At 34.1% G+C, this 72,089-nt stretch overlaps 2 protein-coding genes across 7 annotated transcripts; both read right to left on the bottom strand.

Annotated features, from left to right (window-relative positions):
• Window positions 1-12,227: 12,227 nt before the first annotated feature.
• Window positions 12,228-48,702, bottom strand: LOC118190848 (cytochrome P450 2B6-like). 6 transcript variants are annotated; one of them, XM_085822835.1, is made up of 9 exons: window positions 44,457-44,592; window positions 43,032-43,052; window positions 37,863-37,962; window positions 34,656-35,043; window positions 26,802-27,135; window positions 22,637-22,836; window positions 19,304-19,567; window positions 16,368-16,541; window positions 12,228-12,523 (listed from the first exon to the last, which is right to left on the bottom strand). In XM_085822835.1, exons 4-9 carry the CDS (start codon window positions 35,011-35,013, stop codon window positions 12,366-12,368), a joined length of 1,488 nt encoding a protein of 495 aa, XP_085678961.1. In that variant the 5' UTR covers window positions 35,014-35,043; window positions 37,863-37,962; window positions 43,032-43,052; window positions 44,457-44,592; the 3' UTR covers window positions 12,228-12,365. The 6 variants fall into 6 exon arrangements, with proteins under 6 accessions (XP_085678961.1, XP_035217519.1, XP_035217518.1 ...); XM_035361628.2 differs by lacking the exon at window positions 43,032-43,052 and having other exon boundaries at window positions 37,800-37,962; window positions 44,457-44,613; XM_035361627.2 differs by lacking the exon at window positions 43,032-43,052 and having other exon boundaries at window positions 44,457-44,613.
• Window positions 48,703-50,894: 2,192 nt separating this feature from the next.
• On the bottom strand, window positions 50,895-64,649 carry LOC118190846 (uncharacterized). The gene is made up of 5 exons (XM_035361624.2): window positions 64,543-64,649; window positions 61,739-61,936; window positions 59,584-59,715; window positions 54,437-54,686; window positions 50,895-51,525 (listed from the first exon to the last, which is right to left on the bottom strand). The coding sequence occupies exons 2-5, from the start codon at window positions 61,913-61,915 to the stop codon at window positions 51,245-51,247; spliced, it is 840 nt and encodes a 279-aa protein (XP_035217515.1). The 5' UTR covers window positions 61,916-61,936; window positions 64,543-64,649; the 3' UTR covers window positions 50,895-51,244.
• Window positions 64,650-72,089: the final 7,440 nt, after the last annotated feature.

Here is a 72,089-nt window from a genome sequence, read left to right as displayed (position 1 = left end):
CCATTTGATATTCTACATATTATGTAATGAAATAATTGTTCTGCTTTTAACCCCTTAGGACAGTTATTTCATATAAAATTAGTTTCCAATTAAAATAAATAATCATAAATTTTGCTGAAAATTTTTATATTACTAGTGTTAGTAATTATTACAAGAGATGATGCTTCAGATGTCAAAAGTAAACATAAATTCATTTCTTAAAACATAATGAATAAAAAATTACAACTTATAAAAGCCAACAAAAAGTTTGCTGAGGGTCCTTTAACCGTGACGTCACAAGCCAGTTTCGATTCAGAGCGCAGGCCTTATCTATCTCGATGGTGACGCCCCAACCCACCTAGCAGGCGAAACCTGACCTGCCATATGGCTATGAGGAGACAGGGCAAGCCACAAAGCATAACACAAAAGATTAACATAATTAGACAATGACAAACTTAATAAACATCTGGTAATGAGTTCAGATCATACAATCGCAGTACACGAACATAAACGCTTAAAGGAATAATTAAAAAAAATCTCTAAAGCAGATACATACATTCCAAACACTCTCAGTGAAATCGTATATATATGTGTCGTCTCCATTTCTGTGTTTTTTCCCAAGTTTAAAATTTTTATAACTTTTACCTTCAATTAGTTATTATTCAGATCTTTATATTATCAAAATTCATCTTAAATTTATCAGTTACTTAAATTATTTCTGTTTTCAGTTTGATTTTCTGCTTTGTTATATCTCGATACCAATATTCTTTTTATTCTCATTCACAGTTTGCATGATATCTCTTGCAAATTTTCTAAACAATTTATAGTTAGTAAATAAATCCTCGAACTTCACAAATTTATATTTTCCTCTCACGCTTCCAGTCAGGCAACAGTCCTCGACGAAATGCTTTGAATCGTCAAATTTATTATAAACTTTACATGTATCATTTCCCTGGAGGTGGAACCTTTTTAAGTAAGCTGGGAACCTTCCATGTGTAGTGAGAATTTGATTGACATCTACTTCTCCTAAACTTCGCAATTTTTGCTAATTTTTAAACATTTTAGATAGTTTTTGTTTCTTTCAGAGAGATCCCACAAATTTTTCCAGTCTCTAATAAGGCTTGTCATATATTATAGTACATGTCTCCTTTTTCGAATCTTGAAAAGAAACTTTATCGGTCCCAACCTCCAGATCCGCTTCTTTCGCTAGAGCATCCGCTCTCTCATTCCCATAATGACCAGCGTGAGCTTTGATCCAATTTAAATTCAAAATATGCTTCTTTCGTAGGTCTAAATATTTCGTAGTAATGCTTAATTTCATTAATAATATTATTCTTTTGAAAGGAGCGGGAGAGCGCCATAAGAGCAGATAAAGCATCTGAGCATAAATTAATGTAATACCCCACGGATAATTTCTTCATCCAGCATACAGGTATCTCCCTAAAAGTATCAAGCTAATACCAGTTTTCAAGCATATGAGATGCAGGCAGCCTTCCCGGGCTGTCTTACCATATGGGCGTGCTGGGCACACTAGCGCGGGGGGGCATATTTCACAAGTGCACATCTGTGTAGCCACCGAGGGAGTGGCTTCTAGGATGGACCAATGAGGATCCGGTAATATTTCTGTCATGTCACATGACCTTTCGCGTGCTTTATGATTTAAGCAAGATGGTTGAAAATATTCTGCAACGCAATTTTCTGTACAAAATAAACTTTTCATTGCGAAGTTAGATCAAATATAGGCAATTATGAAGATTTCACTACCTGGTTGAAATAAATACAAACACATGTTGGATACTTCGCAAAAATATCGATGTGAAATATTACTGAATAAGTGGTAAATAAGATGAAGAAAGAAATATGTGATAAACATCTGAGCCCAAATGCAATCTTTACATAAAACTATGCGTATGAGTGGTGTGGTGTGGTGTATTTAATTATGGCAAAGCACACTAGGGCTATCTGCCTAAGGGGAGGGATGCCTTCGTGGAGGACTTTCTAAGGGAAACTGGCTCGTATATACGTTACACATGGGGAAAACCACGAAAACACCCATGCAGCCAGCCCGTTCGCGGGATTCGAACCTCGGACCGAACTACCAGTGTTCAGCGACTTTACCGCTCGGCCGCTGGTGGGCTACTATGCGTATGAGAAAAATATTTACATCAATTATATATGTAAGTAGAAGTCAGCACTTTTTATTGCAGTCTATATGAAAAAGATGTGTTATAATAATAACCAATGCAAAATTTTATTCAATGCGAACTTTTACTAATTTACATTCGTATACATTTAGTGTGTTAAATTTCACATTTAATAACTGCTCACTCTTAAATACACTACCTACACAAGATATACTCATCAAACATTTATCTTTTTCACAACGAATATATTCAATTTATTTACATATAATTTTTAATGTTAGCAATGGATCAATGTATTCTGATTCTTACACTTTAAAAATCAAAAGAATGCAAGCACTGAAATAAGAAGATTCATTGTAACCCTTTCAGTCATTCTCAGCTCAATTAAAAAATATACACTTGAATTCTCTTAATCCACATAATATGCCGTGAACATCAATTCAAATATAAATGCGTGATAAAAATCACGAAAGTGAAATATCAGCGATTAATTAAAATCAGAAAACGAAAGCACTACAAGATTTCTACTATTACGCCATATATTTATAACTGCGAAACAAATGCAAATTAAAACGCAAACAACATATGCTCACATGCACGAAGATTTAGCGTCACAAGAGCAATAGCAGCTCATTGGTTCATATTCGAAACCCCTCCCTCAGTGGCTACGCTGATGTGCACTTGTGAAATATGCGCGCGGGGGCCCCACGAGCATAGCAGCTCCATGCTAATCCAGCTACACTTCATTTCTGTAAGAGGGACCTCAATAGACTTGTTTGCCCAAAGCTCAAAACACTGTTAAGACGGCACTGGCTAAGTTTTCTTACAAATGGCAACTAAGTAAAGATGTGACTAATAATTCAGTGCGGCTAATGGTGCAAGAATATTCCTCCAAACAACACAACAAAATTTATTAATAACAAAAATAAAACAATAATTAAATAACTGAGGATATATTATTAGGCTATCTAGGCCTTCTGTATCTTACACATGTAGCATCTTGCCTGGCATTGACTGTCAGAGTACAGGTAGCAACCACTAACTGAGTGAAGCAGGAATTAAGCAACAAAAATTACAATTATATTGTACGAGTTATATTTTATTATAATTATACAGAGCATTAGTTTTACTGACAGCCTCGGCTGCAGAAAATACTAGAGATAGGCCTGGTTGATCCATGTATCTTTCTAGAAAAACCTATTTATCTTACGCTATCCTATAACAGATAAGCTTTTAAAATCTTTATTATAGATCGCCTGCATAGTTGTAATATTAATAGACAAGATTCTAACTAGTGCTTTGATGTGCATCAAGCCTGTGACATACTTGCTTGGGGAATCGCTCATGCAGAGTCAGTCGTAGGTAGGGTTTTCAGCGCCCGGGGACAACTGAAGATTTCGCGCCCCCTACTGTTTGCCAAGGATGGAAAACATTTAATTCTAAAATGTCGTAACATTAGTTTGGCGCCCCCTGGATTCTGCGCCCGGGTGCAGTTGCCCCCCCCCTCTAGCTACGCCCCTGCGCTCATGCTTAGTCAAAGCAGCCAGTTCAAAAACAGAAAATGTAGGTAGTGCTGCCATCTATTGACTCTCCAACACAACATTTAGTCAAAAAGTTAATAAATTTGTAACGCAATAAGTTGTAATGAGGAGGTGTTATAAAAAGTGAATTTTTATATTTCAACACCTATGTGACGCTTATTTTTAATAATAATGCTTTTTGTGAATAAAAAGCTATAGTTCGAGAAGGAGAAAGATATAATAAAAGAAATAAATTAATTAAATATGACATGTCCCTCAAAACATTAGGAATAATTATTGAGAAAAGGTGATATTAGGGCAAGATGCGTTATCGTTAAGATGTGACACTGCATTAAAAATAAACTATATTCAAAAATAACAATTTAAAACTGCACATTTTAGTAACACAGAAAAGAACGCGATTTTAAAATAACTACTGCATATGTTTTTTCAAGAAGAATAAATTTATAATACAAGAACTACAATTTCACTTCTATCCAGGCATATTTAATTTATAATCTAGTAATTGCAGGCTGATAGTGAACTGAAATTTATGAAGCCAATGAAATTTTAAAATGGCATTCGGACATTTTTGGCGAAAAACTCCACGGTGCCATATTGTTATCTAAATTTTTTGTCTACATTTCGAACTTTAAGGCTAAAAAGTCTCTAAAAACGCGGTTTTTGCACATGCAGGTTTTGAACACACAATTTCAGCTAAACATCCGAGACAAAAACAGAAACTTTAGATAACCTAAAGTTTCTAACCAAAAATATTTGACAAGAATCCATGTACACAGCGATATCTTTTAACTTAAAAAAACATCTATGAATTGCACAATCTAGGCAGCGAAAGAATCTACGAACTACACACATTTCGCTTTAATAAATTAACATAACAACAATAAATTTCAAAGAATACCATGTACACAGCATTCTGTTTCAACTTTAAAAAACATCTACGCACAATCTAGGCGCTACGCGCTACTCAACAAAATAAACTAAAATAAATTTCAAACAATTTAAAAAAAAAAAAAAATCTGAAATGTTTCAGATTTTAAATTCCGTCCAAAGGGGCGTTTTTTAACATTTTGTGTGTTACCTTTCTTTATTAAATATCATGTTCCTCGCACTTAAACCATAAGATCCAGTGCAACAGCAATATCGCAAAATAGTTTTAAAACGAGCATATCTTTAGAATTTCCGATACAGAGACTCACGCGCTGGAGATAAAAATGTTTTTTCTGCACAACGTTGCCATTGCTCGCTTTGAAATCCTTGAGTTTGTTAATCAAAAATTCGTCAAAGTTTTAAAAAATAGGAAATCGATCATAAAACAAATTTCAAATTTCAAATTTGGTCTTCCACATGCTCATATTCGTTGGAGGATTACGTTATTCAAAATTCGATGACTCTATGTAGCGTTGTTTTATCACAAGACGAGAAATATACATACATTTATGCAGATTTTTCATTATTTAATTTCTTCAAATATAATGCAGGACTCTAACATTTTGTGGCAACAGTTTGAAAAGTGAACCGACATTTATGAGTCCGACGCAAAATGCCAAAACGAAACTAATAGTCCTTCGGGATTCAAATCCCTTTGGACTAAAAAACGACAATAACGATAGCAATTCAACAATCCTCGAACTTCGCAAATTTATATTTTCCTCTCACACTTCCAGTCAGGCAACAGCCCTCGACGAAATGCTTCGAATAGCTGAATTTATTACAAACTTTACATGTATTATTTCCCTGGAGGTGGAACCTTTTTAAGTAAGCAGGGAACCTTCCATGTTCAATGAAAATTTGATTGACATCTACATCTCCTAAAATTCGCAATTTTTGCTAAATTTTAAACATTTTAGATAGTTTTTGTTTCTTTCAGAGAGATCCCACAAATCTTTCCAGTCTCTAATAAGGCTTGTCATAGAGAAAATTTAGTTAGTGCTGCCATCTGTTGACTCTCCGGCACAACATTTAGTCAAAAAGTTAATAAATTTGTAATGTAATTAGTTGTAATGGGAAGGTTTTATAAAGGTGAATTTTTATATTTTCACTACCTATGTGTGGCTTACTTTGAATAATAATGCTTTTTCTGATTAGAAAGATATGGTTTCAAGAGGGAGAACAATATAATAAAAGAACTAAATTAATTAAATTTGACAAGTCACTCAAAAAATTAGGAGTAATTATTGAAAATGTTAAAGTGATTTTAGGACGAAGGCACGTTGGGAAAGTGGGAGAAATACCTTATAACTAAAGTCTTCAAATCATCAACAGTTGTCGTCAACAGCTGAAGAGCATCCAGGTCAAATTCTCCATGGCGAAAAATACACGCTACACGTCGGGAAAATCACGAAAACACCCATGCAGCCAGCTCGTTCGCGGGATTCGAACCTCGGACCGAACTACCAGTGTTCAGCGACTTTACCGCTCTGCCGAAGGTAGACTCGGTACTACCGTTGAACTGTAGATTCATTAACACTTTTCTCGCCCCATATTTCGTTGACATTTCGAACCGTTTGTGCCTAGCTTATAAAAGTAAATTTTAATTAGTAACAAACACCTAGTAAATATTTATTAAAATAATTTTGGTGTATTTAATTATGGCAAAGCACACTAGGGCTGTATGCCTAAAGGGAAGGATGCCTTCGTGGAGGACTTCCTAAGGGAAACTGGCTCGTCTACACGTTACACATTGGGAAAACCACGAAAACACCCATGCAGCCAGCACGTTCGCGGGATTTGAACCTCGGACCGAACTACCAGTGTTCAGCGACTTTACCGCTCGGCCGCTGGTGGGCCTAAAAGTAATTTTCGAACAAAAAGATTATTATAGAAATATAGAGCAAAAAATAGAGGTTCAAAATGATATATAAACAAATGTCATTAAATATATTTTTGTTGCTAAAAGTGTACAGGATATATAAATAATTGAAAAAAAACCTGCATTATTTTCCGGACAACCCGATACTTTATGCTTCAAACCTTGGCGATGCATATCAAGACATATTGTACCCAAACTATCGTAACGTAAGGTAAAGTAACCTAAATGACAAAAATCCCTGAAAGATTTCGATAATGAATTTTAAACATCGAAATGAATACAGAGAAGACCATGCGGACTAAGAGCTTACTAAGAGCAATTTTCAAAGATGTAAAAAATAACTGATGTCAAATGATTTATTTGTTTTTAATAGCATCTCTATATAAAAGATTTTTAGCTTCAACCCTTAAGTACAGACATTCATTTTTTTCTGTTACGTAAACGCAGACGAGGGGTCTCTCGGATCACACTTTATTTTATGCATTTTAAAAATATAAAATTTTAAAATAATGTACTATTGTTATTATATAAGCATTAAAACACTGCTTGTTATAGTGAAGTAATTAGTTCTTTTTAAAACTTTAAAATTATCACTAAATTAAATAACTATGTCAAATAAATAAAAAATAAATACTACTTGCATGCAAATTTGTACAAACTAAACTATTTAATAAATTTTCCATCTACAGAATCTGGATTATATAAAATACAAAAAAAAAAAAAAAAAAAAAAAAAAAGTATAACAAAGAATATTAAAAAAACTGCAGCACATCATTTTAAGCCTTTTCAACACAATTTTCGCAAATTCTCTTGCCACATTTCATAACATGTCGGATTCTTGTAGCTGAAACATAGATGTGTCTATGTGATGATGGCAAAGCCTCGAGGGCTATCTGCCTAAAGGAAGGGATGCCTTCGTGGAGGACTTTCTAAGGGAAACTAGCTCGTATACACGTTCCACATGGGAAAAACCACGAAAACGCCCATGCAGCCAGCCCGTTTGTTTTGAGGATTTGAACCTCGAACCGAACTACCAGTATTCAGCAACTTTACCGCTCGGCCGCTGGTTAGCCCTAAAACATAGATAGGCAGTTTTTTTTCTCAATCTAGGAGGGACAAAAGAATGTTTTAGGCTTTTTAGGGGTATACTTTGCATCTGGGCTAGAATAGATTCCGCTGGGAACTCCTAGCACTCTCAGAATGTACATTTTTATTTCTCGGTTCACAGTTGGCTTTTGAAGCCTTCATTCCATATGTGGTTCCAATAACTCCATCAAAAATTCGTTATACACCAATTTTTCCAATTTGTTTCCCCCATTTCCTCCCCAATAACTCTTAACGATTGAATTACATGGGCATTAATTCCACTTAGATCAATTAACCTGAAGAATATGGCCATTCGCCATCGCCTTATTCTTCGGCTTGTAGAATGTTTAGAACATTTTTCATCCAGCGCATCTACACCACCTTTAGTCACCTTGTAAAATGTTATTATTTCTGGTTTCTCAATTTCAAGATCTTCTGATTTCGAATGATGCATTGAAGAAATAAGAATAACACTTATTAATTTTTGAGGCACATATGTGTATGTATTGTGTATTATGGCAAAGTCTCGAGGGCTATCTGCCTAAGGGGAGGAATGCCTCGTGGAGGACTTTCTAAGGGAAACTGGCTCGTATGCACGTTACACCTGGGGAAAACCACGAGCTTGCATGACAGCCAAGTCTAAATTCTTCACGGTTAACTTCAATGTTGTTTCTTATTACAACGTAGGCTGCACCTATGCGATTTTCTGATTTCGAGTCGTCAGAAAGAACTTCCCTTTGTCGTCCCTGGGGAAACGTTTGGACCAATGTACTTTAATCTTTTGCGCCGAATGTTTTTGCTTGTTTGAATTCAAAATTCACCTGTATTTCTGTCTTATTTTTTTTTCATTGTACCGACATATACCAAACCTCTAGAATTAAGTTCTTGTACATGTTCGACACTCAAGTAGTAATAAAGCCATCTCCCTTTCAATGCCAGAAGAAAGTAACGTAAACACGGAAGTAAGATCTACATATTATATGACCGAGGCTCAATTTTAAAAATTATTTCTAAAAGAAAACTAATGGATAGAGTTTAATAAAAATTTAGGAATAGTTATATTTTATGTCAACTAGAAGGTACTGAAAAGGAGAATGAAAAACTATATAACTTATAAGCAGTTTCAGTTTTGCAGTTCTAAAATATTGCCTATAAATAAATTATTTATGTCTGTTATTTGTTTTGTAAATTATTTTGTTAAAAATTTATTAGAATAGGTATATTGCAAAGGAAGAAATTGAATAAAACTGCCCAGTTTTCTCAAATTGTGTAAATGGCTTAGATTATCTCTCTTTTTTTTTTTTTTTTTTTTTCTCCCCTGAAAAAAAAAATTCTAACTCCAGTTTCTGAATAGCAGCATGTAATTAAAGCACCACAAATCGTTGAAATAAAAATTTTTCGCAGACATCAGTAGCGCAGTTACTGCAGACTCTTCGCACTTTCAAGATATTTCCATCTACATTTCCTTTTTACATTCTACTTATTCTCAAGAACTGGCATCCGCTGTTGCATTTCTTTTTCGATAGCTGGTACTTCAGTAATCAATAGTCAGGGAAATGGCTGATAAAATGCAATGTTAGAAGGATATTGTATTTTATCAGTCTCACTTCATTCTTTGATAACTCAACAAGCGAAGCGATATTTTATGTTATCAACGAAGAAAAGAGGACCTATTATTTGATGATAGAAAGCTTTCGGGATGTGAAATGTACATGCGAAAAAAAAATTATAGTCAGCTATTTTAGAATAGGCAATCCAAAGCCATAGATCCCCTTTTGACTTACTCAGTAACTCATGCGCCTCACAGAAGTGTTAAAATTGTTTACACATTTTTAGAGCGATTTCGATAGCGAATTAAAAAATAAACTTTTGGAATAAAAGTTTCTGCCAACAGCTTATTATTTAAAATGAGAAATATCGTCAGCTAATTAAAAGAACTTACTCTTCTTTCAAAATGCCCCATGCAAATAATTTATTCTTCTCTTAAAATGTCGCATGGATTAAAGAATAGAATTTTGCTCGGCTAATCTTTCGAATATGGCAACAGGTAGTTTGGCGACATTTTGGTAAGGCGATAAAGATTATTTAGTATGTAGGATGTAGGACTTTAGCAATAAACTGAGAAATACACAGTTCGAATCACAGATTATTTTGTCTCAGAGAAATGAGAGATAATGAGCCATGTTATGTGACATTTTCCAGAAAATTCCGATCGTGATTTTAGCTATAAGCACTTAGAAACAATTTCGCAGCTAAAGTGCAAAATCGTCCACTTATTTGTTTGGCGCTTTTTACAAGAGTAAGAAGAATTGGATTTTTGTCAATTTTCTTTGACTTTTTAAGTGAAAATAGGTCGATGTGTACATGGATAAAGTCAAGTGTGCGCAATGCCATTTTTGTGCAATTCTGGGATGTATTTTTAAGTGAAAATAGGTTGACGTGTACATGGATACCGCGTAAGTGCATTTCTTAAAAACGCGCGAAGCAGTGGGCGATTCTGCACTTTCTCCCAATGTCGCACATAATCTTCGTCATCATTAAGCACTTTTGTTCCATAAAAGTTCTAGCATAAGCGTAATTCGGCTAGCAGATTGTTGGAGAAAATGATGAGTAAAAAATAAATAAATAAATAAAAAAGCCTTTACTTCGTGGGAAAAAAAAAAAAAAAAAAAAAAAAAAAAAAAAAAAAAAAAAAAAAAAACTAGCAGGTTGCAGCAGGGTTGGTCCCCAAATTTTCGCCAAAAAATCGCCAAGTTACCATAATCCGAAGATTCACCTTTTGCTCTTTCCGAAGAGAAATATTTCTATTCTGTAATTCAAAAACAATGTAAAATGCAAGGTATTAAAATTTCTCAGTACAAAATGAATAACATTATTCAAGGGAAAGGGAAAATCCGTCTATCGTTATTTCTGTACGAAAGAAACTCCGTGCGTACTATTTCTAAATATAAATCGTTGGTAATAAGAAAAATCACTGAAACAGAAAGGAATTGCAAAGTCTTTAAATACATCTGTAGCACTAAAAATAAGATAATATACCAAGATTTATAACTTAAAAAAGCTGAAAACCATAATGTTTGCTAGCTTTCGGCAAGGCACAATACTGAACAATTTGGAAAACCCTATATGAAAACTATTTAGGAGATAAATGGGAATACTTTGCGACTCTTGATGAAGCATGGGTTTATCTAAATACTACAACAGAAAATGGTGTATTTGGTATCAAAAACGAAGAGAAAAAAATGCATAAACCTGGTTCCATCAATGGGGTTGGTAGGGTCCAGGTGCTTTAACTTCTTTCTGTATACTGGAGTAGCAGGAAACTACACTGAAGAAGGGTTCAAACCTTTTATTAACTCTTTAAAATTTAGAATGCGTCAACTCGACGCTCACAAACTTCGCCTCTACTTGGGCGGTAACTGAAAGTCGAATAACTGAAAATTAAAAAGTTGAAATGTTGCCAATTAAACCACTTGAACCAGCAATGAACAAACTTACCTACGGCAGAGACGGCAGCCCAACTTCTCCTATCGAAACTCGGCTTTTAACTACTTTCTTCAACATATAAAATTTGCATGTGTTCACGCGCGTTATAACATTTAACTATTCTGGCACTGGCAATTAGGGAAATGAAGGTTTATAGGAAAGTTTCAAATAAAACTTTAAATTAGTAGTTAAAATAAATATAAATCCCTACAGGGTAAAGAAATTTTCCAAAAGGGGCTTATGATTCTCAGTAAGGGATCTTCCAATGGAAGATTAAAAATAAGAACAGTGGAAGAAATATTAAAATCAGTGTAATATCAAAAGAAAGTTTTACGTCGGATATATACCGAAGAAATTCCATTTATTTATCCCAATGACTTTCAAAGTGTAAAACTTCATGGAAACAAAGCAACAAATCATACTTCTAAAAGTACCACTGCTTTCCTTGAAAAAATGAAGACTGATACAGGTATTGCATATTTACCTTTTCAACGCATTCGTGCGAATGCTCCTCACGTTTCATCTAAGGAAAATTGTGGCTTTGGTGTCTTGAAAAGAGCTCTTTCTAAGCTTCTTTCTTTTTCTTTCTTTTTTCCTCATTCTTTTTTCTTTCTTTCTTTTTTTTTTCCTTTTCTTTTCTTTCACTTATTAAAGAACTTTGGAAAGTAATGAAAGAAGAATGGAAATATTACTCCTCGAAATTTTAAGGAAAGACCCCGTCTATAATAGAAATTACGATAAAGGCTTATAACCGTCCCCCCCCACACACACACACACACCAAAAAAAAAAAAAAAAAAAAAAAAAAAAAAAAGGCTGAGATATTGAGCATTTAAAAAAATACTCTTCACATTTTAAATATTAATTAAACGACACCAAAATCGTTCTAAAAGTGCGTAAGCATTCTCTGTACTTTGCAAAAATTCTCTAACTCTCTATGCGTGAATATCATGACGCACTTTACGATCATAAACGAGGGAAGGGTAATAACGAGAACTTGTTTTATACACACATATATATGTGCGCACATGCATACGTGAATTTATAATTCCTCTTCGGTAGTCAATGTGGGGTAAAACAAATGTCTAAAATTTGAGAAACATTTCTATAACTTTCTGGATATGCTATGAACATGCAAAAAAAATTAAATAGCAGATAAACTGAAAAAGCCATTTTCATAATAATATTTACACGTAATCTTTATAATAAAAATTAAAAAATAAAAATATTTTATTACAATTACAAATATGTAGGTCTTCTAGAAGCAAATAATAAGTATTTTTCAGTATACTTGGCTAGAGCTTTGTTTCTTCAGTTAGTTATCGAGAAACTGCGCTGATTTTCAACTTCATTGCGAATGCAGTTGTAGAATACTCTTCCCCTTCGGGAAAAGTCAGGCGAAAGTTTTGGACGACATTTGTAAGGAAAAGGAAAACTTGACTCATAGTGTAAGCTTCTCCCAAACAAGAACGTTTGCCTAGAAATAAAATTAATTAAATTAAAAACAGAAACTTAAAGCAGCAACTTAAAAAGAAATATATCCCTCCCTAGCTAGCTTCTTAAAGATATGTTCTGAATTTATTTTAATATTTGCATAATTTTCCTCTTCTTCAACTGGTATACCGTTTTTCCTCTGAGGGTTAGTTTATTGGTAAATTGTATTTCCTTCATCATTTTTATTTCTATTCAATGTATTCAGTTTCTATTTGCATTTTTTTATTACCATTCCATCCATTTTAATTTACTTTACAGCTACCATTTGAAACGTATTGTGTACAGATTCTTCGTTAAAGGACTTTTCTGAGAAACGAGATTCTGGTAGCACTCGTTGAAACGGGAAAATTCCTAGAAAGAACACTTCCGCTGGAAGCGAAGTTCCGCCTAGTTACGGAAACGATGTACCGGCTACGTGGGATTTGTTGAAACCTCGCCGCAAATGTTTCGGCTGGAGCTTTGTACCGGGTAGAGATCAATCAATCAGAAAAATTTTCTGCTTCTACAGGGCTCCTGTTTCTTAAACCAGCGTCGAAACTGGTGGCAGCAAAGTAAATGCTGTTAATGGCAACTAAACCAGCAATACTCCCGGGAGTAGAAGCTCACGCTACAGAGGTAACGGCAACAGCCTAACTCTCCCTAACTTTCCTTCTGAAACACGGTATTTAAACTTTTTCTCCTCCAGGTAGAATTTGCATTCTTTCACTCGCGCTGCCAAATTTAAATATTCTGGCATTGACAATTAGGGTAATGAAGGCTTATAGGAAAGCTTAAAATTAAATAAAATTTATTATTTAAAATAAAATACAGTCAAAAGTCTTTAATCCGGACGTCCATAATCCGGACCTCAAAGCTACGATTTTTCTGCGCATGAGTAAACGCATAACGCATCTACGCATGCGCATAATACGTTTACGCATGCGCGTTTTATGTATAACGGACGGTATAAGCTAAGCTAAAATTATCTAATTATCTATTTCAGTTAATGTTGCAGATTGCGTTGTTCTTTAATCTTCGAATTGGATCCGGCTTATTATTTTTTGCAGACTGTTAGAGCAATTTTATAAAAGTAAGTTGGAACTTTCGATTATGTCGAAAACAATTTCCGATTCTGGAGCTGCCAAAGGATCCACAAAGCGAAAGCATATTTCGATGTCCATCAAACAAAATGTGGAATTACTGCAAAAAATGGATAAAGGCACGAAGAGGTGATTTGTTTTTCTAACCATTCCGAAATCTGTTTATCAATTTCACGCTGCTCTGCGGGGAGGCGAAACGTCGCGGCGCGCAATGAACTGGAAGTTGATCTGTCAGCACCATCCTTATCTTCAGGGCAGATGTTTTTATTTTATTCGGCTTACAATTCCTTACTAAATGTAGTATTTCATCTCAATGTACTCCGTCTTTTATATGATTTAAACCAAAATCCTCGTCATTATAAATATCACAAATACACAATAGTTTTCTGGTTGCAATTTTCTAATTTCGACTATGCGTAATGTATGCTTTACGCATGCGCGTGTTGAAAGAAAAGTTTAATAAAGTAAACAAATAAATATTAAACTTTTTCTTTGTAAATTTTGATACCCTTTAGAAGATAATTGCTCTTTATTTCATAATTTACGGTTTCATATTCTTAATTTTATAATTTCTGCATTTCATCTTACGAGATTTAAACTGATGATCTGTAATCCGGAAACACCGATAATCCGGAATCGCCGAAGTCCCGACGGGTCCGGATTAAAGACTATTGACTGTATAAATCCCTACAAAGTCACCAATGGGGGCCTTTACTCGAGATTTCCGGAATAAAATCTGTGTGGCCACAGTAAACTATTTTTAATCGAAGCAGATGGTACACATGTTACCTTAGGATGATAAGGAAAGTAACACATTCCATCTCCCTTCACAACTTACTTGAAAAAAAATTTCTGAGTAATGTCTGCAGTTTGTATCAAACCATAACATGCATTTGACTGACGGTTTCGTAAGAAGCGTTGCTAACGATGCTAACCTCATCAGATATCATTTGAAGAGATACGTGACAATGTGCTCAGCATTAGCTGTCGAATGATTCCGATTTTCGTTTTCGTTTGAAAGTGTGAAGGTTAATTACACTAACAGTTGCATTATAAATATCACCGCTACTAAATTGTCCTTAATCAAAGAAAAACTTTGGATCGTGTTAATGCTTAATCTTCTTTGTCTTACATAACATTTCAAATGTCTCTTGCTACTTTTGGTGCTTTACAGCAAATCTCATTGTTATTCTATGCTCAGCCTTCAAATGCATAATTGTAGATGTTCACAAATTAAAGCAAACGATTAACTGCATATAGAATTTTGATAGTAACAGATGATATTTTACGAAACACAAGTTGTAATAAAGGCTGTAAATTAACGTCTGGCAGCTTTTCTGAAATTTCTTAAAAAGTAGTCATAGAACGTTTCATATATATATAGTACTCTAAAAGTAAAGGACGGAATAAAATTTAAATAAAAATTGTTCCAAAAATTTGAAGGTCTAACTTTCTCTCTCCTCTGGTAAAGGTTACCATGTAGAGTTATTAGGTTAATTGGAAGTAGAAAAGATGAAACATATGCAATCGCCTTCGCCGGGAATCGAACCACGGACCTCTGGAATACCGGTCCAGCGCGCAGAACCACTACACCGCGAAGGACACTAGGAAAGTGGAAGAAATACCTTATACACTCCCCTTTTTTAAAGGGCGACTAGGGTTTTAGGAGACCTAGTCGCCAAATTTTGGGTGCGGAGAATCATCATCCACAACCCTTTTAGTTCGAGCGCCACTTGTAGAGACATTATGTTTCTTTGGAAGCCAGAGAGATGAAAAATTAGCAACCGCCTTCGCCGGGAATCGAACCACGGACCTCTGGAATACCGGCCCAGCGTGCTACAGTAACACCACGAAGGCACGCTAGGGAAGTGGGAGAAATACCTTATAACCAAACTGAATAAACGCAAATAAAGGAAACAATCAAAAAAAAAAAAAAAAAAGGGATCGTTAAAAGGAAATTAAAAATTGCAGAACGTGACACATAACAAAACAAATTTCAAAATAAATTTGCTTGGAAAAATATTTTTTTTATTAATCTCCTCTCTTTAACGGTTGAAAAATGAATTTATCAAGGGAAAAGTGTTATGTAGCTATAAAAAAAAGCAAGTTGATTAATGGGTTCCGAATACATGTTTTAATCAGTATTAAGCCGAGACTTAAAATCTCTTTTCATTATTTAAGCATTATTTAAAAAAAAAATCCCTATTAGTCTCGAATACTCAGATCTCCCCCCTACATGCATGCCTACTCAAAGTAAGCAAAAATACAAAAACTCGACATCCAAAAATTAAATACAAATGCTTAAAATAGTACAAAAACTAAAAATAAGCGAAACAAACTAACTACACAAAATGGCAAGTTCTGTTTTGAAGTGTTAAACAGAGGAGATTAATGAAAATTTTTATTCAAAATTATTTTGCTGTTTATTTTGGTCTCATGTTCTATAATTTAAAAAAAAAATTAGTTTTTAATTTTCTTTTCACGATCTCGGTTTTGAATGGGTTCTTTTTTGCGTTTATTCAGTTTGGTAACTTTTACCCGGAAAGAGAACGTTAAACCTTCAAATTTTTGGAACAGAATTTTTATTTAATTTTCGATCCGACCTTTACATTTTGAGTTATTATCATGTTACAATCTAGCAGCTCGTCTCTTTTCTTTTTTAATTTTATTGCTGCAATAATGACGATTCTTTAAAGTATATATATATATATATATAGAGAGAGAGAGAGAGAGAGAGAGAGTGCCTACCTGTTCCAAATGAAACTGGAAGTTCTGCCCTTGTTTTACCTGCAGACGATAAGTATCTAGAAGGATCGAATTTAAATGGATCTTCGTAACATTCAGGATCATGGTGGGCGGAATAAAAATTGACCAAAGTTATCGATTCTTTGGGAATTCTATAGCCTCTCAAGTTAGCTTCCACTGAAATAAATGACAATTTCAACATTTTAGTTGAATGAACGTATTTAAGGGTAATAGCTTAAGACGTTTTATTTTATTTTTTAGAAAATTAAAATAAAATACTGAGTTAATGCAATGAGATACTCTCTGGAAGCAGCTGGAAATTTTTAAACAGTGCAACAAAAGGATTTAAGAAAGAAATTCCCAAAGCGGACTTAAGAGTCTACTTGCAATCATGAAGCATTGTATACAGTGCTTATCACCCAGAAAAGATTATCGATTTTAAAATAATAGAGAATGCGATTACTATATTGAAAGAGATTAGCTGCTATTCTACAATCAATCATATCCATGAAACTGAAATGAAGAAACTTCCTCCAATACTAACGCAAGCATGAGTTCGTTTTCGCTAGGGACCCAAATTTATGAATTCCTGTACATTGCTCTTTGTATGAGAAGGAAATGAATTTCGAAGATTCAGATGGAGGTTACTCAATATCACTTGAAATCAGCGCAGACACATACAATGTGTCAATAATGATATGGATATTATCATGTTTAATGAATACATATTCCTTTAGAACAACGATTGTTAACCTTCTGACTAACACGTACCAACTGAACAAAAACTGAAGAACTTCCGTATCACCACTATATTTTATAATGATTATTTTTCAGTTTCTGGATAGAAATATTTTAAAAAAATATTTTGCCATTTGCACAACCACTTCGCTATTTCTATTAATTATGCACACATAAAAAATATTACATTAAAAAATCTGAAAGGTTTCAGATTTTAAATGACGTCCAAACGGGCGTTCTTTTTTTTGTTCTTTTAACGTTTTGTTTATTAAATAGCATGTTCTTAGAACTTAAAGCATAAAATTCAGTTCAATAGCAATGTCGCAAAATAATTTTAAAATAAGCATATCTTTAAAATTTCCGATACACAGTTCCGCGCCCTGGAGATAAAAAGGTTCCCCCCCCCCCTCCGTAGAGTCTTGCCATTGCTCGGTTTGAAATCCTCGAGTTTGTTAATCAAAAATTCGTTAAAGGTTTACAGAATATGAAATCGATAATCAAACTAATTCCAAATTTCAAATTTGGTCTTCCACATGCCCATATTCGGAGGAGGATTACGTCATTCAGAATTCGATGGCTCTATGTACCGTTGTTTTATCACAACGCGAGAAATATACATACATTTATTCAGATTGTTCATTATTTAATTTTTCAAATATAATGCAGGACTCTAACATTGGCTGGCAACAGTTTGAAAAGTGAAACGGACATTTATAGTGATTCGACGCAAAATCGCAAAACGAAAACAATAGTCTTTCAGAGACAAAGCCCATTTGGACTAAAAGCCTATTTTTCCGTTCATGAATCGGAAACTTTACTTGCTTAGTAATTTTACAAAACACTTTCTATTTTTTAAAAATTAAGTTCTTTGTTGGGCATCTTCAATCCGAAGCTCTTGTTGGAATACTGTTAGTTTAAAAATGATTCAAGCGACTGGTAGTGCGATCAAAATTCAACATCAAAGTAATGTATTGGGTGAGTCCATAAATTCGTGCTGATTTTTGGTAAATCTTTAAATAATATAAAAAAAACACAATTTAACATTTTAATCAATTATATATTTTCCAGCATTATCTGCAATGTCCAATGTTTCGCCATCTTACACGCAGCTTTTTTATGCCATTGCTATAGAAAGGCTCTGGTTTTGATGCGAAAAAACTTGAAAGTTCGTTGTGTACATCCTATTTAGAATTTAATTCTTTTTCTCAGTAAAACATTTTGTAAGGCACGAAATAAGTGAAAATCACTTGGGGCAATATCTGGGGAGTAAGCAGGATGTGGCAAAAGCTCCCAATTAAATTTACTCATTTTTTGCAGCGTTGTTCGAGCCGTATGCGATTTAGCGTTATCATGATGAAACAACACTTTCTTGATATTCACCCATCGTGGGTGTTTTTTGATCCATTCTGAGCTTAATCGGCAAAATTGTTCACTATAAACTTCTAAAAGAATCGCTTGATTTGGTTCTAACAATTCAAAACGTCCGGAACGGGGTTCATCATTCATGCTGCTTTTTCCAACTTTAAATTTTTTAAACCATTTCTGGGCAGTCCTTACACTAACAGTGCGTTCACCATGTACCATTTTATTACTTTTTATCACCATTTTATTACTTTTTATCGCTGCAAACTTGCCGCCATTCACCAGACGAAAATAAAATATGTAGCACAGCACGTTTGTACTGATTATCTGTATTCATCTTTTATGGGTACTAAAATGCGTTCGATATTTACGAAAGTTGGTGATGAACTAAATAATATCTTAGTCAAACAATTATAAGTTTCAACAGGTTCATAATTGTATTGTTTTAGTAAATGCGTCATAGTGAATGCCAAGCATACTCCTAATGCGCACGAACTTATGGACTGACCCGTTAAATCCTGTCTTTCACCTTGATGGAACTGTGGAATCTGAGTTGGTAATCCAGAGCATTACAATGAACTCTGAACATTAAAATTGTTTATCAAACATTTTGCCTACATTAAGGATCTGAAAAATGAGCAAACAGTATCATCCTCCATCTTGATAATATTCTGCATTTATTACACTTCGCTTCGAGTACGTTATTATCTATCAAACGCATAAATGTACGTCGTCACGGAGCCGGCATAACCATCAACACCTTTTTATGACAGCAATGATTTTTTATTTAAGTATTCACAATAATTTTGAACAAATTATACATGTTGCTTTGAACTTACTTGTGCACAGAAGGCTAGGGAAAAAGGGAAAGAAGTCAGATGATCTTAAAGCTTCATATATGAACGCGTTGGTATAGGGTAGATTGCTTTTATCTTCTATGCTTGGTTGCCTATCCGTGCCGATGACTTCCAATATTTCTTTGTATATTTTTTCTTGTTCTTCTGGATGTTTCATCAAATGAAGGGAAATCAGTCCAACGAAACCAACAACAGCTAGGTGACCATCTCCAATGAATTGAGCAAGTGAGCCATTTAGAGCTTTTTCTGTTATAAAAAACGATTATTAAATAAAAAGAATCAGTTAATTAAGGAAAATGCTAAGTATGAAAGCAGTTATAAAGTAAAAGTCCAAACAACCGGAATAAACTGGAAACAAAACTGAAGACAATATAGTTATCAATTTTTTCTAATTGCTTATATAAGCAAAAAAGATCGCTCTCGCTAAAAATGCCTTTTTTGATCGCCAAAACACCGAGATGGCTTTTCACTGAAACGAACCACAACCGCCCGAAACGGCTGAGATTGCAATATTATTCCCTTCCCTCCAGCTCTAAAGTATGCAATGACAGAAGCAGTTCCCCGAAATGCATTGTTACAATTTATTGCAGACAGCTTGCCTTAAAAGGCTAATGGAAGCTTCTTTATTAGGAAGTAGAAAGGATGTCATTTGAAATCTTTACACCTACTTGTGTGTTAATGAATGGAGAGGGGAGGAAACGTAAGAGAAGGGCAATGAATGGGGACAGGCGTTTTGGTATTTTCGGCGTACAGGTTAGCGAAGGCTTCGGTTTCCTAAGGGTTAATGACCCGTATTATTTGTAATTATTGATAAAATATCCATAAATATGAAAGACTATAAATGAACATTACTTTACTTAAGCTATACAATTTTTTTGTTAAGTTTGTATTGGGAAAGTAATCGTAATAAATAATAACGTAAAAATTATATTAACGTTTTTACTAAAATAAGAATTAGATTACAAAAATTGTCAGTAATATCTGAGAAAAAGGAATCCGACATTTCTTGCGTTTCTTAGAAAATAAAGATAATGAAACTTTTTTAATCATTAGTAGTTTAAAATTCTTTATAGCACGATACTAAACAGAAAAAATGATTATATGAATTTGATATAATTTTGATCTCCTAAAGATTAATTATTATTTACGTGAAAGGTACCAAAAGTAAATGAAATGTATTTCGTGTAAACTTTAATTCATTTTAAGCATTGAAATGTGCTTCAAGGATGTATAGAAAGAGCATCCAGCATAAAAACTGAACAAATTAGAAATTTGTCATTTTTTAAATTTAACAGTATTATTGATACAAAATTAATACTGACATCAAGATATTACTCATTTCTTTCGTTTATTATTTGCGTGTTTAAATTGCTGCATAAATACCTTTTTTGTCTGTCTTATTAAGATTTACTCTCGTTTTCTTGATGCCCCTTGCCTTTCTTGATGCCCTGTTCCTTTAAAAAATATAGTATTTTATGATTCTCTCAAAATGAGTCCAATTTTTATTCTCGCTTTTCTCATTCGTGTACTTTCTTTCAATAATACCCCCAAACAGAGGTGGACACTGAATTGAATCACTCCTTTTAACACTTCACCGCTCACTAAATGACCAATGACCTTGATCAATGCGCTCGGAACAGGCGTGGATCAAGATCGGTGTGCAAAGATGGGGAAAAAGCAGAAAGAATTGAACAAAGAGTGGGATCGCTAGAATTAACTCAAACCACTCACTCCCTCAAATGATTTCTTTAAACCAGGGCTTCTTAAAAACGTTTCACTCGCGACCCCCCCTTTTATCACTGAGATTTTTTCGCGACCCCCAGGACCCCATAATATTTACAAAAATTTTGTGGGACCGCATAAGTATTGCGCAACTCCGACACACCGCGTGAGTGAAACTGTCAATTTTTTTTACTTGTACTGTAATATACTACTGCAGTTTTAGGTCATTAACTTTAATTTCTAATTTTAAGACATAGAACTGAAAATTTTAAAATAGTAACAGACGAAATGACAGCGTCACGTGCAAAGCAAGGAAAATGAGCTTTTATATTGTAGAGTTCCTCACTTTGGAATTCTAAGTTAATGTTGGAAGTGAAGAATCTAAGAACTGATAAGCGAATAATCGCTTGAGTTCGGTGGCAAGAAACAACAAGGTAGAAGGGTAACTAACCCTTTATTATTCCAATAAGATTTAACAAAACTCGGCCTGGGAGTGTACAAGCAAAGCCCGCACTTGGACTTGAACTTAAAAGACTAAGAATTAAACTAAAACTAAGATTAACTAAATAAGTATAGCCGAAGCTATCAACGTTCAAATGGAGTTGGCCCCTTAACTTATTTGACTACGAAGCTTAGCAAGGGTCTGAGTACGGCCGAACGTAATAACAGCTTTGAGAGAGAGAGTGGCCAAAAAGGCAGACGCGCGTAAATCAGAAACTCTGATTCTCTCTGACTCAGTAAGTAACTTCGTGGTTTAAATACCGCTCCTCCTCATTAAATATTCAGCAAGATTCCAAAACTACGTTCTAGCCGGAAGTAGTAAGTTGAAGTTAAGAATTTGACAGGAAAGGAACTTTAACTTGAAATTTAACTGTTAATAAAATTAACATAATCCTTACAATATCATAAAAAGAATGTGTCGAAACATTTTCGTTCTTTTCTTTGTCTGTATTTTCTTAACTTTATCTGTTTTCAGATGCATTGTGTAAAAATGTTTGGTAATTGTAAAATTATTATAATAAGTTAAAGAAATATCAAAACTGCTAAAATTTTTGGCGACCCCCTGCTGCAGGTTCCGCGACCCCCAGTTTAAGAAACCCTGCTTTAAACTGTACTTTTGAGATTCCCTAAAAACCCTTTCTACAGATAATAATAAAATTCTGACATAAAAACTGCTAAAAATTAAATGCATTTTTGCATCTTTAACTTATGCCAAACACAGAAATCTAAAATATGTAGTATATGAGAAAGTATAAGACATATCATTATACAAATGATAGTTACTCACAATAAATTATACAGTCATTGAATGCATGCCCATTCTTTATACAGGTTTTTACCACTTCATAAAAGTAACGGATTTCCACTAACATTTCATAACCCGAAATAGTATATTCGGGTTATTAAATAGTGTACCCCTCAATAAAAAAATTTAATAAAAAATACAATAAAAATAATAGTGTACCCCTCATTGGTGTGGTTTCCTAGCTATCACCCTGCTAGAGTTTTGTCAGAGTGCCAGCTAGAGTTGTGTAGAAGTAGTCAAACAATAATTAAAATATCCGATCCAATCAATATTATTTTTTTTCATACTTGTGAAATATTCAGCTGTAGGATCTCCTTTTCGTTTTCGCTCATTCCTCTCTTTCAGATAGACATCGATTATGTTTCGAGGGTGATTTTCATCAAGAGTGTTCTCATGTCGATCTATTACGTTAGAGAAGATATCTTCCATACGTTTCTGGCAGGAAATTACCGTGCGACATCTAGAGTTGAAAGGAAGGATCAAATACCTGCAATGTTAAAAATATAAAGAATTTAAAAAACAAAGTATATAAGTTTACAGTAATCATGGCATTTAAAACTATGACTCATGAAAAGAATTTTAACAGCCACTCTTCAAAACATTAAATGCTGTTCATTAGGAAAATAACGAAAGAGAAGCACCCAAATGTTTAGTGAAACAATCCAGAAAATCATTATGAAATAATTACATCGATGTACCAGTCCTTCACTATAACTGATGAAAAAGCAGAAACAAGATATTTGAGAGGGATATTTTTACCATTGATATTTTTGCCTGGAGATTTGCCCATATGATGGCCTATATATGTCAAAGATATACACTGGCGGGAAAAAATAAAGGAAAAGGTATAAAAAGTGAATTTTGTTAATTCTATTAAGGTGAAGTCCAATTAAAGAGAGTTGGTTAGAGCTCACTACCAACATTACGACGTAGCTTAGTGGGATTTACCTTCGTTGCAGAGAAATATGAAAAATTTTGAGCCTGTTCTTTTGGCATATGTGAAAAATAGTGGAAAGGCATGCTTCAGATTCTAATTTATAAAGCTGTAAGAGTGGTTGCGTAAAATGTCTGGTGTGGATGGTGGAACATGGTATTTGATGAAGTGTGATAAACGGCGTGAGACGGCGAGAATTGAAACAAGAACTGACGTGTGTCTGTAAACACAAAATAATAACCAAAACCGTCATGAGTAGAACCTAAAAACGACACAAACATACAAGTGACGCATTCAGACAACTGGTTCCATGTCTAAAACTTGCCTTAACACATAACAGACTGTCTGGACTGTTATTTGGCATCGACTTCTAAATGAAAAGGACAATTGCCGTAGATACAGACTGCAAGGAAATTCACTGCAGCCACAGAAACTCCTCTACCCAGATATATCACGTATTACTGGCTGCATAAAAGAGGTTTGTGTGCAAAGAAACACATGATTTTTGTCCCACTAACACGGGTTGCTAAATAAATCCAATCGCAAAGGTGGAAAGATCACTGTTATTGGAGTACCCAAAATGAATGGAAAGAAATTCTCTTTACTCACTGACCAGTTTTTGTTCGAAAGTTCTTCCAGACTTTTTACAATCTGAAAGGAGCATAAACCTCAATAAGACTGTAAACCATCATGAAAGGCTTTGGTATAGAGGTGGTGGAATCATAGTATGGGAAAGCGTCATTTTAAATGGCGCACTGACCTACACATGTGTACCACTTCAACTATAAATGCTGAAATATGCAAAGATGGGTTCTTGGTCCTTATATAAAGTTGCTTCCAAATGGACGATAATGCTCGCTTCTCATCGCTCTTTACTAGTTTCAGGAATCGAACGGATGGAGTTACGCACATAATTTCCAGATTTAACATTTTGATGGTTATCTTTCGTATTCCAGTTATTCACCACAGTAGACGTAAGCGAACACAGCTCTCATTACAGATTTATGACTGACAGATATCGCACATATTTGGGAGAAAGAATTGCTCAATTTCAAGAAGGATGAATGACAGAAGATCAGAAGCATAGTCTCTTCAAACGACAGGATGGGCTTAGTTAGGATCATTATACATTATAGACCAAAACATCATAATGATTCACTTGTGCCATAACTAGACAGATACATTTGTAATCGACTCTAGACTTGATCACTTAGACATTTCTACAAGCCATTCGAAAAACTGTTGGAAGGATAGGCATTTTGGAAGGAAGGCATTGTTGGAAGGATAGGCATTTCCAGCTCAATATCTATTGAAAATGCGAAGTCATTCCATAATGACAGCTGACTCTATTTCAAAAAAAATTAGAGAATGAAGAAATGTAAATTTTGATTTGGGAATTTATCAAGTGGAAATTTACCTTCGAAAGGACCAACCGGTGATATGGTTTTAGGGAACATTTAATGAGGTCGTTTAATTTTAGTTTATAAGTCAATGCAAGATGTCTCTGAGAAGAATTCTGGAGAGGCCACCAGTTTCCTTTCAAGAACTGGAAATTATATCTATCAAAACACAGGCAATTATCAGCAACAGGCCCTTCGCGATGTTTCCAGTTATCCAAACGAATTAGAACCGCTAAAACAAGGCTCGTTCTTAATCGGGTGACAATTATTGACTCTTCCTGAATCAAGTAAAGAGAATACTCTGAATCACAAGTTTGGAACATGACAAGGTACCAAGAAGGTCTGTGACGCCATCTTCTCCAAAAAATGTCATACGCACGGTGCTCATGCACTAGTCATTTAGTAGTTCCATGACACCAAATGGCTCACCGTTTCGATTTATGGAATTTAGAAAAGGTGGAAATCATCTCGTGTTCTTGAACTACTGTCAGCTCACGAATCACGATCCGTCAAACAGCTCATGGAAATTCTTGGAAATATCGTAATTTTGACAAGTGATTGCAACGCACCTAGGCTTTTATGGCGAATACGCATTGCGACAGACCTGTATCCCGGACATGATGGTTGTATGTCCGTACATGCATCGTGAGACTTCCGAATGTAACTCTCTTTAGACGAGCTGTGTAACTATTATGTCCTCAGGAATTCTGAGGAGCTTATATTGACTAACAAACCTTCTGCCCCGGAGAAATGTTGCTAACTCTGGAACGCTGTCATACGCAGTGACTGTTTTCAGTTATATTTTGATGTAGCTTGTAATCATGGTCTATCACCATGTGTGTAATATATTACACTGTACATTTGTGCCAAAGAAGATAATTATTATTTAAATGATTTTATTACTCCTTTAGAAATTCATCAGGTGGCAGACCTAAGTATAAACTTTCTGTTTATTTTGAAGTGAATTTGACGACTGTTCTTTTAATTACTAATATTCTGTAAACTCACTAGCCGTTTATCTGTAAGTTAGTACAGAATGTCTATAACATATTCTGTACCAAATCTCACTATTTATTATATTCCATTTTAAATGCTTCAAAAATTTAATTTCGAAGTATCACTGCATTTCCTCACGCATGTTATCAGGGTGAGTGAGTGAGCGCCACCAAGGAAGACCACTGACCTGGCCTTAGCCTCACAGTGTGTTATCTTCCTGGCAGAAACCATCTACTCTCTGCTCCATCCTGCTCCGGGAACGCAGCCGAATAGACGGCTAAGAGCCTCATATAGTCTACATATAAGCTTGGATGTTGTTGTACGGGGAAAGAGTATCCTGTTAGGAACTACTTAAAATTAAGCAAAGAAGCAATCAAAAGACTGTTAAGAATCGCTGTTAGAATAGACAGAAACTTGTGTTAGATAAAGTAAAGATAGAAGGACTTTGCCTGAAAAATTAACTGCCGTGGATTTTCTGGACTTGCTAAATGTCTACATGCGGGTGCTTATCGTGACACAACCGTCATATCTTTATGGGGCTTCTGTGAAATCGTTGGTCCTGCATGGAGGAAAGTTGTAACCTATTAAATTATTGCACATAGTAAACTTTAAAAAAAATAAATAAAAAATAAAAAAATAATAAAGAGGGAGATTAAAAGATGATTAAAAAAATCCTAGCGCCCAAACATAATTTAACCTAGCAGATTGGGAGAAATGTGGGGTGAGGCCAGGTAAAGGTACAGTCGGTTTTTCATGTTCCCGGCTACAAAATCTTAATGGTCTTGCCCGAACTAAACAATCATTAACGATAATTCATCAGCACCTGAATATGGTTAACAGGATATTGTGCCTCTTTCCAATTGGCCTTTAAGTGGGGGGAAGGAAAGGAATTATCGTATACATTCCTGCGTGTTCATTTTTGGAGCAAGTACTAGCCTGTTTAGACTGCAACTTGGAAGATCCATAGCTCGAGTTCATGGCACAAGCACAGTCGATTTTTCATATTTGTTTAATTCTGGTATTAGCTAGTGAGTAATATATAAGCTGATAAATGCAGCAATGTATATTTTATATAATCACTATTATGCAGGTGAACGAATAAAAGAATTATACACAATTTACCTTACTATTTTCCCAAAAAGAAGCATTCCAGTTCCTCCAATGGCGTCCAGTGATCCAGAATATGCTTCTATTACGTTTCGCAACTCGTCGTCTGTGATGCCATCTTCTCCCAAAAACGTCATACGCACGGTGCTCATGCACTTGTCATTTAGTTGTTCCATGACATCAAATGGCTCACCGTTTCGATTACGCAGGTCGTCTATAAACGAGTTAATATTATCGTAAATGGGTCCTGCCATGTTACCTTTCATAGAAGTTATACCGATGTCTTTAAAAATGTTAAGAAAGAATTTTCGGAGAACTTTCCATGACTCGCCGTTCAAAAAAATGAGACCTATAGAGAAATTCCATAAAACGATATGTATATAAACTCAAACATAATACAATATATGCAGTAAAGAAGATAAAACTAGTCTTCTTTACAGAATAAAGGTCGTCCCAACATTTCTTCTAATTTCACATAATTTTGTATACATGAAAATAATGTTAGCGAAATTATATGTAAACTGTAGTACATCGTATACAATATACATGAAAGTCCTCAAGAGCACTAAGCACTGCTTTAAAAAGAGGGTTATAGTTGTCAGTCCATTTAACTTTGAGGTAAATGGTTTTTCCGCCAAACTGGCAAGATTACGCTGGCAAGTTGACGATGGTTTCGGCGACTAATTTTTGTCACAAAATTTGGCGAAAAGTCGTCAAAAATCGACATTTGGTCCAATTCCTCTGTAGCTGTATCCTGCCCTATATAATTGTAACTGTGTGTGCCTTCCGGTAATTTCGAGAACTCGCAGATACGGGAAAACTTCTTGGTGGTTAGGGGGGAGACTATATATCATCCGAAGGAAATAAAATTTCAGTTTAGTTCCAAGTACTAAGTGATTTCTGTTAACCAGAGAACAGGGGCTCCATTACCTAGCTGACATGTTGTCTGCCTTACACGGATTAAAGCCCCTGCCTCCAGAAGCTATTTATTATCACTAAGTAAAATAAGTTTACAGTGGCATACAAGGCCTTCAAGAACACAAGGACATAGTCATTAATAAACCCTAAAGAAAGCATGTTACAAGTAGTACCTATAGCATTCAAACAATAAACCGAGTATACTTTCATAATTTGTACTGAAAATACGAAATACTTTCAAAACTGAGTCCAACTAATTTAAATAAAAAATATGGTACAAACAAACAAACAAAATATAATACATCCATTACTGTATTATACACAATTAATTTCAATTAGATTCACAATATCAAGCACAACCATTCAATTTAGAAAAAATGCATAAAGATAAACTAAGACAATAATAAACTGCCAAATAAAATTTCTTCATATGAATTGAGAATTAAGAACCAATAACTTTGATAACTGAACAATATTATCATAAAATACACTGAACCTGAGATTATTACAATACAATACAAATTTATGTTTTGTATTGTAATACAAATTTATGTTTTGTATTGTAATACAGATATTATTACAATACAAAACATAAATTTGGTTTCAAAACAAAACCACTCCAAGTAATATAAAAACTCTACATCAGGTTTGCTGGCAACCCGATAGAAATACAGTACAAGAATAATGCTAACTTAAAGATATGAAAAATTTCAAATTCAAAAACCAAATGCATTCAAAAATAAGTCAAAGAAAATTATTATAAAATACTGCCTTAAATGCACATTTTACAATAGTAAAACCAATCAAATTCACAAAAACAGGTCAACTATTCAATTCAGAAAAGTGCAAAAAGGTATACAAAATAATTATTCTAGATTAGGTTTGCTGGCATCGCTAAGACAAATGCAATACTAGAAAAATGCCGACATAAAATTTTACAGAATTCTAAGTGATTACTGTGCGAACTTACGCTCTTGAGGCCCTTAAAGGTATTTCTGCCTTCGTGGTGTGGTGGTCTGCACGCTGGGCGCGTATTCCCGAGGTCCATGGTTCGATTCCCTGCGGAAGCATTGCATATGTTTCATCTTTCCTGCTTCCAGTTAACCTAATATCTCTACAGTGGCTCCCGAACTAAAAGAGTGGTGGATGATGATTCTCCTCACCCAGGATTTGGCAACTGGGTCAGTTAAAAATCCCGGTCGCCCTTTAAAAGGGGGAGTATAGAAGGTATTTCTCCCGTCTTCTTGGCATGCCTTCGTGGTGTGGTGATCTGCACGCTGGGCGCGTATATTCCAGAGCTCCGCGTTTCCCGGGTAAGGCGTTGCATTTTTTTCACCTTCCCCGCTTCAAAAAAGTCCTAATGTCTCTACATCCTTAGCATTAACTTGTGTTCAATGCTATTATTTGTTTGAAGTGGTAACTCCTGATTGTGCTCTGTCATACTGACAAGAGCTGTATAAGTACTTCTATGTGAAAGTTCCAAAAATGTAAAATATTTTTGGAATTAAAATTTACCAAGCTTCCACCGTCTGTATGTATATTCATTCCGTTTCGAACTCATACGCACGTAACAATATTATATTTCACAGCAATACAGTGTAACAATAAACAAAATATTAAAATAAAAGCAATAAATGTTTCAATAGATAATACAAAAATTTAGGTGTTAATTTTAAATGAATTTTTGCCATTCTATAAAAAAAAATTTCTTCATTGGATATTTTTAGATACTCTCTTGAAAATATTCCACTAGTCTGCTTCTGGAATATCGTCTGTATCGAAGTTGATCGACTGATGCTGATGATATTCCGAAGAGAAATATTTAAGAGCAACATTTATGGAACTGAAAATTAAACGCTATTTATGTCAATATTAAGAATTTTTTAGTTTTTACGCTTCTCATAATTAGCATTTTTCTATAAATACTTACAAACTCAAACAATACTGAATCAATTTTTTATAATGCGTCTTTCCAATTTCATTTAAGAAACACTGGTTTGAAAATTGCACTAAATATAAATATTAACATTCCTTTTGTATTTACTAATGTACTTTGAAAATTACATTCCTGTGATTTTTTTCCTCTGTAAACTTGTTTATATTTGCAAAATTAAAATAAATAATGCCGCTCAAAGGGAATAATAGTTATAGTGGCGTAGCTAGAGGAAAGCAAAGTATACAGGGCGCCAAATTGATGTTGCAAAATTTTACAAGAGAATGCTTGTAGAGACATTGGGATTTTTTGGAGCAGGCAAGATCTGGTCACTTTACTTGGCTTGTTTCGCCAAACTAAGGTAATGGCAGTACAGGGTTAGGAAGTCATTCTAGCTAGCAATCTGACGGTTAGGCCGCCTTTCTACATTTTACATTGATCTTTAGTTTCTTGGATATAATTATTTTCATTCACTTGCTTCATTATCTCTCAGATGCCCTTGTTGCAATCATAGTCCGTGAACAGTGTATTCACAGGATATGTGATGCAGTCGGAAGGAAAGAACTGCTGTCGAAGGTGCTCTGTCAGAGGGCAGGAGAGCAGGTAATGAAGTGCGTCCGCGTCTACCCCGCGAAAACCGCAAGAACAGTTGACGTCTCGCCTGAGGAATCGTCTGTAATACGCTGAGAATTTCCAGCTACAGGCTTGGAGGAAGAGTCGCTTGCTTTTGAGCCTCTTGAGCATAGGTATTGGGAGGTTGTTGTAAGTAAATCTTCCTGTCTCTTCTTCCTGCCATCGTGTTGACCATGTCTCTTGGAATGTTGTCTTGAGGAGCCTTTTTGCAACTTCTGCGCAAAACGCAACTTCCTTGTCAATTTCGCGTTTGAGAGCTGCAGTCTTAGCTAGGCAACACGAAAAATTAGCAACGTTTTCCCCGGGAATCGAACCACGGACCTCTGGAATACCGGCCCAGCGAGCAGACCACTACACCACGAAGGTCGCTTAAACCCCTAGCTATGGCTCTGAGTGGCAAGTGACGATAACTGTAGAAGCAAAATGCCTGGGCTCGAATGCTGGAGAATGCATAGATGCGTGCGAATGGATAAGGTATGTGCTGCATGGGGGCCCCTTAAACTACAATGGTTAACCTAAAAGTCTTCTCCAGTTTATGAGAGTATAGGAAAATGCGGAAAACCGACGGACCAACTTCGCGATGTTCTGCTTCAACTGGGGCGATACTGGAAATGTCGGGTATGCTACTCAAGGCCATCGCCTACGATAGATGCTATCTTGCACTCCTTGGGTCAAACAAGTAGGACTGTTATTTTGGTTGTTGTTGTCTTGTCTATGAATATCATGGAACTGTCTTGTCTATGAATATCAGGCTGCCAGAGCCTCAGGGAGGCTAGACTTCCCCACAAATTTTGAGAATTATGGCACCCCGTAGAATGGTGGGAGGGTAACCAAACCACACGAGAGAACATTCGGCTCGCCATATCCATAAAGTGTCCCTATGCCGCAAAGACATTTTACATTTACAACAATATCCATGCCATCTCTGGGATTCGAACCCAAATCTTTCGGTACCGCAGTAGGCTTCCCTAACCTCTATATCCCCCCGGGGGTCGACGTAGAGAACTCTGCGAAGCTACAGGCTAGGATCTGTACCTAGGCAGTCTCGGCCACGGGGGTATAATATCATTGAACTTGGCGGTTCCACGTGCCCAGGAGGAGATATCTAAGACTAACTCTGTTGGCCTGCCTGGGTGGGTCGGGATAAGTCTCGAAGCAGTAGGGTCTGTAGCTCGGTGTGGTGATCACACCTTGGTTGTGGGACGGCACCGCAGTTTGCTAGGTAATAACCTATTGTGAACTGCAGCCCGCGTAGCCTTTGAAACGACCAGGAACAGATCTCCAAGGTGACGGTTTCCCGCCACGGTGAAACCTGAAAACCGGGATTGGTGACACCGCGGGTCCAGGCGGTAGCCATGATTATAGAGACCATTTTAAAGTCTGCCACCCAGGATTAGGTCTGCGGGGTGGTAGCATGATTAGTGTATATTCTATTTTTGGGAAACCAAATTTCTGGGATCCAGTCCCTTGCCTCATAGTTTCTGGGATCCAGCCCCTTGCCTGTTGGTACCAGACGTGCAGTGTCAAAAGACGGGGAACACGTATTCAGTTATTATTATTATTAACCTCTATACCGACTGTGCGGCAGCAAGTAGGATTACGAACAAAAATGACAATAACAAAAAAATAATTTAAAATAAATCTGACACACTATTTTTTTGAAACTTTTGTTCATATTCTTAATCTACTTGTTACTTTTATCGTATTTACGTGAAATTACTTGTGTTATGTTTATATTTATACTGTAGAGAAATATATATATGTTGCAGAGAGAAAAATGTAAAGGAGTCTGTTTACGTTCCTGTGTTAGAATGGCGCCGAAATGGATGATGTAGTTTCGATTTTAAATATCCTTAATAATTCAATTAATAAATTCAGTCATTCTCGGTCTGTTTAAACCAAATTGAATACATTTAATAATAAAACATTATACGTAAACATTTAGTAATAATTCAGCAATACAGATAAGCATTAAAATAAGATTACGCCTTACGCGACCGAATTCTACGAACGACAAATCTCAAAAGCGTGTTGCCAACGCAGGGCAACGAAAAGGTGGAAATTAATTCGATAGGCGTGGAAGCGAACAGAGTCTATGAAGAAAACTATTCCTTTAAAAGGAGACCATGCAAGATGGGCATCCTTGAGCTTGACAGTACCTGACCTCCTTAAGATGATTGATTAAATTGCTTATATTATGATATTGTCAAATGTAAAGACGGCAACGATGTTAGAGCTTTCCTTCACGAAAGCCCAGAATACTCATTTATTTTCAAATTGAAGCTTTACGTTATTCGATGTTACGTTAGAAAAGCGTGTTCATAACGAACGAAAAGCCATGCTCAAAACGTATATCGGAGGAAATCGTGTATTTGTTGAAGTAGTATCTTAAAATGATGTTTCAACACCAAAAGTTTTCATTAAATAAACAACTTGCAATCATATATGCTTTTCTTCTGTATGCAGCGAACTGATATGCCTGTTTAAGAGGACGATCCAATTATATTGAGAAAACTGAATTTCTCTAGAAAATGGCTTTAGGCGTTAGTGCGGTCACTTAACTGTAAAAAATGTCTATTGAATAATGCAAACTGTCAGCAGTAAAATGCAGTCGCTAAGCTTGAACGCACGGAATAATTGGGAAAATGTATAAAGGTAGATGCAGAGTAAATTTCGCAGTTCAAACTTGGTTATCAGGGTTCTAGGAAAAAAGCCCATAGGAAAAAATGCCCACAGGAATAATGGTCACAGAAAAAGCTCACAGGAAAAAAGCCCACACAAAAATGAAATATGCCCACACAGAAAAAAGCTCACATGAAAAAATGCTCACTTAGAAGTATGCTCACACGGAAAAAAGCTCAGGTAGATATATACTCACATGGAAATAAGCACACTGATAAATAAAATGCGTCGAAATATCCTTACATTAATCAATCAATAATTAATAGATTTGAACATCGTAACACAACTTGAATTTTTTGAAGAAACATTATTTGATCAAACTTAATAACTACCTTCAAACGTCAATTTCTATAGATACACATCAAAAATATGCAAAAATAGAGTAAAGAAACAAAAATTAATTATTAGCAGTTACAGGAAAAAAAATGTCGTACAGGGGCAGTGGTATAAAATATTACAGTACATGCAAAATTTTACTACAGTTTTCATGCTTTTATTTATCGCCCCTGAAAAGGTTAATGTGGGCATTTGTCCATGTGAACATATTTCATGTGAGCGCATTTCTAAGTGAGCATTTTTCCATGTGAGCTTTTTCCTATGGGGGCATATTTCCTTGTGGGCTTTTTTCCTGTGAGCTTTTATACCTGTGAGCATTATTCTGTGAGAATTTTTCCTGTGGGCGTTTTTCCTGTGGGCATTTTTCCGGTCACCGGTTTTCAGGCAGCACATTCATTAAAACATTTATCATACTGTATGCGAACCAGCGTTATCTACCCATAGCATTCATTATCATTCCTCGTTGCTTGATGTGACGATTTGGTTTATTTGATTACGGCAAAGCATTCGATTGCTATCTGCCTAAGGAAAGGAATGCCGTCGTGGAGGACTTTCTAAAGGAAACTGGCTCATGTTATACATGGGGGAAAACCACGAAAATGCCCGTGCAGCCAGCCCGTTCGCCGGGTTTTAAACCCCGAACTAAACTACCAGTGTTCGCCGGCTTTTTACCGCTCAGCCGCTGCTGGGACTTTCCTGATGTCACGAATATGTTTCTTTCCCTCCACATTTGGTAAGATCAAGTTTACATTTGTATACTATTCCATGTCTTCGTTTCCCCTGAGGAAACGTTTTAGCTTCGTCATCACTTTTTCATTTCACTAAAAGAAATAAAATAAATAGATACTACTTCTGTGACTTATTTTTCTTGTTTTTTCATTTATATTATAAAGTATTTCTCCCATTTCCCTAGCGTGCCTTCGTGGTGTAACGGTAGCACGCTGGGCCGGTATTCCAGAGGTCCGTGGTTCGATTCCCGGCGAAGGTGATTGCATATTTTTCATCTTTTCTGCTTCCTATTAACCTAATGACTCTACAATATCTCTAGAAGGCCTAACATTCGTTATATATAATTGTCTTTCTGAAATCGAAGATTGAGAGCTAACAATAAAAACTAAACGACAAAGCTATCGTCATTAATAGAAATATATCTTTAAAATACACTCTTAGCATGACGGCATATTTTCATCACAATATAATACAGTTTGATTTAAAAAATATATCTCTTCCGACTTTCATAAATTATGAATTTCAATACATATACGAATATTTCTTTTCATATTCTTTCTAACTAAAACCTTAACACATTTAAAATTAACAAAATTACAGAATTTAAATTTATATAATTAGATAATTTATATAATTACCGCCATCGAATATGGTATTCACCAGACTGAAATCAGTAAATCTGGCATTAAAATATTCAGACTTAGAAACATGGGCTTCTCGTAGGAGCTTCAGACTTCCCAAATTGATGAACAGTTGACCACACACTCTGAAGCAAAAGAGGTCTCCATACTTCTTTTTGTAGTCTTCTAACTTGAGACGTAAATTGTCCTCCTTCAGAAATGGATAAACTCCCAACAAAGGTACTCCAGTGGGTCCTGGAGGCAGTCCCCAGTCTCTTGTAATATAGTAAATGAAAGTCAATAGGATAATTATTGCTGTAATGAGTACAGAATATGGAGATGCATTCAGAAGGTTTTGGATATAATCACAAAGCATTTTGCATAAGTAGATGTCCGAAACAAAAACCTGAAAATAGAAAAAATTTGTTATCAAATTCAGAACTTTCTTTTTCTTCGATAATAGGGCCCATTATCAGAACCACCTCAGAACTTTATAGGAATAGTATGATATGAGGGACGTAGCCCGACCCTCCTGGCAGACTTTACGTCGCCCTATGCCCTTTTTTGAGGGCTCCGCCTGAGCAAGCTAAAAGCAACATCTCCAACAAAACAAAAACATGAAGAACATAATTAAAAAACAAAATTGAAATTAAAATCCCTACTGCAAGCTTATCATGATTAATCTTCTCCATCATTTTCCTGGCAAATTTTTTATCTTTTAAAATCATTTAAAGTATCATACAGTATATTAAAAACATCATTTTTCTTAAAGTCATTCCTGATATCTGTAAAATATTTACGTTTCCACATAATTTAATGCTCGGTTCTTTACAGATATCGCAGAGGTCAGACTCTTGTAACTGAAACTTTTTAAAATAGAAAGGAAAACGGCCATGACCTGTAATGATTTGGTTAACGTCAATGTCTGAATAACGTTAACCTTTTCAAAGTTTAACAAATTTCATATAACCTTTATTTCGATCAGACCTTTCCTACTCCTCCCTCCATTCATCATAAATACAGTCAAAAATCGTTAATCCGGACACCCATAATGAAGAATGATCTATAATCCGGACCTCAAAGCTACAAACTTTTTGCGCATGCGTCAACGCATTAATGTGTTGACGCATGCGCATAATACGTTTACGCATGCGCGTTTAATGTATAACGGACGGTATAAGCTGAGCTAAAATTATCTAATTCAGTTAATATTGCAGATTGCGTTGTTCCTTAATCTTCTAATTGGATTCGGCTTATTATTTTTTGCAGACTGTTAGAGCAATTTTATAAAAGTAAGTTGGAACTTTCGATTATGTCAAATAGAATTTCCGATGCTGGAGCTGCCAAAGGATCTACAAAGGGAAAGCATGTTTTGATGTCAATCAAACAAAAAGTGGAATTGCTGAAAAAAATAGATAAAGGCTCCTTTGTTTCTCTAACCATTCCGAAATCTGTTTATCAATTTCACGCTGCTCTGCGCAGGGGGGGGACGTCGCGGCGCACAATGAACTGGAAGTTGATCTGTCAGCACTATCCTTATCTTCAGGGCAGATGTTTTTATTTTATTTGGCTTATAATTCCTTACTAAATGTAGTATTTCATCTCGATGTACTTCGTCTTTGATATGATTTAAATCAAATTCCTCGTCATTATAAATATCACAAATACAAATCAAATAGTTTTCTGGTTGAAATTTTCTAAAATTTTGACTATGCGTAATGTATGCTTTACCCATGCGCGCGTTGAAGGAAACGTTTAATAAAGTAAACAAATAAATATTAAGCTTTTTTGTTTTTTATAAATTTTGATACCCTTTAGATCATAATTGCTCTTTATTTCATAAATTACGGTGTCATATTTTTAATTTTATAATTTCTGCATGCCATCTTACCAGATTTAAACTGATGATCTATAATCCGGAAAAATCGATAATCCAGAATCGCCGAAGTCCCGACGAGTCCGGATTAAAGACTTTTGACTGTATAATTTTTCATAATATCCCCAACTTTCCTTGTTGTTCGGTACGTTGTAATTAATCAATGTACATTGTACATTAATTACAGTAATGTAATGCTACTGTACTGTAATAACATTACTGTAATTTTTATTATAGGAGTAGTAATAATATAAATTCTAGTGCCATATCCGCCGGATCTGTACTTGGAATGCAAACCAGACATGTGTATCTAAAGATAGAAATTTGTCGGCCATTAAATAGTAAGTTGTCTAGCAAGTAGGTTTCAAGTAGTCTAGCAAGAACATGCAATGTGTGCAGACAACTCAATTTTCTGCATTACGTTGTTTGCATGCAAGGAAAGACATAAAATAATGAATGCATTACACACAGATAGACCAAAAGCATACCAAAAACTATTACAAAGATATAATCTGTAGCAGAATACACAGTAATGAAATGGAGACATGATATTAATACATAAGAATTTTCGTATCAATGCAGTTAAAATCAAGGCATACAATTACCTATAAATGAATATATTTTTGTAACAGAACATTATATTAATACAAAATTAACATGAGAAGTACTATATTTAGAGAGATAAATAATACTAAAAAGCTACGCATTATTCGGTAACTACAATTATAAAAACGTATTGTAAAACTGGTAATACTAATTGTAAAATTTAGTTCAAGAGACAATAAAGAGATGTCTGTACAAAGTGAAAAATATACTTAATAATATACAAATATACATAGCTGCTGTTTCTTTCTTTTTTTTTTTTTTTTTTCGGGTGGGGCTGTAAGAGATCTGAATTTCTATAGTCTGTTACATTATAACAGCACCGTTGTCAGTCCTCCCCATTTGCAATCGTAAATCGTGTCGTGATCAACACACAGCATTTATTTTCTCCACGTCATTTGAGGCTGTAATTCAAATTGAAAACCAATGTTTCAAACTTAATTACTTAGAATTCTGGAAATACGGACTTCAATTTTATCTTGATTATAAGTCGAATCATTGTTTAAAGTTATATTTGAATGAATAATATTAGTCTTCTCATAATTTATGGAACTCATAATTAACATTTAGAAACATGTTAAGAAATAGCAAATTTTGTCAATTTATAATTCTGTAAATGATCTATGGCAGAATGGAAACATGTTAAACGTAAATGAAGTGGGGAAAAAATTCAGCGACATGACCTTTCCGCTGCAGTTGTTCAGATAAGTGATAAGTGACGGAGGACGTGGGCATTGTCTCTTTACCTTAATGGTTAATCAGTACAGCACCACGTCCGCCATTATCCAGAGCCGCCGATGGGGTTCGCTGCCGTCCAACTGCCCGGGTCCCAGTGTTTGTTGATATCTGAGAAAAATATAAGTACATGGTCATACAGGGGCTTTTGTAACATGCTACTTTTACAATACGTTACGTTACTAATGATTCAATTATAATACATTTAACAAATAATTTTGCGGCAGTGCACTATATATTACGATACTGATTTATACAATTTCAATACATTACAATACTGATTATGTAGTACACACATAGACTTTACAGTGCATGTTACGAAACTGAATAATAGAAACATTACCAATTATACAATTATTACACATTACTAATTATGCAGTGCACCTATTATGCAAAACTGCCCCTGCAGTTGTTCAGAAGAAATCCAGGGATTGAATATCGGCGAGGACTCTGCACATTTTTCACGTTTCCTGCTTCAGAAAAGTGTAATGACTCTATAGATGGCGCCCGAACTAAAAGGTGGTGAACGATAATCCCTTACCACCAGGATTTGCGATAGGGTCGCCTAATCCTCTTGCGCCCTTTAAAAGGGGAAGTACCGCCCAACCGGTACAGTGGTTGGCGTCTTTGACTGCCTTACCGAAAGGCCCGGGTTCGAATCCCGGAGAAGGCATGGATGTTTGTAAATGTAGAGTGTAGGTGCGGCATAGCGGCACTCTAAATATGCAGGGAACCGAAAGTCCTCTCGCGTGATTTGATGGAAGAGGAAATGGGTGGGGGACACCCGGATCCGTCCTCCCCCTGGGGTGCTCTCCATCACCATTGGGGGCGGAACTGAGGCAAATCGCATTGTCGCCTGTAATTTGCTCAAGGATCTTGCCAACGGAGGCATAACAACAATTAAAAGGGGGAGTATATAAGGTACTTTCTCCCTCCTTCCCGCATGACTTCCTGTTACAATTGGAAGCATACTCAATGCGCAGTTGAGAGGTACAGGACTCGAGTCACAATGATTCATCTTTTTTTTTTTTTTTTTTTTTTTTTTATCATGCTTGAAAATTGAAAAGCATTGCAAGGAAATAAGCAGTATTTAAAACAGTGTTCCGTGGAATAAAAATTGGAAAAGAAAATTACAAAGTACTCACATTGAATTTACTACTGTTTAGAACCTAAAAAATATAAAGATTCATTTAGCTATCTTCGAAAATTAAATCAGAAGCTTCCTTTGTTCGCTGCTAATGTCAGTGACCCGACGTCAGCATGACGTATGTATATATGTATGTACGAGAGTAGCTCCGGTTTTTCGATGGTCAGTTAACATGTATGCAAAACAGATCCACGTTCGCTACGGAATCTGTATGACCGCTAGTATGTAAAAGAGAGCTGTGTAGAATAAAATCTAGAAACAAATTAAATGCAGACTATAAAATGGGACTTCAGATAGCATCAATACAACTAGACATCGATAGTTTGAGTAAAAAAATTCCTGTCACTAAATAAAATGTAAGGGCAGCCTGGAATCCAAGGTTCAACCTTGGAACACGAGTTAATGTTATTAATGTTGAAATTACATCACATTTATGTTAATATTTTTAAATAATAGACACTATATTCCAATTGTCTTTACATGAAACACCTATAACATATTGATCTACTTTAAATATCATTAAAAAAATAATTTTCTAAGAGTAAAGTAGGGTTTCCTGTAAAAACCATTTAGTCCTAAGGGTTCCGTGAGTGGAGCTGTGATTTTTTTTTTTTTTTTCCACGACATTTGGTTTAGCTTTGAGATCATGATTCAAGTGTTTACGTACTAAGTTACAGTAGCTGTAGAAGCTGGGAAGAAAGGAGAGGAAAGAAGAAAAGAAAAAGGCAACTGTTTGTCTTTTCCGGGTCCATTTGGCAGAGGTCAGAAGTAATCGTAGAAGTTTATAGCCAAAGTGATTAGAATTTTCCAGCGCCAGTGCAGGAAACTTCGAAAGATAATCTTGACGAATGAGAGGCAAAGGGCTCTCTATTCGAAGCTTAATTCGTTATTTGAAACAATTCATATGTTACGTTTTTTAAATTTCTTACAAGGTATTGTGAAACTGAGTCCACATTTAAAATTTTATCTTCTGTGAAGGTGGCTGGAATATGACTATCGGTCACCAACATGAATATTAGAACTGAAAATATTGTCATTATTGCAAGAAGACAAGATAAATGCTTTCCTGTATTTATTATCGAATTATACATGTACTGCTACAGTTATTTTCAGTAGTTTGGTTTATGTGATTTTTTTGGGAGGGATGCCTCCGTGGAGGACTTTCAAAGGAAACTGGCTCGTATATACGTCACACATGGGTAAAACAACGAAAGCGCCCATGTACCAGCTCGTTAGCGGGATTTGAAACTCGGACCGAACTACCAGTGTTCAGCAACTTTACCGCTTTGCCACTGGTGGTCCCCCAGTAGTCGATGATCACTTGTTAAATACTACATATTTTAAATGAAATTTGATTCTTCTGATTATGAAGAAATTGTCGCTTTTCGTTTCTTTCAATTTCAGTTTTATATGCGGAAGATTATTTAATCTCTTGGTATTTCATTTATTTCAAAATACAGCATTCCATTGAATAATTTTTCTCATCACATAATTATCTTTTCTAAACGTATTTTCGCCCACCAGCGGCCGAGCGGTAAAGTCGCTGAACACTGGTAGTTCGGTCCGAGGTTCGAATCCCGCGAACGGGCTGGTTGCATGGGCGTTTTCGTGGTTTTCCCCATGTGTAACGTGTATACGAGCCAGTTTCCCTTAGAAAGTCCTCCACGAAGGTATCCCTCCCCTTAGGCTGATAGCCCTAGTGTGCTTTGCCATAATTAAATACACCAACACCAAACATTTACATTCTTTTCTTACCGAGAACAATCTCCCCCACTGACTGAGTGGTTAAAACCGCTGAACATTGCTTATTCGACCCAGGTTGGAAGATAAGCGAATGGAGTGGCTGCGTGGTTGGTTTTCCTTACTTCTAAAACGTGAATACGAGCCAGTTTCTCTTATAAAGTCCTCCGCGAAGGCATTTCTCCCCTTAAATAAGTAGTCATGCTATGTTTCGCTATACTCAAGTAACTTAACCTAGCTATCGAAGCACAAAATAAAGCTGGGGTGAATCTTTAGATTATGGTAACTTGGCGAAACTTTGGCGACCAACCCTGCTACAACAAACTGCTATTTTTTTTTTTTGTACGCCATTTTGTTTTCACGAAGTAAAGGCTTTTTTTTTTACTTAACATTTTTTCCAACAATCTGCTAGCCGAATTACGCTTATACTAGAACTTTTATGGAACAAAAGTGCTTAATCATGACGAAGATTAGGTGCGAAATTGGGAGAAAGTGTAGAATCGTCCACTGCTTGCCGCGTTTTTAAGAATTGCATATACACGGTATCCATGTACACGCCGACCTATTTTCACTTCAAAAAAAATCCCAGAATTGCGCAAAAATGGCATTGGGCACACTCTTGACTTTATCCATGTAAACATCGACCTATTTTCACTTAAAAACTCAAAGAAAATTGACAAAAATGCAATTCTTCTTACTCTTGTAAAAAGGCCCAAACAAATAAGTGGGCGATTCTGCACTTTAGCAACGAAATTGTTTCTAAGTGCTTATAGCTAAAATCACGATCGGAATTTTCCGGAAAATGTCACATGACATGTCTCATGATCTCTCATTTCTCTGAGACAAAATAATCTGTGATTCGAACTGTGTACTTATCAGACTATTGCTAAAGTCCTAGCTAGTAACCTTTATCGTCTTACCAAAATGTCGCCAAACTGCCTGTTACCATATTCCAAAGATTAGCCAAAGCTGGAATACAAATCCAGAAATCCTTTTACACACTAGTTATTTTTGCGAAGCCCACGAATCTAAGAAACGCATATATAGAAAGCAAAATTATTTGGTTAATAACATACTTCCGAGTTTACAAAAATTCTTCCTGACCTTATGAGCCACGACTAAGGAAATTCTTGTCAATCACATTTATGAAATCCGTGGCTTTTAATAAATTGCTGGACTTTTACCTGGATACATCCTGAAGCGAGACAGTGGATTGAAATTTAGACAGTATTGTATAAAAAGTGAAATTTGCTTAAAGAATTCATTCACATAAAGTCTAGAACTCACAGTAGACAAGTTTCCCATTATTTTGCCTTAAGTTCAAACTTTGCATTAAGATGTCTCAAGATTTTCATCCCTCGTTTTCCATTTTGAAATGAAGTTTACATTTCTAAGGAATTATGTGGTTCCACCCTACGTGCCCTCGTAGTCTAAATAGTTAGCATGTCCATGTACCAATTAGCAGAACCATAGCTCAAATCCAACGAAGGTTACATTTAATTTTTTGTACTGCCTGCAGCGGAACTGTCTGTTTTACGACTTTCTGGATTTATTAAAATAGTTTTCATTCTTATTCTAAGTTACTTTTCAAATGGGGTAGAATGTATAGAATTACAGCATTTCCTTTCGCGTGTTCTTGGATGGAAATATTAGTACATCCACCTAGCAGCTAGAAGAGATCGCAACTTGAACCCTTGTAACCGAAAGGGTGATTTTTGATGCTTCTTGTTGTAAAAAAGTCTAACAATCTCTTTAGATTATAATTTGAAAAATGATAGGAATTCGCTAGCATAAACGAACTTTCCATATTGCTGGCAAAATTTTAATAATAAGTATTGGATTAGTTTGTTAATTTTTAAAATGTGTTTTATACACTCCAAAAGGTGTGTTTCAAAACATTTCAAGAACTAAATAGCTCTTGAATTGCAAACCTTAGGTCCAACCTACTTGAACTGAAACCCATGGTTTTAGTTTAAGAACCTTAGTTCTTAAACTTAGTTTACCTTAGTTCTTAAACTGAAACCCGGGTTTCAGTTTAAGAACTAAGTGATAGGCTTTAAAAATATGTCAGTTTCCTTCACGTAACACTTTTACGTAAACATGTAACACGTAACACTTTCACATAAAGCGTAAGCCTTTCACGTAACACTTTTACTTAAAATAACCTGTCATGACGTCTCTCAGATCCAAGGTAGGATAGAAAATATTTCATGCAGTTTATTTTAAATATAGAGTAATATATAAATATGTAAACATGAATATACTAAGTACAATAGAATTTAAAAGAACTTACTTATTTTAGCAACTCACAAACCTTTTGAATAAAAGAATCAAAATTACAAAATTGCGTAAATAAACCAAAAATATAATGACATATAATTAGAAAAATTGACCAAAATTAAAGGGGGAAAAACTCTAACATATTTGAGAAAAGTCAAAATCGTAATTGCTTTTTAATTGACTGCAGTATATAGTAAAAGCTATGTTGCTATATAACAGTGCTGGTCAACGTTCTTGTTTTTCTGAATTATGAGCGAAGTCGCAATCGAGGAAAGTGCGGAATCGCCCACTGCTTGGCGCGTTTTTAAAAATTGCACATACTCGGTATCCATGTACACATCGATCTATTTTCACTTCAAAAAACATCCCAGAATAGCACAAAAATGGCATTGTGCACTTCCTTTATCCATGTACACATCGACCTATTTCACTAAAAGTCAAAGAAAATTGAAAAAACTCCAATTCTTCTTACTCTTGTAAAAAGCGCCAAACAAATAAATGAGCGATTCTGCACTTTAGTCGTCGTATTCTACCAGTGCATAAAAAATATAAAATAAAATAAACCGAACCACGCTAACCACTTCTTTAAGACGACCACCTTTAAAGTGACCAGTATTTCTTACAATGTGGACAAACAATACTACTGATAACACCTCTGTAAGAGTACCACATTAACAGAAGGCTAAAATCTTCTTTAACCGGGGGCTGGTCGTCTTAGAGATCGCTCAATAACAATAATATCTAATAGATGAATAGCTCATGATCAGTGGATTGTCCAGCCTGTTATGTCATTAAGGGGTATTAGAAACCCCTATACCGACAATGTTAAATTGGCCATTTTCGATGTACCTTTTCTCAAAATCTGCTGTAGATACAAGCTTGAAATTTTTTCTGTAATTAAAGTATACCTATCTGATTATACTGAAACGAGCTTTTGAAGCATTTTGAATTTTAGAGTAAATTACAGAATATAATTTTTATGCATAGTAAAATTTAGCACTTTTCTCACACAAAAAAATTTTAGAAATTTTTTTTCTAAGTTTATTACAAAAAACTAATTTCAGTAAATATTAGGGAACCTAATAAATAAGCCATAAAAAGTTTAGATACCTGTGAGCAGTAGTTCCTGAGAAAAGGTACATCGAGTATAAAAAATCACGTTTGGAGAAAAACGCTTTTTTATGTAAAAATCCTCATTGATCAAAGCAGTAGATGACAAATTAAAACCAGATTTTTTTACAGTTCTAATTTTCATAGAGATTAAAGAATGGTATTTTTAGAAAGATAAAAGTGTAGAGAATTTGAAAATGCAAAAATCCGAAATCACACTTTTTTGAAGATTTTGGGGTTCCAACACCCCTTAATTAAAATATTAAAAGCCTTTTGAAATATTATAAATTTATCAAAGCATATTAATTTTTAAATATTTAAACCTCACCTGTCAAGCAATACTGCAAAATGAATCCAAACGGAAATAAAATATTTGTGTCTTTTTAGGCAAAGAAAACGCAACAGTTCACATGCTTTAGGATGAAACGAATCTACCATCCACCATCTATGCAACGATAACCGCGACTAGAAATATTATGACACATGCTTTCAGAACGGAAGCGTCGTCCTTGAGCGTCACTATCTTTCTTTTCGTTCCGTTAAACGTCAACTAAATCTCATTCGTCTGCTCTAAAAATAATCTGTAGTCATGTGAAAAGAAATGAAAAGTCGGAGTATCTAAAATGCTATTTCTGCTTTTTATTATCAGTAAATTATTGATGTTCTTTATCCGGTGAAAGTTTCGCTAGTATTATATTTACACGATTCAAAATGTTTGAAAGACTGCATGTTTCTTACAGATCACGGTTGCTTAAACTTTTTTTCAGTCGCGACACCTTTTTATCACTGAGATTTATATATATATATATATATATTTTGCGACCCCACGACCCTATAATATTTATGAACATTTTGTTGGACCCTACAGACATTGCTCGAATCCAACACACACGTGTGTGAAACCGTCAATTTTGTAACTTGTACTGTAATACAGTCAAAAGTCTTTAATCCGGACTCGTCGGGACTTCGGCGATTTTGGATTATCAATTTTTCCGGATTATAGATCATCAGTTTAAATCTAGTAAGATGACATGCAAAAATTATAAAATTAAAAATATGAAACCGTAATTTATGAAATAAAGAGCAATTATGATCTAAAGAGTATCAACATTTACAAAAGAAAAAGCTTAGTATTTATTTGTTTACTTCATTAAACATTTCTTTCCACGCGCGCATGTGTAAAGCACACATTACGCATAGTCTAAATTAGAAAATTGCAACCAGAAAGCTATTTGATTTGTATTCGTGATATTTATAATGACGAGGAATTTGATTTAAATCATATGAAAGACGGAGTACATCGAGACGAAATACTACATTTAGTAAGGAATTATAAGCCGAATAAAATAAAAACATCTGCCCTGAAGATGAGGATAGTGCTGACAGATCAACTTCCAGTTCATTCCTCCCCCCCTGCGCAGAGCAGCGTGAAATTGATAAACAGATTTCGGAATGGTTAGAGAAACTAAAGATATGCCATTATCCATTTTTTTTCAGCAATTCCACTTTTTGTTTCATGGACATCGAAACATGCTTTGCCTTTGTAGATCCTTTTGCAGCTCCAGCAACGGAAATTCTATTTGACATAATCGAAAGTTCCAACTTACTTTTATAAAATTGCTCTAAGAGTCTGCAAAAAATAATAAGCCGGATCCAATTAGAAGATCAATTAAAATTAAATTAAAAAGAACAACGCAATCCGCAATATTAACTGAATTAGATAATTTTAGCTCAGCTTATACCGTCCGTTATACATTAAACGCGCATGCGTAAACGTATTATGCGCAGAAAGTTTGTAGCTTTGAGGTCCGGATTATAGATCATTCCGGATTATGGGTGTCCGGATTAACGACTTTTGGCTGTACAGTATTGCAGTTTTAGGTCTGTAGAGACATAAGGATTGTTTGGAAGCAGGAGAAGTGAAGAATAAGCAATGACTTAGCCAAGAATCGAACCGCGGACCTCTGGAATACGCGCCCAGCGTGCAGACCACCACACGACGAAGGCGGGCTGAGAAGTCGGCAGAAATACCTTACAGATCATTACCTTTAATTTCGAATTTTAAGATACAGAACAATGTGAAAATTTTAAATAAGTAACAGACAAAATGACAGCGTCAAGTGCAAAGCAAGTAAAAATGGACGTTTATATTATAAATGGAATGCGTCGAAACGTTTACATTTTTCATCGTCTGTATTGCTTATCTTTAGATATTTTCAGACACATCGTGTAAAAATATTTGGTAATTGTAAATTATTATAATAAGTTCAAAAAATATCAAAACTGCTAAAATATTTGGCGACCCCCTGATCCAGGTGGGGGGTCGAGTTTAAGAAACTGTGTTATAGATGATACTGTTAAAAAAACTGTTGATTTTCTTTATAAATCTTTAACACTGAGTATCCCGTATGTCTTTTTTTTTTTTTTTTTTTTTTAGTGTTGCTGAAATTATTATAGTTCAAAAGGCCTCTGTCCCTGAAGGACTATTGTTTCCGTTTTGCGATTTTGCGTTGAATCACTATAAATCTCCGTTTCACTTTTCAAACTGTTGCCACCCAATGTTAGAGTCCTGCAGTATATTTGAAGAAATTAAATAATGAAAAATCTGCATAAATGTATGTCTATTTCTCGCGTTGAGATAAAAAAACGATACCTAGAGCCATCGAATTTCGAATGACGTAATCGTCTTACGAATATGGGAATGTGGAAGATCAAATTTGAAATTTGAAATTTGTTTTATGATCGATTTCATATTTTGTAAAACCTTAACGAATTTTTGAGTAGCAAACTCAACGATTTGAAAGCGAGCGATGGCAACGATCTACGGAGGTGGGGGGGGGGACCTTTTTATATCCAGCGCTCGGAACTGTGTATCGGAAATTCTAAACATAGGCTCATTTTAAAAATTTTTTGGGACATTGCCATTGAACTGGAATTTATGGTTTAAGTGGGAAGAACATGATATTTCATAAATAAAGACAACAAACAAAACGTTAAAAAAACGCCCCTTTAGACGTAATTTAAAATCTGAAATCTTTCAGATTTTTTTTTTCCTTCTATAATCTTTTCTAGTAAACAGAAGTAGGTTACAGTGCCACGAGAAGCAACGGGCACCATCTAGAACAGAGATTCTCAACCGATAGTACGCAAGAGAAAAATAGTTGGTACGCAAAGAAACAAAATTATTCTTAACTATTAAATTCAAAAATTAAATACATGAAATGAGGCTGACACATCATGAATAAAATGAAGCTTTGCCAAAGATGAGTTAAATTTTTTCTCAGAGAACTGTTATTCTCCAAACATCGAAGGAAAGAAAGCGAGTAACAGGTGATATATCTTCATATTTCCGATCTGGAAGTTCTCAGACTAATGAGGAATACAGAAATTACTACCATATTATGATAATACAATAATGCAGCAGTTCAGCTTAAGCTTTTAGATAAGGATCCTCTTTTAAAAATTGTTAACTTGCCCGATATCGCGATATTAACGGTGTGCTGCCATCTGTCGGTAATAGTTTGAAACTTAAATATAAGGTAAGTAATGCAAATGCGACTTCTTAAGTTGTATTATTAACGGTGTGCTGCCATCTGTCGGTAACAATTTGAAACTTAAATATAATGTAAGTAATGCAAATATGACTTTTTAAGTTGTTCAAGTTTGAGATACTTTCTATTTTAGAAAAATTTAAGCAAGTTTTTCTAGAAATTACAGTATCATTGGTAATTTTCATCGGTAACTGTATATTTTAGTGTACCTCTTGGCGAAACTTGGCGATTTTTGGCGGTACATGGATACCGAGTTTGTGCAATGCTTTGACTAAAATGGTATTGCGCACTCCCTTGACTTTATCCATGAACCCATTGACCTATTTACACTTAAAAAATAATCCCCGAATTGCACCCACTATGCTTTACGCACTCCCTTGAGTTTGTCCATGTACATATCGATATATTTTGACTTAAAAAGTCAAAGGAGCACAAAATTCTACAGTAGAGACAAACGAAAAATACGGTTTAATCCTAGTATCCGGTGCACACTGGATTTGGCTACTTTTGGCGACTTTTATGATGAGCAGTAAAAACGGGACATATGCGATGAGTAGTAAACGGGTCATTCAAAGAATATATATAATTATACATAGTATATACTATGTATTATAGTGATAGTATATAGTATATACATAGACGTTCTTTGGGTCATTTTTGGTGTTGGCGAAAAGTTTCAAAATCGCGCCAAGGCTGCACCGTATACTAGGATTTTACCAAAAATACATAATCTCAATAAATTACATTTTAAACCAAACAATAAAATAACACAAAAAAGGAAAAACCTGTTATGCATTTTAGCACTACACAAAACAAAAATCCCCTTACCTTATTTAGAAATTCGTTCGTCTTCAGTCTGTGGCACACAAAATTCTTTAACAGCATCCAAAATCTTCCTAAAACAACTAGAATCCGTATATCGGCGTCGCCAAAAAACAGAAATCCACAAAAATAAGAGTCAAAAATATACTACGTAGTTCCGGACTATGGCTACTAAGTAAACCTTCATTTTCACAATTAATTCACTCATTTAATGCACTTTTCCCCTTTCGTTCTAAATAGTACAGAAACTTCAAATTAATCCTACTACATTCCGCCATTGTACCGTCTAAACAATGAAACAAGCAATGTACTTCCTAAGCAACACACACCACAAAAGCCTTTGCAAAACATCCCATGATTCAAAATTTCCCAGAATAATGCAAACGATTACGTCATAATAGGGTTTCCATAACATTCAACTACTCGGGTTACTATAAATGATACAACAACTTGGCGATAAACGAAACAAGAACTTCGCGATAATACAAGGGGTATCTTAAAGTCAATTCTAAAAGACTGAACTTTGGCGTCGGGTGGAAGCCATACAGAATGCCATTCCCCAGGATTACAATCAGAACCTGTATGATTCAGTGCCATGATTTAGTGTATTACCGGCAATTCCTTCATGATGTTGCATTTTTCATGAACATTGGTATAATTCTTTAAAAAATTTATTTAGGAAATATGCAAAATATTTCTTTCAAATGTAATTTTCAGAAATTCTATAGCTGATGGATTCTGTTTCGAAAAAGGCCGTAGAGCTATTAGTCATTTATTTTGAAGCCAGACAACACGAATAATAAGCGGTGTTCTTTCCCAAGATTCGAATTCAAAACCTCCCGACTGTTAGTCATACGGGCTTTCAATTACATCATGAAGGTGTAGTTAATGAGAAATTACCTTATCATTTTAAGAGGCAGTGGGGAGGGTAAAAAAGTCGCCAAATTCAAGTTACACCGAATTATGGTTCCCCACATTTTATTTGACCACCACAGTAGATATAGCCCTAGTCGAGATTCGAACATCGGACCTTCCGCTTGCTAGCCTAACGCACTTCCAATTTACTCTACGGAGGCACGTGCTGCGAAAGAAGAAAATTCCTTCCGAGCTTGCCTCATTGTTGTTTCAAGAAACTAATTTATTGAGTTCTTGATCATAGCTTATGTGATTCAAACACCATTTCAGGTTTAACCTTTTGCGGCACAGTGTGTCCGGTCTGGACACACCTAAAAAGTTCCTCCTGTATGCATAGAAAAATTGAGTGAAAAAGGATTTATAGGTTACTATAGGTTACTCTGAAATTTCCTTATTTATATTAGATGGCATCTCAACACAAATCAGTTCATATATTTTAGCCATGTTTAGGTTTTTAAGACACTCATTTTTCAAAGAAATCTTCCAGCTTTTTTAGGGTATAAAAGGAATTGTTTGAAAAGAAATTTCTATGTTATTTTTTTGGCTGTATGCTAATCTCCTTGTTCTATATTAGTTTTAAATTTTTACCTTGAAATCTTGTCTAAAATCAAACGGCGAACCCTAGGTGATCCCAGACCGGACTCACCGATCATCTAGGACAACTGACAGTCTGTATTCTTTGCTTCTCCGCATCTCATCGGTCAGTTCATTGACAACAATGCTCGTTTCAGCACTCTTTACAAAGCTCTATTCAATCACTGTGCCACTTTGGGCACACCCACAGAATTAAAACGATAAGTGCTATCTTCAGAAAATTTTACTCGTGTACTCCTCTAGGCCTAATTAAACTGCCTACCTTTTTTTAAATAAAAAATTCTACTTTAAAAGGTAGCCTGCCGGAAAGGGTTAAAAATTGATTCATGTGTAAGGATATATCCCAAGTACCACAACACACGAAGCAATTAGACAAGTAAACAAAAAATTAATTTTGCAAAGGAAATTGAACCTCATCCGCAAAGGTATATATATTATATATAATACCGCGCCTTTATGTTATAATGTAGCTATCATCGCTAAAGTAAAGCTCTTTTCTTTTAAATAAAGTAGACAGTAGATGAACTAACAGATAAACAACAAGTAGAAGAACCGTCAGGAAAACGCCGTATGGTTAAAGTGACAAAACAAACTGAAGAAAAGCTCATTCTGTTATAAAATCTCCGTATCAGGTCTCTCAGAAAAGGGGTGAGAAATCCTATCCCCTCGGAATCTAATGCAGTCATATTAGCTGGCTGCATGTAAGTTGGTGAAATAAGTATAAAATTAACAGTTCTTAAATTAATTAATGTGATGCCATCATTTCTCTTAACGCAAGCTTTTCGTTTTTAAAATATTATATTTTTAAGAGCAATATTTCGCTTTTGAAATTCTGTTCTCAAATTTTACAGTTTCTTTACATGAATGAATTACAAAGCAACCGAGCGGAACAAAAATGTTTATTTTTACATAAAGATACACACTTTTATAGAAAATAAATAAGATGACTTTCTGCGTAGTAATGATATTAACAAGCTCATTATGAAATACAATATATAACATCTCTTTAGCATTGTAAAAGATGCCTTTACGAAATAGTGTTCAACTTCAAAATCATTTCTCACCTCCCCCCCCATTCGCTTCGCTTCATTTCACACAATGAGTTAGAATTTCATTTGGTAAAAATGATGCATGTAGAGTTCGAAAGTCACTGTTGTGAGTTTGATTTGGTTGAAAAATTTCTTAAATCTTTCACCCTTTCTCGACCTTAATTTGAATCATTTGTGAAGACGACTTAAGAATCTGACTTCTTTGGTTTCAGCATCCATCTAAGCTTTGGGTTTTTCTTGATGTTCTCCAAAGCTTCTTCAAATGTTGTTCCACGGATGACAAAGGGTGTGAAGACAGGGAATTTCTTTTTATCTTTCACCGTATTTTGAAAGAGTGTTGTATTGATGGGCTGGGCGAGAATTGATGACTTTTCTCCAATAGATATATCGGCGCAGGCCTTAAATGTTTCTTGTGGACCACAACCCAGAGCATGGGATCCATCCTTGCATTTACCCCAATTGTTACCTAAAATTTGAAATCGGCAGAGGTTAGTTTTCGTTCTACATAAAGGCTTTCCAGAGTATAAATTTCATAATTACTTCAATTAAAGAAATTCTCTCAGAGAAAGGAAATAACTTAGGCTTATTATCACTTCTCTTTGGTCAGTAAAATCCAGACGAAAAATTTAAAAACACTTATTAGAAACTTGTAAGAAACGCAGCAGATGGGTTTTGCTAATTAATTTGTAGAGACATTAGATAATTATTGGAAGCAGGAAAGAAGAAAAATATGCAACCGCCTTCACCGGGAGTCCAGCCACGGAGATTATAAGAAGGGCCAGAGAGAATTTTTTTCTACTACCGAAGAGAAGAATGCAGAGTGTCCATGCTAATCTCAAGTGTCAAGGACCTTGCGAAGAAACGGAAATTCTCATTCAGAACTTCTTGTCTACTTAACCATAATTGGAAGAATTCTAGGTCACAGAAAGGCAGCTTCATCCAAATACGTTGAAATGAAAAGAATGGGGGATTTTCTCCTTGACGATGCCATGCATCACTTCAGGAGCAAGAAAGAAGAAGACCACTTAAAACAACTTTCTGAAATCTGAACCTTTCAAAAAACCAGACAGATATATGACATTAAAGAACAGCTGAATCTACCTCCTACAGTATAAGACTGGGAAGACTAAACTCAAATTGAAACAGACAATTTTAATTTCACATAGACTATAAATAAGTAGTTTTATAACTAATAAACTAGTAATTTTATAAATAAATATTTTTATAAAAATAACCTAATATAATAAACTAGTAACTAATAAACCAGTGAGTAAATATTTTTATAGCTAATAAACTAGTAAAAATAGCAACTAATAAACTAGTAAATAAATATTTTTATAACTAATAAATTAGTAATTTTATAAATAAATATTTTTCTAACTAGTAACCTAGTAATTTTATTAATTAATATTTTTATAAAAACACCCTAAGATAATAAACTAGTAAAACTAGTAACTGATAAACTAGTGAGTAAATATTTTTATAACTAATAAACTAGTAAAAATCGTAACTAATAAACTAGTATATAATAAATTTTATAAATAAATAATAGTTCTATAGCTAATAAACTAGTAACTTTATAAATAAATATTTTTATAACTAATATACTAATAATAAACTAGTAAAACTATTAACTAAACTAGTGAGTAAATATTTTTAAAACTAATGAATAGTAATAAACTAGTAAAAATAGTAACTAAAGAACTAGTAAATAAATATTTTTATAACTAATAAATTAGTGATTTTATAAATAGATATTTTTGGGTCTGGGTCATAATCCCGACAGCCGAAATCCCGACAAGCCAGAATCCCGACTGTCCAAAACCCCAACAGGGCCGAAATCCCGACAACCCAAAGTCCCGACACGGTCGAAATCCCGACAGGGTCAAAATCTCGACAGGGCAGAATCCCGACAGGGTCGAAATCCCGACTGTCCAAAATCCCGACAAGTTAATATCTAAATACAAACACTCAATTTAGCTTAATAAAATACAATTTTTAACTAACTATTACATATTACTAATTAAAAGTTTAAATCAAAAAATCATAAAAATTATGTCATTACTTAAAATAATTTTTAACAAATTGAAATGACCGTTAAAATTTGAAATGAAGATTTATAAAATTCTTTTTATTAAGAAAAAGAAAACATCACTTACACATGCAAACGACATATTTACAGTGACACATTGCGAGCGATAGCACGAAGATATTCCATCACAGGTCGATTATCACGATCGTCCACAACAGTCATAATTCTCCTTTCTCTGTCATCATCTATCTTCCTACGTTTTGGTTGTTGTTCTTCGCGAAGAATGCATTCAACTTGGTATTCCACATGCTCCTGTTCTTTTTGAAATCCTTCTATGATGTTATAAACGCCAACATGGCCCGTCCAATTAAGGTCTCCCATCTTCTGTGCCAATCCTCGACAGCATTTTGAGTGCGCGGAGCATTTATAGCTGTTATAATACCTAAATAATCTTTTGTAATTTTCTTCAGATTTGCTAGTCATCAAAGCATATACTAATTGCGGCTGTGTAAGTATGTTAAGGGGTTATTTGGCCTTTTTGGGATTTCGCCCGTGTCGGTATGTTGACCCTGTCGGGATATAGAACAATCGGGATTTCGACCCTGTCGGGATTTTGGCTAGTCGGGACTTCGACCCTGTCGGGATTTTGGCTTGTCGGGATTTCGGCTGTCGGGATTATGTCCGGATACCGACATTTTTATAGTTAATACACTAATATTAAGCTAAAAATAAATACAGAGGTTCACAATGAACCAGAAGTTTTTTTCTTAAAATGTTTCACAGAATAAAAGTTGTTCAAATTTCAACAGATTCCAAAGTAACTCAATTTTTGAGTGATAATAGCAATTTAAGAGCTATTTAAAGCGATTTGGACTTGCTTCAAGTGTTTTGTATCTAATAAGCTAGTAACTAATAAATTACTGAGTAAGTATTTTTATAACTAATAAACTAGTAAAAATAGTAACTAATAACTTAGTAAATGAATATTTTTATAACTAATAAACTAGTAATTTTATAAACCAGTATTATTATAATTAATAAACTAGTAATTTTATAAATTAATATTTTTATAACTAATAAACTAGTAACTAATGAACTGGTAAATAAATATTTTACAGCTCATAAATAATAGACTAGTTATTTTCAACGTTATTGATGTTTTTAATAGCCACTAAAATTGATTTATAATTTTGGATGGAACTCAAGTATTAAAATTATTATCGTAATAACTTATGGTAAATAGCGTCCTGGATAACCGAAAGATTCAAGCAATAAACGCCATGGCAGAGTGTATTGTGTTCGTTACGTCACCAGTGTATTTATAATTTTTAACCTCTTAACTTACCTGCTATATATGTCCACTGAAAAACGCAGTGTTTGCAAGTTAGGCTTCTGGGAAGTTGCACCTCGAGTATAACTCTGGATTTTCCATGTTTTTGGACGTAATATCTAGTACTTGTTTTGTTTCGAATTTTTAAGATGTATCTGTCTAGGCAGTCTTGAGTAACTTCTTTCATCTCATGTTTGCTAGGGCAGACTCGAAATTCAAAGAAGCCCCTGTGATTTGCTGTTATGTCAACAACAACTGGTATTACCTAGATAGAAATATTATCACATATTATACGGATAACTCAACATAAAAAGATTTTTTAATTAATTAGCTTAATTAACTTTAAAAGAATTGATTAATTTTAACACAAAATTAGCTTTTTTGAACTGCTTTGCTAAAATCCGTTAGGGACGTATTATTCTCTAATATGATTTTATGAAGAAGAAGCTGTAAATAAGATCTCGATTTGGGGGGAGGAAAGCATTCAGATTTCATATTACACACATTAGATAATTTTATTTAGATTTTATATTACACACACATACATATTTCAAGAACATTCGGGCTAGAAGTATTTAAAAACAGCATATCTTTAGAATTTCCGATAGACAGTCTCGAGCGCTGGAGATGCCCCTGCTCGCTTTGAAATCGTTGAGCGTGTTAATTAAATATTTGTTAAAGTTTTGCTGGAGATAAAAATGATTTTTTTTGGTACATTGTTGCCATTGCTCGATTTGAAATCGTAGAGTTTGTTAATGAAAAATTCTTTAATGTTTGGCAAAATATGAAACAGGTAACAAAACAAATTCCGAATTCGGGCTTCCAGATGCCTATATTGGAATGGAGGACTACGTTATTCAAAATTTGATGTCTCTAGTTACCGTAGTTTTTTTTCGCAGTGCGGGAAACATACATGCATTTATGCAGATTCTTCATTCTTTAAATATAATCATCATTCTTTAAATATATTTGGTGGCAACAATTCGAAAAGTGAACCGATACAAAATGCCAAAACTGAATTAATAGATCTTTTGGGCAAATTGCCCCTTTGGTCTAAAAAAAAAACCTATTGAATCTGTAACTTAGCAGACTTAGATGAATTTCTCTAAGAATTTGCATTTGACTGTGCCAGTTGAAAGCGCTAACATGCAAGCAATGGATGCCAAATGTCGCTATTTTCAAACTAACTCAACTTTTATTTCATGGCTGTTCTCTAAACTACTTCTCAAATTCTTGAATTACTTCGATAAAAGGCAAAACTGCTCAACTTGTTCCCCATTATCTATGTAAATTCCCTTTTTTTTTATGTATTAAAATAAACTTGATAGTTTTCTAACAACAATTGCTCTACAGAAAAAACTTATTTCAATTTTGTATGGTCTTTCTACGTATAACGCTAACACAACACTGTTTTCATGAAATGCTGTGCTTTATTTTAGGAATGCAATAGCAGTTACATGTCTAGGATAGAAATTTTAAGGAAATGAAGCATACAGCCATTTTCATAGAATATCATTTATACTATAAATTTAATTGATAATAAAGATATTAATTGAAATTATTAATAACGGTTACGAAACATGACTACCAGACGTATGATAACCGTTTATAAATAAATTATTAAGCATTAATTTATTACATGTTTTAAAATAAGATATTTTTTTTAAATATTAATTCGATTCATGAAAAGATGTCGTTTCGAACAAAGATATTAAATTCGATTAATCAATAATAAAATCGATAAATAAAACCATGTAAACATTAGTTTTTTATGAATGTTAGTTCAGTACATGGTTGAAAATAATAGCGTATTATATTTTTTATTTTCCTCCCGATAAAAATCTGCAGAACATTTCTATATATGTACTAGTTAATTTGGTGTTTCTGAGAAACTTTACAGAGGCTGTTCGCACATTTTTTAGACGATTTTGGTAAGCGGTAATAAAAACTCGTTTGCTGCAAAAGAACAAATTGCAATTGTACTATGTTTCTAAAAGTCAAAATTATCGTCTGTGGCTTGAAAGTTTTGTTTTTATTCCAAATGGCGAATTTAACAAAGCAGTGGTTCGAAGGCTACATTTACGCTCTTTCCGAAGAGAAATATGCATACTCCGTTATCCAAAACGGAGTTATAAAAACGTTATTTTTTTGGTGAGAGTCATAGTTTTGTGATATCTAAAGCGTCGATAGGTAGTATCATCAACGCGAAAGGAAAAAAACTTCAAATTGGAGCCTCAAGTGGGACAAAAATTCCAAACAAGTACCCAAGGAAAAAACGGACATCTTCGACTATTGCAAAGGTACGTTGTTTAGTGTTAAAAGAAAATCCCCCTAGTCAAAGGACAGTTGCAAAATCATTAAAATGCTCTGTGTCACTGTAAACAAAATGACAAACGTTGATTTAAATTTTAAGAAAGCGAAAAAACGCAATGTGCCTCGTCTTCTTCCAAAGCATATCGCTCAACGCAGGACACGCTGCAGAATTCTATATGAGAAACACTTATCCAAAGAAAAATGGAAAACAATTGTCACAATAGATGAAGCATGGGTATATTTAAATGATTGTAACAAAAAAAGAGCCATTTATTATCATAAAAGGGGAGAAAAAAATTAAGTACATGGTTCAAAGAATCGAAAGAAAGTTTTTCTAAGGGATTCATGATTGTTGCTGGTTTTTCTTATAATGGCAAGTTAAAAATAAAGAGTGAAAAAAATGTCAAGATTAACTCCAAATACTATCAGGAACATATTTTGTCGCCAATTTTTCTGAATGAAATACCATCGCTTTACCCACAGTGCCATCCATCTGTGAGACTCCATCAGAACAAAGATAGCAGTCACACATCAAAATCCACTGTAAATTTCCTAAAAGAAATGGAACAAGAACCTAGTATCAAGACCATACCCTTCACTGATATCCCTACTCAATCTCCCGATGTGTCACCTATGGATTTTTGTGCTTTCGGACTTTTAAAAATTGCATTATCCAAACGTTGTCCCCAAACCCTAACAGGACTCTGGAAAGCTGTTCGGGAGGAATGGGATAGAATACCTCTTCTCCCACTTCAAAAGGCATTATTATCCTGGAAATTGCGGTGTCGAAAGATAGTTCAGAATAAGGGATGTCAAGTAGAACATTTAAACAGAAGAATTTTATGTAATTTCGTTTTGTGAATACAATATACTTCGTCTAAAAAATGTGTGAACAGCCTCTGTATTCTCCGATTCTCTTACAGGTAGATATTTAAATTCGGGGTCTGTAGCTGCTTTCCATATGTTCCTAAGAAATGAATGCATATGAACACTTTAAAGTCATTCGGATTTTTTTTTTTTTTTTTTTTTCGGGGGGAAACAGAAGACTTGAAAAATGAGTAATGCCCTCTCCGGGAATACGCGCTGCTACCGTTCCAGCATGACGACATGCTGGAAGGCATTCCACATCGTGAATATACAGAAATGTTTAATTACACTGTAGAGTCATGAGGCCTTTTCTTGAAGCAGGAGGGGGGGAAATGTGCAATGCCCTTCCAGAGACTCAAACCTGGACCCTTCGAATACGCGCAGGGTGTGCAACCGTTACACACCAAAGGCATGCTATAAGGACGTAGAAAATACCTTATATACTTCCCCTTTTAATCCTTTGCGGCACAGTGTGTCCGGCCTGGACACACCTAAAAATTTCCTTCTCTGCGCACAGAAAAATTTAATGAAAAACGATTTATAGGCTACTATAGGTTACTCTGAACCTTCTTCATTTATAGTAGATGGCAGCTCAACACAAACCAGTCCATATATTTTAGCCATGTTTAGTTTTTTAAGACACTCATTTTTCAAAGAAATCTTCCAGATTTTTTTTAGGGTAAAAATGTTTGAAAATAAATTTCTATGTTATTTTTTTGGCTGTATGCTAATCTCCTTATTCTATATTAGTTTTAAATTTTTACCATGAAATCTTGCCTAAAATCAAACGGCAAACCATAGGCGTGACCAGACCGGGCTCACCGATCATCTAGGACAACTGAGATTCTGTATTCTTTGTTTCTTCGCATTTCGTCGGTCAGTTCATTGACAACAATGCTCGTTTCAGCACTCTTTTCGAAGCTCTATTCAATCAGTGTGCCCAGTGGGCACACCCACAGAATTAAACGATAAGTTTTCACAAAATTTTACTTGTGTGCTCTAATTAGACTGCCTACCTTTTTTTAAATCAAAATTCCAACTTTAAAAGGTAGCGTGCCGGAAAGTGTTAAAAGGCGACTAGGGATTGAGGAATTCAGTCGCCAAATCTTGGTGGTGATGATGGTGGTCAAACTCATGATGGCTACCTCCCTAAGACGACCAGCTGTGATCAGTATTTTGGAGAACATAAATAAGCATAAGTATTTAAAAATCGCCTGTCTAATATTATATATATATGTGATGTACCAGCTTTTGTCCAGAATAAAAGATTGGTGAAGAATCATAAAATGTAGTCGTAGCTTAAATTATCAGACGATAAGTTTAAAAAACAGGATCCATTTATTATTATTCAGGAGAAATAGCAGTTACAAAATCAGATATCCGGAGCAAATAAAAATAATTACTAATAACTTTTTGTATGAAGTTTACTGCATCGTGACATTTAAGAAAAAGCCGCCGATATTCTTTCGCGAGTCCTTTTATAGCCTCTGGAAAGGCGGAGCTTCCAAGAAATGACGTCAGCCTCGTCAGCCAATCCAGTTCGCTTTAAATATTTCCAGAACATTCTATAACTGTAAGTGTAGAAAAGGCGGGAAAGACAACTTGACTACGGGGCTGTGAATTTAATTCCACGTACTTTCAAGTAAGAGAACGTCGCCATTAAAAATGAAAAGAACATACAGTTAGAATTTTAAGTGTATTCTTGACTATGGAATTTTATTATTACATATATATATATATATATTTTCAGAAGACTAATGTCATCTGAAATCGTCATCTTACAGAGTGCTTATTCACTGAATCATTTTATAATTTAAAAATAAATGCGTTTTCTCACAATAAACTTGTAAAGCATGTTTATGCAATTTGCATTGTTCAGATGTTCATCATGAAGTTCAGTGAAGTTTTCTTGAACAAAGGTCGTAGAAATAATCCAGCAAAGTGATAAAAATATGCGCATTAACATTAAAATTTATACATACCTGAGCGGTTTTGTAACTCCTAACAATAATTCCATGTCCATATTTTCCGCCTATTTCGTTTGGTCGAGGCGATGGTATATGCCATGGGTCTCCACAAACTCCGCACTTGCCACCATTTTGCTTCCACTGCGTCTGAAATGGAATAATTTAAAGATATTGAATTACGCTGCATTTATTTGGTTGTTGTTGCTGCTGTTGTGAATTATCTCACTTGTCTGATGGTGACACATCCAAACAAGCTCACGCAATTCATCATGGCAAGGGGTGCAAGGCATGGGGTTCATCATGGCAAGGGGTTCGATAGATTGCTCCTGTCGTTGACAAGAGCCTTGAGCACAATACAGGTGACTATAAAAGACTTTGTTGAGTTCCGATCTTGATGTAGAGCACCCCAGAGGTCCGAGGGTTTTCCACTCCTCCTCTCCTACCACAGCCTCTCTTGAGGTCTTTCGTTTCACTGCATATTTAAACTGCCCTCTTAGCTCATAGACATTATACATTTATAAACATCCAGGATTTGAGCCCGCCCCCTTCAGTACGACAATCAGTTCATTAACCACTCTCCCATTTGGGCAGCTTATTTAGTCGATTTTAGGAAAACACAAGAAGGCTACCAACCAAATAGGCATATTTTGTGGAGCACTTTATATGGAAAAGTGGCCTGACACGGAAAGGATCTGTCCAAGATTATACAGCAAACAGGAATCAAGTTTAATGTTCCAGACAGCATTTCTATGAAGTATCGTATGGCGTTGTTGCAGCCAAGTGTCTGACGACAGACAATCAAGTTAGTGGACAGTTATCCATCCTCCCATCTTCTTCACATAACGTTTATTCCTCATATGGCATAGTTTGACACATCCTGTTTGTTTTTTGGCTCTGTTGAGCTCAAGGAAAGCACCCATTAATGTTGATCTTTACCCATTAATGCACACATTCTCTTTTGGTAAAGAATCAAGTTTCGCACTAAAGCCAAAACTCTCACCATCACCAAATTAAAATTTAACATCTCTCAGCAAGCTTTATCTTATTATTTAAAAACCAGTGAGAATAAAAATAAAGTCATGTTCTCATTTAAAGAAAACAGTTTGCATTAATGATAGACATGCGTACTAAGATATAAGAAATAATATTGAAGATATCTTTTCCATTTTGGTGGCTTGAATTACATGTAAACAAAAATTTACAACAATTAAAAAAAATGTAAATGTATTTAAAAAAATCATATTTATACTTGTCTGTTGCATAGGTAGCAAAATAACCTAAATTTAGACATAATTTCTAACGATAAAACAAACTTTTCAAAACCAATTTTCGAAATAATATAACAAAAATTCACATTCCTGCTTAAATAGCCCACCAGCGGCTTAGCGGTAAAGTCGCTGAACACTGGTAGTTAGGTCCGAGGTTCGAATCCCGCGAACAGGCTGGCTGCATGGGCGTTTTCGTGGTTTTTCCCCATGTGTAACGTGTATACGAGCCAGTTTCCCTTAGAAAGTCCTCCACGAAAAGCGTCCCTCCTCTTAGGCAGATAGCCCTAGTGTGCTTTGCCATAATTAAATACACCAGACCACCTGCTTAAATAAAAAGTTTAAAAAATAATAAAACCGCCCGAATTCTCATTTTAGCCCAGCCAGTAGAATTACCAGTTAATTACCAGTGTAATTATGCTATCATTAATGATATTGCATTCAAAAACATGCTAAATTCCGAGATAACAAAGTAATATAATTCTGAGGGAAAAAAAAAAAACAGGCATTTCAACAAAACGTATTTTGAAACCTGCACATTTTTCTTTTTGATAAAAATAAGATTTTTAAAAATACCTGACAACAGCAATTTTTAAAAAAAATTAATAAATAAAAATGCGTAGCTAGGGCATTACTATATATGATTTTAAAGTGATTTCTTTTATTGAATTTCCTTTTCAGTGCCACATGTTTTAGTAATACTCGTAACTTTACATGATCTATAGTTAATTTTATAAAACATTAAATGAGACAGGATAAGTAGACATCGAAATTCTTCACGAAAATAAATCCCATGCTCGCCCCTCACCAGGTAAAAATTTAAATTTCCCTTAGAAACGGAGGCGTATGTAGAGGGTAAGTCAGGCTTTGAGACTTTAGAATGAAATATCAAGTGTTGATCTTACCTTGATTCCGCCGCAGTATAAACCATCATCGTCGTAATTTTTTGGCGTTCCATAGCCGAATCTCCACATGCTCGATCTCGATGGTGGCTCCATCAAGCGGGCATGACACCAAACACACTCCAAGACACAAAACATCAACAGCAAGAAGAATATTGCCTCTCCGCTGTGAATCTTCATTTTCTTTTAAATTCTTATTACCTAAAATTGTGTAATTAACTAATTTTTCTCAATCAAATATTTAAAAAGGTATATGGATTAAGGGTATATAGGTTATAAAAGTAAAAATCCAAAATTAAAGAAAATGATTAAAAGTAAAAAATAAAAATGAAATTATATCAACAATTCAAAATTATATATTTCAAAATATTTGTTTTTAAAAAAATAAAAATTGTAACATATTTTCTAGGAGAAACCCATAAGTTTGACAACGCCTATCCGTAATTTCTTGACAAATATCTTGGCAACTCCAATATCATTGTTCACTGTCAGTTGTAGCACTTGTTCAGTAGTCCAAAAATAAATTCAGTAGCAAAAAAAAAAAAAAAAAAAAAAAAAAAAAGCTTTGATATTTTGTCCTCATACAGTTCAATTTATAAAAATGTGAGCAAATATTTTCACACAGGAAATTTATTTTAAGTAAAAGCAATAGCAATTTAAGTGTGTAAATTTCAGATACTTGCATTCGTCTCAAGACGACTAACTATAAGCCAAACTACTTGACTAAGTTGATGTCACAAGTTCATCATCAGGAGAGACATTGATATAGAAGAGAAAAATAAAGTTCATTCAGTTAAGTTTTTTTTTATGATGATTAGAATTATAATTTTTAGGTTTGAAATTTAAAGCGTACTGTAATTATTTTCTCAATAAAATTTACCTTATTATTCACCAAAAAGCTTCCAAAATGTCTTCTTAATGACTCATTTTAGTTGATTTCGACGCACAGGCAAAGAAGTTTGTCGTAGCCTGATCTAGATTAGTGTTAATATTGGAGCCATTTCAAAAGAAAAATTGATAGAAAATACCTATTAATAATTTAATTAAAATAAAAATAATCAAAATGCTTAAAAAAATCAACAAAGTAAAAAAAATTGTGATTATATTAATCAAGATATAACGTACCCTGATGTGACTCTAAAATAAAAATTATAAACATTTTAAAATATTTATAGAAAGAATTCTCGAGTATGAAACTATAATAATCATTGGGTAAATCAAAAGAATGCTCTAAGCAAATATTGAGCCGAAATATTGAGCCAATTTCGAGCCGAAAACAAACCAGAACTGCTAAAAAACGTTAAAAATTAACTACCGCAAAGTAAAACAAAAACAGAAAATTTCAAGTCAGTCGAAACTGTGAGAGATTTTATTCAGAATATATCAATCAGAAAAAAAAAAAAAAAAAAAAAAAAAAAAAAAAGTTATTCTTTTCTGCATTAATTATTATTTTAACTCCTTACTTATTTTATGTTTGAATAATTTATTCTAAATTAATCCGATTGCTCGTAATTTTGACATAAAAAGTTTTCCTTTTTTAATATTTAGATATTGCGAATTGCTTACAGTTAATCTGCAGACTGCTGGGAATAAAAATAAATCCCATATACTATGACATCATCTACAACTGTCGATTTACAATAAATGATAAATAATATATTATTTGCCATTTATCGTAAATAATATATTATTTATACCTGAACGTGCTTGATAATACATTATTATCGTTGAAACAGACTGGTTTTAAAAATCACCTCTACTCTTGTAGTAACTAAAATAAAGAAAATATTTTTAAAAAATACGACAATACTGTCATTATAACTAAAGTCTATAATGGCGTTAAAATGCATTCATCGGAGTTTTCCAAAATTTTTGTCCATTGCGTTACGCTGCGCTACCATGCATGGACGAGAAAAATGACTTTGGGGTGACAGGTGTTACCATCACACCAAATGTAATTCCGCATCTTCCACGCGGCCGCGCAAAGAGCCAATTCTCAATAGTGCTGTTATTCGCCAAAGTGTAAGATCTTTTACTTTTTTTTTTTCAATTTTAAGCTATCTCTTAGAGATTAATACACTAGCTGTTAATGCACTGCGTGATATTCAAATCTGCTTCTTGTAACATACTTAACTGATATAATTCAAATACATTCAACTTATAAAATTGCTGGGTGCAATATTAAGGTATAAAAACAATACAAAATGTAACAGTAGTTTATATTAGGTAGAAAAGGAATGGAAAAGTACAGTAAAGAAAAAATAAAAGAATGAAAAAAAAATCTGAAAGGTTTCAGATTTTAAAATTACTTCCAAAGGGGCGTTTTTTAATATTTTGTGCGTTACCTTTATTTATTAAATATCACGTTCTTCGCAAGTAAACCATAAAATTAAGTTCAAGAGCAATATCGCAAAATAGTTTTCAATTGAGCATATCTTTAGAATTTCCGATACAGAGTCTCGCGCGTTGGAGATAAAAATGCGTTTTCTGTACAACGTTGCCAATGCTCGCTTTGAAAATCCTTGAGTTTGTTAATCAGAAATTCGTTGAAGTGCTACAAAATATAAATCGATAATAAAACAAATTCTAAATTTAAAATTTGGGCTTCCAGATGCCCATATTCGCAATAGGATTACGTCATTCAAAAGTGGATATTTCTAGCTTTTTTGGACTTAAAATTAGCAATATTTTAATTAATATTCCTCACTGGAAACACTAGCAAGTAAGCAATTAATATATACTTATTAGTCTCGTAAGAGAAGGAAGACTAAAATAAACAAACTTCAATTTCATAAAGAAAATCTTACCTCCAGATGACGATCTTGGTAACCTAGCATCCGATCGCGATTAAGAGAATATCACCTCTTAAAACGGGCGTTTGCTTCGAAATGATCACTCATTTGGTGAGAATTCCACGAGTTCCGTTCGTTTGCTGGTTTTCGGGACGCATCCTTAATTTATTTTACTTTTTATATTTTTGTTCTTTCGGCTTGCAGAAAGTACTTTTTTTTAATTGCGTTATTTATTTATGCAGGTTAGTTAGTGGCATTTTTTTTTTTGGATACTTTCAGGAACAATGTGACTTAAGTCAAGATCTATGAATAATATTTTTAAGTGAGGTAAGTATTCATCTAACAAAACGCAAATTTCTGCAATTTGTTTTTACAAATTTTTTGGAATTTCCTAAGATTTATAATAACATATGCCAATAAATCAGCAAAATTCGTTTCTGTTTCCTGTTATTTTTAACTTTCTGTTACTTTTATGACAACTGCTAAATTAGTTTATAAGGTATGTCTCCCGCCTTCTTAGCATGCCTTAGTAGTGTAATTGTCAGCACCCTCGGCGCGTATTCGAGAGGTCCGTGGTTTGAGTCCCGGCGACGGCATTGCTCATTTTTCCTCTCTCCTGCTTTCAAAAAATACCTAATGTCTTTACAGTGGCGCCCGAACTAAAAATGGTGTTGGATGATGATTCTCCACCACCAGGCTTTGGCGACTAGGTCCCCTAATTCCCTGTCGCCCTTAAAAGAGGGAGTATATAAGGTATTTCTAAGACCTTCTTAGCATGCCTTCATAGTGTAGTGCTCAGCACGCTCGACGCGTATTCGAGAGATCCGTGGTTCGTGTCCCGGCGAAATCATTGCTCCTTTTTTATCTTAGATCATTGCTCCTTTTATATCTTTTTATCTTTTTATCTCTCCTTTTTTATCTTTTTATCTTAGAGACATTAGGTTATCGAAAAAACCTAATGTCTCTGCAAGTTTTATATTTAAATAAATTTTGTGCTACCTTTCGTCAGAACTTCGCAAAAATACGCTGCAGAGGTATTCTGCTACAAACTCTAAAACTAGAATGTTTAACTTTAATTTACTCTAAGTGTGAAGTAGTTTGTCCTTTCTTACTTTGGTGGTGTAATTCGAAGCACGTCAGGCAGGTCAATCGAGAGATGTGAAATTCAAATCTCGACGTGAGATTTGCTCATTTGCAAGCTTCCTGGCATGAAAAATATCTAAAATTGCTTTGTAGCCGAGAACTAACATATGGTAAATAAAAATTCATCATCACTATAATTTCCAGGTTAAGCTCCGCTTTTTCCCTTGATTTTTATGTGGGGGAGAATGTAATGTATTTTTCCTCCTTATTCCAGCATGCCTTTGTGGTATAGCTAAAAGCACGGTTGGAGCTCAAATCACAGCTAGGGCATTACACATTTTTCATGTTTCCTGCTTCGACAATTCTATTGAGTCTGCATAAGCTTTTCTGGACTTCTGGATTACAGAAAAAAAAATTCCTCAAAGTTTCATAAAGTGATACTGAATGATATTTTTTTAAAAAAAATTTAACGATTTATTTAACACATTAAGTGTTTACGTTACAGTGCAATAAAAAAAAGGCATCATGCAGTGAAATAGCAATCTGGATCTAAAATAATGAAATTATTAAGGTTATTCGAACATGTTTAGACGGTTTTTCATTATTTTTACAGAAATATTTTACCCAAACTTTTTGCGTTTTAAATGTTCTACTTAATAATCCTTATTCTTCACTATATTTCTGCACCATAATTTCCAAGACAATAAAGGTTTGTTTAGTAGTAGAAGAGGTATTTTATCCCATTCTTCTTGAACAGCTTTCTAAAGTCCAAAGAAGGTCTATGTCTGGAGAATTCGCTTTTTAAATGTCCAAAATTGCAAGAAAAACGTGGATGATATATCAGGAGACTTAATATGGATATAAATGAAGAGTATATGGCGTTGATACCCGTTTCTTGTTTCATTTTTTCCAGAAAATCAACAGTAGATTTTTGACTTGCATCTGCTTGTTTTGTCTTGATGAGGTTAGTTCTACTGATTGTGGGGTAAAGATAAGGTATTTCATATTTGAAAACTGGGTATAAAATATATTCATGATAATACACGGGGTTGATTTTAGCAGTTTTCTGCACTCTCTTTAATTTTCATTTGTCGTTATATATAAAACCCAGCAACAATCATAAATCTCTTTGAAAAACTTTGAACCATGTTCTCAGATCTTTTTCTTCTCTTTGATAATAATAAATGGATCTCTTTTATTGTGATCATTTAAGTATATCCAAGATTCATCTATTGTGACAACATTTTTCCATTTTTATTCAAACAATTGTTTCTCATGATGAATTCGGCAGCGCGTTCTGCTGTCGGAGATATCTCGTGGAGATAAGCGATGCACATTACATTTTTTCTTCTTTTTAAGATGCAAATCAGCATTACTCACTGCAGCTGACACTGAACATTTCTATGATTATGCAACTGCCTTTCGAGTTCGAAGATTTTTCTTTAAACATTAAAGTTGCAACATTCGAAACATTCCATTTTTTCCATGGATATGCATTCTGAACAACTGATCTCCTTGAAGCAAACTTTGACGTTGTTTTCCTTTCTTATTAATATTATCTATTATTATCTATCTTATTAATATTATCTATTATTACTAAAAAATCACGGCTTTCACAGCATTTTTCAGTAACTAAATACGAATAATCTTGTTCGGAAAGAGTACAATAATAGCCTTCCGTCTATTGCTTCCTTAAAAGCGCCATTTTGCATGCAAACAAAATTCTCAAATAGCAGATGATAGATTAAACATTCTAAAATATAGCTGCAACTAAAAAAGAATTTCGAAATAGCCTATTTTTTTATAGGAAAGCAAAATTATCTGAAAAAACTGCTAACATCTTTTGTAAACGCGTTTCTTGATTTCTTTTCTAATGTAAATTTCATTAAAATTGCATGCCGAGCTTTTTAGCTAAACGTTACTTATTAATATTATTTCTCCCCTTTTTGGATGCATACATCCCCCCCGAATATTAACCTAAATCTCTAACCATAGCTGAATTGTAAAAGTAAATCTCCAGGTAAAGAATACTAATCGCGAATTTCTTCTTGGATTCTACTACATTCCCAGTTTTGACTATTTTTACTTCCTTGTACGAAGTAAAAAGGAAGTATTGTAATCGCGAAAAGTTTCAAGCATCATATTTCAATGAAAATATTCCTTTGAACGCTATCGAATGGAATTTAACGATGTTTTTGCGTGACATCTATACGTAAGAACAGAATAGAGGACTCTTTTCCCCCCAAAAAAATTGTAAAACTAATATTAAATGAATTCTGAAGAGAATTTTTCGTGACGTCTGTGCATACCTACGTATGTATCTCGCATAACTCAAAAATGAGTAGCCTCAGAACGTTGAAATTTTGTACGTAGGGACTTCTATAACATGTAGATGTGCACCTCGTATTTTGGTTGCTATCGGCCGCATCACACGTATATAAATATATTTATATGAGAAGAAGATAAATTGTAGTTAGCTCGCCAAAAAGTTACCAGGAGCTGTGGCTCCAAGAAAAATTTCAACACAGTATTTAAAAAAAAAAAAAAAAAAAAAAAAAAAAAAAAAAAACAATGACATTGAAGGGTGAAAAATTAGACTACACGCGAAATAAAATGTAGAATATAAAACACAGTAAAATACTAATCGTTGGAAACAGGTAAATGGCAAAAAATACAGTAAAATACCCATCGATGTGATAAGTGAAAAGTTAAAACTTATCCACTCTGTTACCCGGCTCAGTGATCTCAGTTTTTTTACTCTTATATGTTTGTAAATTGTGCATTTTGTGCTTTAAAAATGATTGAATTATGTTGTTCTTATCTTCCGGTTAAGTTTTTATGCCTTTAGTAAATCTGCTTGCAATGTTTGCGGAGTTATCAACAATTTAAAAGTTGCTTAAGTTCAGCTAAGCCTAAAATTTTTGCGATGGCGGACATGTTTGTTTACGTTTTAAACTTAGCAAAAAAGCGGCTTTGTTGCCAATCTAGGGAAACTAAGCTTCGTAACAACAAAGATAACGCCTTCTTTTACTATTGCGAATTAAATCATGTTTAATCCATTCTGGAATTTATTCGAGGAAAAATACTTAATGTTTAAGATTTCCTTCGTAATTTTTAATATAGGTATTTTGTGTTTTTGTGTATTTTTGCCTTGTCGCGAAGTGAGAACTGAATTAATTGAATGAGAAATAAGAAATCGTCTGTGAAAAACTTCTTTTTTGTTTGCTTAATTTCTTTTATACATCGTTCTAGATTTATTAGAGTATTTGAAGAGAACATGTGGCAACGATTAGATAATTCTTCAAATGATATAAATTTTGTGCATTCTGAGTTATAACATAAATAACGCTGCTAAGTGAACCTAGCTCCAGAATCTCGCTATGGGAAACAAATATAGTGAATTTTAAAGAGTGCATTTATTCTATTGTGGTTTATGCGTTATCCACGAAGTAGATTTAATTCAATCCAATAAAGTTTAAATGAAATTCAAGAAAAAATTAATATAATTTAATATTCCGTACAAGGAAGTCATCTGGTGTACACATCAAATTTTTTTTGTTTGGAAACATGTTGTTTAAGTTTTGCATTAATGTAAGTACGATTTTGCACTTTATGTTATCAGTCCTAGCTAAATCATTTATTCGCATCTTTATCTTTTATCTTTATTCTGGTTGGATTGCAACTAACAATTATAAAATTTAATCCATCTACATTTTTAATTCCATCTACTTCAAAAAAGGCTTAATGTCTCTACAGTGTAATTAAACATTTTTGCATACTCATGATATAGAAAATTACGGATTAGTTATAATAATATTGAAATTTAGATATTCTTTTAATTAATGGACATATATGCGTACGATTTATGTAAGGATTATTTAATTCATAAATGCAGTTATAATTTTTTATGTATTCATGGTATAGAAAATTACTAATTAATTAGTATAATATTGAATTTCAGGCATATATTTAATTAACCTCAAACGTAACATACACACGTATGCTATACAAAATAATTTTTAAAGCATTTTGGAAATTTCCATTCCCGTTTCTGCTTTTGTATTTCCTGCAAAATTAAAAGTTGTAAACTGATAATTGCCCATTTTTAATTGAATGCCTTTAATTGAACGCTTTTAATTTAATTAATTTATTGCGAATTTTGTCTCACTTGAAAAACTTACACAGTTTTCATAATTTGCTTATTTTTAATTTAAATTAAAGTAAGCTATTTAATGATTAATTAAACATTTTAATATTATTATTTAAATAAATATCATTCTGACAGTTTATTATTTAGCTTTCAGCATATTTGAATAACAAACAAAAATATCTTGCAGGTACCAGACTTCAGGTAGAAAATCAATATAAATTTGAATTTTTCCCGTTGCTATATTATTATTACAATTGTTTTTGCATATTTGATAAATATTTACCTAGCGAAATGTAAAGTTTATTTAAAATATTTTTATTTGGTTAATAAAATCTTTCATTTTGTTAAAAAAATATATCTGTTTTATCAACCAAGATTGTGCACTTGGCTCACATGTAATTTGAGTTTGACATCACTGCTTTGGGAAATCATTCAGCATGAGTTTGACATCATTGCTTTGATAAATCATTCAGCATAAGGTTGATATCACTGCTTTGGTAAAGTAAGCTATTTAATTATTAAATAAGCATATCAGAATTATTTTTAATAAATATCAATCTGAAAATTTCATATTTAGATTTCAGTATGTTTGAGTAACAAACTGTAACAAAGAAAAACTATCTTGCATGTACCAAACTTTAGTTATCAAACAGAAAATTCATGTAAATTTGAATTTTTTTCATTTGCTATATTATTATCATAATTGTTTTTACATATTTTGATAAATATTTACCTGGCAAAATATAAAATTTATTTAAAATATTTTTTATTTTGCTAATAAAATCTTTCATTTTGTTAAAAAAAAATTCTGCCCTGTCAGCTTTTTTCAGATTGCGCTTACATGTAACTCGAGTTTGACAGCGCTGCTTTAGTAAATCATTCAGCATGGCAAAACAGAACTGCACCACTTTTGCTTGAAACCGCTTCGTGTCTTTAAACAAAAATAATAAAACAAAAATACCAGATATCGGTCGGTGACCTCCATTTGACCTTATATTCTGCCACTGCTTAATTCAAGACAACCAGGTAAATGAATCACTTGGTTGACTGTCAGAAAAACGGAGATCCGCTTCTGTTTTGGGAAACGCCTTTTCACAACAGTGAAGGAGAAAAATAAGATAAAAGCAAAATTTAGGATTTTTCATTTTTTTTTCTCTCAGAGAAAGGAATCGGATAAGATAAATAATTTCACTTTTGCCAGTGAATTTTAGCAACACTCTGTGCAGGAGTTCAAGAAAGATATTCAAAAAAAAAAAAAAAAAAAAAACTGAAAAGAATTTGAACCTAAATCCGGAACTTTAGGGAGTAACTTACAGCAGGAAGTCATTGAAATTTCATTTCCTTCTTAAATTTCATCATAATGCGAGTTTTTATTTCAACTTAAAAAACAAGAAATTTCGATGTAAAAAAAATGTTTTCAATTTTTCAGAAACTCCTTTGTGGTTTTTAATTTCAAAAAAGGAAATTAAATTTGACAGATATTTTAAAATGATTTTAACACATTATTTCGTAGAAATACATTCGCTGACTATCTTAAAATTATTATGTTGGGATAAGTCTAATTAGAATATATTTTCCTTCTAATTTTTAATACGAATGCTCTTTTTTAAGTATTTTAAGATATTTTAATATTTTGTAAAAAAAGGCTTTAATAAGTTTAGAAAACTCATAACGCTTTTAACAGATAATAGCTGTAAACGGGGGGGGGGGGATTCAAAAGAGTTCATAAACTAATTGTTCTTTAATTAAAAGAATTTGTACCTGTTTAAAGCAACAAAAGATACAAACCGTGCTTAAAATTTTCAAATAAGTTTGCTACATTTCAAATATGTCCTTAAAATGCAGATAATTATTTACGAATGCATTTTTGACAGTTGTCTTAAAGAAAATTTCTTTGTTTTAATTTTCATCTGTCTTTTGCTATTGTATTAAAAATCTATTAGAAAACATTTTGGTTTAATTTTCTGCTACTTCGAAGAAACTGTGTTTTCTGCCAAATGCTTTGAAATATTTGAAAGGTTAAATTGATTTACCGCCTTTCCATTGCTTATTTTCGGGATGTAAGAGGTAGCATTGTAAAGACATTAGGTTATTTCGAAGCAAGAGAGATGAAAAATAAGCAATGCCCTCACCGGGATATGAACCCCAGACCTCTACGCGCCGAGCGTGCTGATCGTTACGCTACGAAGGCGGCAGAAACACCTTATGTAGTCCTCCTTTCAAACGACGACCCAGTCGCCAAATCTTGGTGGTAGAGAATCATCATCAATCACATTTGTCCCTGTTCGGGCACCACTGTAAAGATATTAGGATTTTTTTTTTTTTTTTT

The sequence above is a fragment of the Stegodyphus dumicola genome, chromosome 8 (genome assembly GCF_044657685.1).
Source record: "Stegodyphus dumicola isolate Sdum_Otavi_A_Nest chromosome 8, ASM4465768v1".
Classification (NCBI taxonomy): domain Eukaryota; kingdom Metazoa; phylum Arthropoda; class Arachnida; order Araneae; family Eresidae; genus Stegodyphus; species Stegodyphus dumicola.
Note: the sequence above shows the minus strand (reverse complement) of the source record. Positions and strands in the feature narration are given on the sequence as shown.

What these genes read in the sequence shown, in the direction of transcription:
- LOC118190848 (XM_085822834.1), bottom strand. Translation starts at nt 48,564, where the DNA reads ATGCTGTTAAAGAATTTTGTGTGCCACAGACTGAAGACGAACGAATTT. An exon ending in GAATACCATATTCGATGGCG is followed by an intron (nt 27,136 to 34,655) that starts GTAATTATATAA and finishes ATTTCTCTATAG; the next exon opens with GTCTCATTTTTTTGAACGGC. An exon ending in CCCTAGCCTTCTGTGCACAA is followed by an intron (nt 16,542 to 19,303) that starts GTAAGTTCAAAG and finishes CATTTATTTCAG; the next exon opens with TGGAAGCTAACTTGAGAGGC.
- LOC118190846 (XM_035361624.2), bottom strand. Translation starts at nt 61,915, where the DNA reads ATGAAGATTCACAGCGGAGAGGCAATATTCTTCTTGCTGTTGATGTTT. An exon ending in TATACTGCGGCGGAATCAAG is followed by an intron (nt 59,716 to 61,738) that starts GTAAGATCAACA and finishes ATTCCATTTCAG; the next exon opens with ACGCAGTGGAAGCAAAATGG. An exon ending in GGAGTTACAAAACCGCTCAG is followed by an intron (nt 54,687 to 59,583) that starts GTATGTATAAAT and finishes ATTTCTATCTAG; the next exon opens with GTAATACCAGTTGTTGTTGA.